Raw genomic sequence first — 53294 nt, forward strand, 5'->3', positions numbered from 1 at the left:
GTGTTATATACCTTACTCTTTTTTATTGACTAGATTGGAAGGTTATAGTAATATCAAAGCATAGTATGTTTCCTTTTTATCATTTTTTCTTTTCCATTATCCTGTAGTCTTTCCTGAACTGAAGTAACCCAAGTGAAATGGATTCTAGTATTGAAGATGCCACCCACATATTATTCTAATATTGGAAATGACAGTGGAGGATGTCATCAAGCCTGGGATATATCTCCCTAAAATGAGATAAGACCTGTTTGGTGGTCTTACTAAACTGGGTATTGAGTAACACTCTAAAAAGTTGAGCTTTTTAGAATCCTAGCTTTTTTAATCTAAAAAGTAGAAATGGTAAGGTTGTCTTCTTTCTACCTAAAAGGGAGATGGTGAGGAAAAACTTTGTTTTTCCAAATTTTTTCATATAGACAGCTTTCACTGTACATTTTAATTAGGGTAAAGTCTTTTTGTCTACTCTAAAGACTGATATATTTTGTCCTAGGAGATAGAGCATGCTTTTTATACTGACTGAAAACTTCCTAGTTTCACATAGATTCTGCCACCCTAACAAACAGGCTATGAGAGATAGCCTAGCATGAAAAGTTATATCATAAATTAATTTGTATTGTTGTTAAGTCTTCATGGAAGATCTAATGTTCCACTATTTCAGGCAAGGGAAGTCAACATATTTAAATACCTGACTAAGGCCCTTTGCACTCTTGACCAGCCTTCAGAACATGTTATTTCCTTTCAGGAGAAAGTTTGTAAATGTCTTAGATTTTTCTTATTTATTTTTGTTTCATTATCCCTTCAAATTCTTTGTTAAAGAAACATTATTAAATGTGTATTCATAATGCTGTCCACAACACTGAGAGAATTCGAAGATAAATGAATAACGGTCTCTCTACACTCCTAACAGTCTCTGTTCCCTTTAGGAGTAGTCTAAAAGCTCAAAACACTCCAGAACTGGTGGTCCAAGTGTTTTAAATGTATATACAGAGTACATGAGAAACACTGGGCTGGAAGAAGCACAAGCTGGAATCAAGATTTCTGGGAGAAATATCAATAACTTCAGATATGCAGATGACACCATTGTTATGGCAGAAAGTGAAGAGAAACTACAAAGCCTCTTGATGAAAGTGAAAGTGGAGAGTGAAAAAGTTGGCTTAAAGCTCAACATTCAGAAAACGAAGATCATGGCATCCAGTCCCTTCACTTCATGGCAAATAGATGGGGAAACAGTGGAAACAGTGTCAGACTTTATTTTTTGGGGCTCCAAAATGACTGCAGATGGTGATTGCAGCCATGAAATTAAAAGATGCTTACTCCTTGGAAGGAAAGTTATGACCAACCTAGATAGCATATTCAAAAGCAGAGACATTACTTTGCCAACAAAGGTCTGTCTAGTCAGGGCTATGGTTTTTCCTGTGGTCATATATGGATGTGAGAGTTGGACTGTGAAGAAAGCTGAGCACTGAAGAATTGATGCTTTTGAACTGTGGTGTTGGAGAAGACTCTCGAGAGTCCCTTGGACTGCAAGGAGATCCAACCAGTCCATTCTGAAGGAGATCAGCCCTGGGATTTCTTTGGAAGGAGTGATGCTAAAGCTGAAACTCCAGTTCTTTGGCCACCTCATGCGAAGAGTTGACTCATTGGAAAAGACTCTGATGCTGGGAGGGATTGGGGGCAGGAGGAGAAGGGGATGACAGGATGAGATGGCTAGATGGCATCACTGACTCAGTGGATGTGAGTCTGAGTGAACTCCGGGAGTTGGTGATGGGCAGGGAGGCCTGGCGTGCTGTGATTCATGGGGTTGCAAAGAGTCGGACACGACTGAGCGACTGAACTGAACTGAAAGTTCTATTTGACACAGAAAGTATTGTTAAATAGATGGAAGATGTTTACCATTGCTTTGCATAGATCCTTCTGTGCCACATAGTTTTTATAAAACTGTTAGCTCTGCCCTGAACAACTTTAGTCACAGCCATGTTTGGATAGGGTGTGTACCTTTTCCCTTGGATTTTTGGGGGAACTCTTTTTTCCTAACCCTTTATGTGTTTCAGGAGAAAGAGGGGGTGAAACTTGCCACCTCCCTTTCTTTAATGAATGAGAACTCTGCCCCCATTTTGATGTGGGGCTTTAGGTGGTGGCAAGGAAGAAGTAGCCTAAACTTTGGCCATAATTTCACAGTTATCCATTGCCCAGCAGCACTTTTGAAGTGGCATACTCCCTTTCCTTTCTTTAGCTGTAAAGTTCTTTCCACCCAGAACTATCCTCCTTTCTTCCTAAATGGACAACTGAAACCTTGTGGGTGGCCACCCAAGTGGGAGTGTACCTTGGCTTCTTTGAATGATCATGATCCAGATGGCTTAAGAGGTCAAAGCACATTGTGAGGTAGGTAAAATGTTCTCCTCCCAAGTTTAACAAGAATGATTGTATAATTTGCTTTTGAACATTTATACCAAGAGATACCAAGGGAACATTTCATGCAAAGATAGGCTCAATAAAGAACAGAAATGGTATGGACCTAACAGAAGCAGAAGATATTAAGAAGAGGTGGCAAGAATACACAGAAGAACTGTACAAAAAAGATCTTGATGACCAAGATAATCGCAATGGTGTAATCACTCACCTAAAGCCAGACATCCTGGAACGTGAAGTCAAGTGGGCCTTAGAAAGCATCACTACAAACAAAGCTAGTGGAGGTGATGGAATTCCAGTTGAGCTCTTTCAAATCCTGAAAGATGATCCTGTGATAGTGCTGTGCTCAATTTGCCAGCAAATTTGGAAAACTCAGCAGTGGCCACGGGACTGGAAAAGGTCAGTTTTCATTCCAATCACAAAGAAAGGCAATGCCAAAGAATGCTGAAACTATCACACAATTGCACTCATCTCACACGCAAGTAAAGTAATGCTCAAAATTCTCCAAGCCAGGCTTCAGCAATACGTGAACCATGAACTTCCAGATGTTAAAGCTGGTTTTAGAAAAGGCAGAGGAACCAGAGATCAAATTGCCAACATCCGCTGGATCATTGAAAAAGCAAGAGAGTTCCAGAAAAACATCTACTTCTGCTTTATTGACTATGCCAAAGCCTTTGTGTGGATCACAATAAACTGGAAAATTCTGAAAGAGATAGGAATACCAGACCACCTGAACTGCCTCTAGAGAAACTGGAATGCAGGTCAGGAAGCAACAGTTAGAACTGGACATGGAAAAACAGACTGGTTCCAAATAGGAAAAGGAGTACGTCAAGGCTGTACACTATCACCCTGCTTATTTAACTTATATGCACAGTACATCATGAGAAACACTGGGCTGGAAGAAGCACAAGCTGGAATCAAGATTGCCAGGAGAAATATCAATAACCTCAGATAATGCAGATGACACCACCCTTATGGCAGAAAGTGAAGAGGAACTAAAAAGCCTCTTGATGAAAGTGAAAGAGGAGAGTGAAAAAATTGGCTTAAAGCTCAACATTCAGAAAACAAAGATCATGGCATCCGGTCCCATCACTTCATGGGAAATAGACAGGGAAACAGTGAAAACAGTGTCAGACTTTATTTTTGGGGGCTCCAAAATCACTGCAAATGGTGACTGCAGCCATAAAATTAAAAGACAGTTACTCCTTGGAAGGAAAGTTATGACCAACCGAGATAGCATATTCAAAAGCAGAGACATTACTTTGCCAACAAAGGTCCGTCTAGTCAAGGCTATGGTTTTTCCTGTGGTCATGTATGGATGTGAGAGTTGGACTGTGAAGAAAGAAAGCTAAGCACTGAAGAATTGATGCTTTTGAACTGTAGTGTTGGAGAGGACTCTCGAGAGTCCCTTGGACTGCAAGGAGATCCAACCAGTCCATTCTAAAGATCAGCCCTGGGATTTCTTTGGAAGGAATGATGCTAAAGCTGAAACTCCAGTACTTTGTCCACCTCACGCAAAGAGTTGATTCATTGGAAAAGACTCTGATGCTGGGAGGGATTGGGGGCAGGAGGAGAAGGGGACGACAGAGGATGAGATGGCTAGATAGCATCACCAACTCAATGGACGTGAGTCTAAGTGAACTCCGGGAGTTGGTGATAGACAGGGAGGCCTGGTGTGCTGCGATTCATGGGGTTGCAAAGAGTCGGACACGACTGAGCAACTGAACTAAACTGAACTGCTGTTTTCTCAGGCTGTTATCAATTGTGAATTCACAAATATGCTGTGGAGTCACTTTTCTTACCTTTATAAGAGGTTGATGTAGGGTAAGCAGACTTACTAGAAGTTATTTTATTGTTCTAAACCATGGAATCACTTCATGGCAAATAGATGGGGAAACAGTGGAGACAGACTTTATTTTTCAGGCTCCGAAATCACCACAGATGGTGACTGCAGCCATGAAATTAAAACACACTTACTCCTTGGAAGAAAAGTTATGAACAACCTAGACAGCATATTCAAAAGCAGAGACATTACTTTGCCAACAAATGTCAGTCTAGTCAAGGCTATGGTTTTTCCAGTAGTCATGTATGGATGTGAGAGTTGGACTATAAAGAAAGCTGAGTACTGAAGAATTGATGCTTTTGAACTGTGGTGTTGGAGAAGATTCTTGTGAGTCCCTTGGACTGCAAGGAGATCAAGCCAGTGAATCCTAAAGGAAATCAGTTCTGAATATTCACTGGAAGGACTGATACTGAAGCTGAAACTACAATACTTTAGTCACCGGATGCAAAGAACTGACTCATTTGAAAAGACCCTGATGCTGGGAAAGAGTGAAGGCGGGAGGAGAAGGGGATGACAGAGGATGAGATGGTTGGACGGCATCACCAACTCAATGGACATGGGTTTGGGTAAACTCTGGGAGTTGGTGATGGACAGGGAGGCCTGGCGTGCTGCAGTTCATGGGGTGGCAAAGAGTCGGACACAACTGAGCAACTGAACTGAACTGAAAGATGCCATCAAAAAACCACAAACTATTAGGACTACTAAATGAATTCAGTAACACTGCAGCATACAAAATTAATATATAGGAATCTGTTGCATAGATTTCTACATCTGATAACAAAGTCTTTTAGAGAGAGAGTTTTTTTTTATTCCATTTACTCTTGCATCAAAAACAATAAAATATCTAGGAATGAATCTAACCAAGGATATAAAAAATCCGTACTTAGAAAAGTGTAAGATAATGATCAAAGAGATTGAAGATGATACAAGCAAATGGAATGGTATACCATGCTCATGGATTGGATGAGTTAATGTCAAAATAACCATATCACCCAGAGCAATCTACAGATTCAGTGCAATCCCCATCAAATACCAATGGCATTTTGTCTAATTTTCACAGAATTAGACAAATAATTTTAAAATCTGTATGGTAACACAAAAGACCTCAGATAGCCAAAATAATTTTGGTAGAACAGGCTGGAGAAGGCATTATGCTCTCTGATTTCAAACCATACTACAAAGCTACAGTGATAAAAAGTTCTATGGTACTAGGACAAAATAAGGGAGCCCAAAATGACCTCATATTTCTATGGTCAATTAATCTACAACAAAGGAAGCAAGAATACACAATGGGAAAAAGACAGCCTCTTCAAAAAAATGGTGTTGGGACACCTACATGCAAAACAATTAAGCTGCACTACCTTCTCATACCATATACGAACATCAACGCAAAAGGGACTCAAGATTTAGTAACACTTGAAACCATAAAACCCCTAGAAGAAAACATAGGTTGTGTATTAACATTAGTCTTTCAAATATCTTTTGGTGGGGATATATGTCCTCAGACAAGAGAAACAAAAGTAGACATAAATAAATGCAACTACACCAAACTAAAAAGCTTTCGCACAGCACAGCAAACTATTAACAAAATGAAAAGTTCTACTGAATTGCGAGAAAATGTATGCTAACTGTAGAGTAAGATGGTGGAGCAGAGGATGTGCGCTCATCTCCTGTGAAAACACCAAATGACAACTAGCTGCCGGACAACCATCGAAAGGAGGATCTTGGAACCCACCAGAAAAAGATGCCCCGTGTCCAAGAACAAATGGCAGGAGGGGTGCAACCACATTTAAAATCAAACCTCCTATTTGGCGTACTCTTGGAGGGCACAAAGGAAGCCAGGGAAAGGAGTGGTGACCACCTCAGGAGCCTGGGCCAGACCTGCAAGAGTCTGAGGGTCTCCTGTGGAGGCCGGGTGAGCAGTGGCCTGCCGCGGGGACAGGGGCACTGATGGCAGCAGTCCTGAGCAGCACGGTGTGCGACAGAAGCCCTCTTGGAGGAAGGCGCTGTTAGCCCTACCATAGAGCCACCAGGTGGACGAGCCACAAACTGGAGATCAACTATACCAAAGAGCTCGCACTGCTGTGCAAGTCCTAGGCCCCACAACAGACTTCCCGACCTGGGGATCTGGCAAAGGGAATGGGAATCCCCTGGGAATTTGAAGTTCAGCCGGATTTGATTGCAGAACTTCCATAGGCCTGGGGAACAGAGACTGTTGGAGAACACAGACAAAACCACATGCACACGAGAATCCAGGAGATAGGAACCATGACCCCGCAAGAGACTGAGGCAGACTTGCCTGTGAACGTTTGGGAAGCTCTGGAGAAGGCGTGGGTCCACAATGGGCCTGCCGCGGGGTCGGGGCACTGGCAGCTGCGGTCCTGGGAGTCGAGGAGTGCTGGCCCAAGTCCTCTTGGAGGAGGTCACCATCACTCCTGGACGGGCCCATAGCCTGCCACAGGGACTGCAAGCTCCAGGACTGGGCCGCCTCAGGCCAACCTACAGGGAGGAACACGGCCCCACTCATCACAGAAAACTGGATCAAAGACTGACTGGTGGGCCCCACCCACCAGAGCAAGACCCAGATTTCCAGGTTGCTCTGACGTACAGGGCCAGGCTCAGGAAATGTGCATTTCCATTCATCCCATTATTATCTTACTTCTACATATCCTGTCTTCCTTTTCAATTTCTGAATTAAGCTTATTTATTTTCATTAAATGCTGTCATTTTCCTCACAATACTCAACTTGATTTTAAATAATTTAAGGAGTTAGAAAAAGAATTTAAATTTTTCATTTCTGAAATTTCTTCCTTCATGTAGGTATGTTTCACCAGATATCACATGCCTACAGTGTGAAGAACTTTAACATTTCTTTTTGTGCATATTTCCTGGTGTCAGCTTTTTTGTTTTCATCATAGAATTTTAGCTTGACATATTTTTTTACTTCAGCATTTTAAAGACATTGTTCTACTGTATTCTTGATTATGTTGTCCTGGTTAAGTTCATTCTTTCCATTGTTCAGTTATGTGTCAAACTCTGACTGCTTTTAAAAATTTTTCATCTTTTTTAGCAATTGATTGTTGTCTTAATATGTATTGTTTGCAGTTCGAGTTTCTTGGATGCGTGGGTTGCTTTTTATTTTTTAAATCAAGTTTGTAAAATTTTTAACCTTTATTTCCCCACATACATTTTCCTGTTCCAGTCACTCTTGCTTTCCTCTGGATCCAACTATACATGTTAGACCACTTGTTATTTAGCTCATGTCAGTTTTTTTTTAATTGCTTTTATCTATTCTTCAGTTTGAACAGTTCCAATTAAACTGTCAAGTTCATTGACCTTTACTCCTATAGTGGTTTGTCTATTTTTATGCCCATGTAGTAAATCTTTCATTTCAGAATGTATTTTTAAGCTGTAGAATATGAGGTTTTTGTTATTCTCAGACTCACTCACTTAAGACTTAAATATTCTTTAATATTTTGAACATTTATGTAGTAGCTTTTAAAGTGTTTCTGCTACTCGTAATATCTGTGTCAACTCTGGATCTACTTTGATGACTTGTTTTTTCCCTCTGCTTATGGTCACGTCTTCTTGTCTTCACACCTAACTTTTATTGCACGTTGTACACTGCAGATGCTGTAATGCCGCTGAGGATCTGGGTTTTGTTGTCTTTAGACAGAGTCAGGTTCTGTGGCAGCAGTTAATTAACTTGCTGGCACATTTAGTGTGATCTTCTTGAGGACTGGTTTTAGGGTAATGCAGATTTATAGTAACTGTATTTCCAAGGCTTGGCCAATTTGGGGTCTCAACTGAATGTCTGGCCTTTATTTAACTTTTACAAAAGTAAAGTTGTGGCAAGTTCACATACTCAGACTGCTTAAAACAGAGAGCTGCAACTAAATCTTATTTTTATTGTATTACTTCCAAAACTCCAAAGAGATTCTGCTTTTTAATCATTCTTTCAAGAGCTAGACTTTTGAGGGATGAAGGAGATGCCCTTATCACAGTATGACTAGTCAAAATATTTAGTGCTTTCCTCCCTCCCTGAATAAGTAGTTGGTACTGATGGATAATGACAGATTTAAAATAATGGGACAGAAATTGATCAAGAGTATATATTACAACAGCGAAAACACTTTGATGCTACTCCCAACACAGGGCAGCTAGGTCTGAGGGAGAACTTAGAAATGGGAGGTTACTAAAAATGGAATTATTAACCAGGTTTATTAGGGCCCTGCTGAAGTTTTATTTTCCCTGAAGTTGTTCTTTTTTTGGTGAATGTTTTAATTGCAAAAATGCTATTGAATGGGTAAAAGGGACTCCTCCTACCAGAGGAGTCTGGCAGGCTACAGTCCATGTGGTCGAAAAAGAGTTGGCACAACTTGGCAACTCAACAACAAGAAACCATCTTCATAACAAACTCATTTTCAATTTAGAAGCAACACCAAGAAAAGCATCCCATCAACTCCTTCAGAGCTCAAAAGAACAAACAAGAAAGTGCTCCATCAAGTGTACCAAAGGATGTCACACCATATCAATAGGTGTGAAATTAATTTGAAAAGGTTATGATGATAAAAACTGGTACATCAGTTCCAAAATCAAGCTCATCAGACATGACATTATCAAGAGAATAAGAATTCATCCAAAACAACTAGTTGTAGATGTCTATTCCAAACAATATTTTAAGGTGAATTAATACTTTTTAATAAATTCTTAAATAAATCTATAAGCACACGGACAGATAAATCCTGACTTCTAGTCCATTATACCAAAAAAATAGAAATAGACTTTGAATAAACACATTCCAGGTGAAATAAATTTAACCAAAAAGAAAAAAGAGAGAGAAAGACCGGGAAATTCAATTTGCCACAGAGAACTTTGTAACACTTCTTTGTCTAACACAAAATGTTTGGAGATTTGTATGAAAATACAGACATTAAGCACACCTAGGTATAAACCAAGACAGAACACATACTTCAATAAATAACCATAGGATTAAATGCTATGTCATCTCCAACAAAGAATTTCAAAGTAACCATTTGAGAATAGGAAAGGCAGATTTTTACCTTCTATATTTTAACCTTTAATAATTCTGATAAAAATTCTGGTAATACTCAAAAAGTACTGCAATATTAAAAGTACTTACACCCAAACATCTTTAAGTTTCAGTGACAGAAATTAACTCAGTGTTCACACAGAAATAAGTAGTTCCATTCAAAATTTATTGAAATGCAAATTCGTTTAAGGGTTATGCTAGTTAACTAGAGAATATAGCTCCAGAAACTACCTTGGTAGGTTCCTGAATATATGCCAGCATTATTAAATGGTTTATTAGAAGCTGAGAATATGAATTGCCTGTCAAGGTTTCAACAATAAAAAAAATCCCATCATATTTGTCAATAAATTAGACATACAATTGATAATTTCAAAATAAATAAAACCTGAGTTGATTATCCCCTCTATTTCCACCCACCCTCAGCATATATACATTTATATCCCATTTTCTGTTAGACCAGTGTGTATCAAACTTTAATAAGCATACATATTTGAGGATCTCATTAAGATGCAATTTCTGATTCAGTGAGTCTGCTATACGGCCTGAGAGGCTACCTTTCTAACAAGCCACAAGTGGAGCTGATGCTGTCTCTGAACCATCCTTGAACAGCACAGTAACTCAATATATAAAGTGAGGGGAAGCTCTGGCCATTTAATGACTGCAGTTTTATAGATTCAATGCTGTTATATTTTGGAATCAAACATAAATAATCAACAGTGATCACAAAAAAGTAAGTCTTAGAAGAAAAGAATGTTTCAGTTAAGTGAGAACTTAAAGTATATCAGATTGGCAGTGCTTCTATTTGTCTGACAATTGACACCTTTGATACATTACAATGTAATCAGGACAAAAATTCTAGTTAACTTTAAAAAATAGTTATTATCGCTTGAGGCTCTCCTAGTTAATTCAAGTTCAGAAAATTCAAGCCAGTACACTGTAATATCTCTATTAAAAATCTTTAATGGTAAAGTGTCCATATAAATTACTTGTAAACCTGCTCTATACTATGCCATCTCCTCCTCCTCTTTCAACGAATAAATGCTTTTTTTTCTTCTGTCTTATAGCTAAACAGCGTGTAACACCCAGTGCCCCTCCCTTTAAAAATCGAACAAAATTGTCTCCAACCAATGGACCCAATGCAAAAAGGTTGGCTTCTTTAACACACTCATAGGTATACGCATCTATTTCCACAGGATTACCCTTACATGTGATTGGCAGGCTTGAGTTATGGCCCAGGTAACACCCTTGCTCCTTCAGAAAAGACAGATTGGGATGAGAACCTATCAACACTACTGCTGCAGAGAGCCTAAATATTTTCTTCAATCCAGAGATACTCTGAAGAATGCATTTCATGTCCGACTTAAAGGCAAGCACATGGTGCTCAGGAAAACTAGTATAAGCAGATAAAAGATCTGAGTCTAAAGAATATGACTGAGTACACATCATATGATAGACTTTATGGTATTCTGGGTAAAGCTTTTTGGGAAGCTGCTTGAAAATTAAGTCTGGATCAGTTACTCGTCTGCGAAACACATGAATCACAGGGACATTATTGTTGTAAGCACACAGTACTGCATCAGCTGCGGTAAGCCCAGAACCTACAATTAACACTGGATCCACTTTGCCACGCAACTTTCCTTTGCTTACAGCAGCTCCAAATTCAGGCATTGAATGAAACACAAAAGGAAAATCTTCCCCTTCGATTTCCAGACGGCCAGGAGAGTCTAATGTTCCAGTTGCCAGAGCTACATTTTCAGCAAAGAGACAGAAGGGAATATGAGAACCATCTCCTACTCGCTGATAACCCCTGATTTCCCAGTTTCTCTTGGCGAATTTTGACTTCTCTATCTGTAAATGCTGTGTTGAGATATTTCGGCCTTGACCATCATTATCAACTTGATCTCTGTAGAGTCTTGATACCGAGGTAATGTAAGTATTCTCTCTGAAATTCTTCTGAAGACCCATGACTTTGACATAGTGTTTATAGTAGCGAGCTATTTCCTCTGGCATAACTCGATCCCCTTTTAGGTTCCTATGAAAAGAAAAGGAAGAACATTCCATGAGGATAATACTTTTAGTTTCCATGATTACTACTTCTCCATCTAGTCCACTATTTTATCTTTTTATTCCTCTGGACTGTCTAAGCTAAAACTAACTCTTACCCTAACACTTCACAAAGAAAGAAAGCCTTTCCTTTTCTCTAAAAACGCTAATAAATTAGGGGCTGTCCCTGGTGGTCCAGTGGATAGGAATCTGCCTGCTGACGCAGGGGACGCAGGTTTGATCCCTGGTCCAGAAGATTCCACATGCCATGGAGCAACTGAGACGTGTGCCCCAAGTGCTGAGACCACGCTCTAGAGCCCATGAACCACAGCTACGGAGCCCACGTGTTACAACTACTGAAGCCTGTGCTCCGCAGCAAGAGAAGGCACCACAACGAGGAGCTGACGCGCTGCAACTCAGAGCAGCCCCCTTGCTCACGGCACTGGAGAAAGCCTGCATGCAGCAAAAACAACCCAGTGCCACCAAAAATAAATTTTTAAAATGCTAATAAATTATTTTTATCAATGGAGTAAGTCCCATGAGGGTAGAAACTGTATTTAAAGCATCTTTGTTTCCCCAATGTCTTGTCTAAGTATCTGTTCAGATTAGCTGTCTTTGTCAATAAACTTCTACTAAATAAATGGATTAAAATGTGGCTTACTGAAAATTACTGTTTTACTCTATCTCACAATTGTAATCTAAATAATTCAGCCTACAGTTATACTATCAGTCTGTATTCTATACAACTGTAGACTGAATTAGATTATAACCATCGAGATATTACAGGTCTGACTGTAATATATATACTTCTTAAAGATAATATCTAGACACAATTTTTAATAAGTTGCTTTTCATTTTCATAATGACCAAAAATAATTCAGATCTGTCTTTGGCCGAACAAAATCATCCTACATTTAAACAGATAACATTTCTCTCTGTATTTTCCTACTCATTTATTCTTCATTCACCCAGCTGTGTCCAGTTCTTTGCGACACCATGGACTGCAGCACGCCAGGCATCCCCGTCCCTCATCATCTCCGAGCTTGCCCAAGTTCATGTCCTTTGCATCGGTGATGCCATCAAGCCATCTCATCCTCTGATGCCCTTCTCCTTCTGCCCTCAATCTTTCCCAGCATCAGGGACTTTTCCAAAGATTCAGCTCTTTGCATCAGATGACCAAAATACTGGAGATTCAGCTTCAGCATCAGTCCTTCCAATGAGTATTCAGGGTTGATTTCCCTTAAGATTGACTGGTTTGATCTCCATGCTGTCCTAGAGACACTCAGGAGTCTTCTCCAGCACCACAGTTTGAAAGCATCAATTCTTTGGCATTCTGCCTTTCTTTGTGGTCTAGCTCTCATAACCACACGTGACCACTGGGAAGACCAGAGCCTTGACTATACGGACCTTTGTTGGCAGAGTAATGTCTCTGGTTTTCAACACATCATCTAGGTTTGCCATAGCTTTCCTGCCAAGAAGCAATCGTCTTCTGATTTCATGGCTGCAGTCACCATGCTCAGTGATTTTAGAGCCCAAGAAGAGGAAATCTGTCACTACTTCCACCTTTTCCCCTTCTGAAGTGATGGGGCTGGATGCCATGATCTTGGTTTTCATAATATTTAGTTTTAAGCTGGCTTCTTCACTCCTCCTTCACCCTCATCAAGAGGCTCTTTAGTTCCTCTTCACTTTGTGCCATTAAAGTGCTATCATCTGCATATCCGAGGTTGCTGATGTTTCTCCTGCCTATCTTGATTCTAGCTTGTGACTCATCCAGCCCGGCATCTCTCATGATGTGCTCAGTGCTCAATCGTGAACCAATTAGATGTTTGATGCAGGATTCTAACTGTTGCTTCTTGACCCCATACAGGTTTCTCAGGAGACAGGTAAGATAGTCAGGTATTCCCATCTCTTTAAGAGCTTTCCTCAGTTTGTTATGATCCACACAGTCAAAGACTTTAATGTAGTGGATAAAACAGAAGTAGATGTTTTTCTGCAATTTCATTGCTTTTTTTAATGATCCAGTGAATGTTGGCAATTCGATCTCTGGTTCTTCTTTTTCTAAACCCAGCTTGGACATCTGGATGTTCTTGATTCACATAATGGTGAAGCCCAGCATGCAAGATTTTAAGTGTGACCTTACTAGCAAGTAAGTCAAGTCAAGGCTATGGTTTTTCCAGTAGTCATGTATGGATGTGAAAGCTGGACTATAAAGAAAGCTGAGTGCCAAAGAATTGATGCTTTTGAACTGTGGTGTTGGAGAAGACTCTTGAGAGTCCCTTGGACTGCAAGGAGATCCAACCAGTCCATCCTAAAGGAAATCAGTCCTGAATATTCATTGGAAGGTCTGATGCTGAAGCTGAAACTCCGATACTTTGGCCACCTGATGCGAAGAGCTGACTCATTTGAAAAGACCCTGATGCTGGCAAAGACTGAGTGCAGGGGGAGAAGGGGATGACAGAGGATGAGATGGTTGAATGGACATGAGTTTGAGGAAACTCTGGGAGTTGGTGATGGACACGGAGACCTGGCGTGCTGCGATCTATGGGGTCACAAAGAGTCGGACATGACTGAGCGACTGAACTGAACTGAACTCACTAGCATGAGAGATGAGTGCAACTGTCCAATGGGTGGCACATTCTTTAGTACTACCCTTCTTGGGAACTGCAATGAGGATTGACCTTTTCCAGCCTGTGGTCACTGCTGGGTCTTTGAGATTTGCTGACATACTGAATGCTACACCTTGATGGCATCATCCTTTAGGGTTCTGAATAGCTCTACTGAAATTCTGGGATTCCATGGTGGCTTAGATGGTAAAGCGTCTGCCCACAATGTGGGAGTCCCGGTTTGATCCCTGGGTTGGGAAAATCCCCTGGAGAAGGAAATGGGAACCCATTCCAGTACTCTTGCCTAGAAAATTCCATGGATGGAGGAGCCTGGTGGGCTACAGTCCATGGGGTCGCAAAGAGTCGGACACGACTGCGCGACTCCACTTTAACTGAAATTCTTTGACATCCTTCCTACTCATAAGGAGATCTATAAATATAATCTGCTCTTATGGGAAAAAAAAAGCACATTAATACATCTTTTATTTTCCACTTGAACTCTAAAGCAATGGGCATTAGTATCCTTAAACAGTGCCTCAATTGGAGGTAAGTAGCAGAAAAAACACCAAATTAGGGAATTCCCTGGTAGTCCAGTGGTTAGGACTCTGCACTTCCCCTGCCAAGAGCTTGAGTTCAATCCCTGGTGGAAACCTAAGATCCCACAAGCCATGTAGTGGGGCCAAAAAACAAAACAAAACCCACCAATTCATTTCACACAATTCAGTGTAACTTGTAACTGGAATAAGTGAGAAGTTTAATAACTATAGTAATTAAGATTTAGAATGTATTAACTCTCAATTTTTATAGAAATCCTATGTAATAATTATAATTATTACTACCTCAATTTTGCAAACTAGGAAATTGATAGCTAATGAAATGACAGCTATTTTAAGTTATTTGACCAGTGTCATAACATTAAAAGTTACAGAATCAGAATTCAAACTCTGCAGTCAATCTCGAGGGGTCTAACACTCTTCTCAACACTATGCAAGAGCAGGAACTAAAGCTAATATTTATCACAAGAGTCATTTTCATATGTTACTTAAACACAACATGCTCAACTTGGAAGGACGAACACTTCTGGTACACAAATCTTAAAGCTTTTCCTTGTCTCCCTGCATCATAAAGGGGAAAATAAGTTGAGCAATTTCACTTTTTTATGAAAATCAAGAATTTATACAATTTGCCTGATTTTGCAATTTTACATTTCAAACTTATACAATAAAACTTCTGTTTAAAAAAAAAATCCCAAAGTAATATCTGAAAGGTTTAATTTCAATTACCCATGCTGGTTTAAATTTACTCTCCTTAAATCTTCTCAAATTAAGGAAAACTACTGTAGATTAACATGGTTTTTATCTAGCAGGAAGTCAAGCATTTGAACATTACAGCCCTATTTCAAAGGTTTTGTGTAACTTCCTGTTTTAATTTATTGTTTCTCTGAGCGGTCAGAGTAGATTCTCTGTATTGGTAATTCCTATCTGTAGGAATGAAAATGACTTGAAAATGATAAGGCTTTTCATAATTTCTTTCTTTCAACTTTGAATTCTTTCTCCAAAATAAATACAAAATAAACTTGTATTCTTTCAAGTTGAGATTTTCATAATTTCTATTCTCATACTTTACTATTCTTATTAAATATTTACCTCTATAGCCAAGTAGATGACCACATCATAGAATCTATTTTATTCCATCATTCTAAATTATTCATTATGTATACTCTGGTTTTCCTTCAGATTGTATAAGTCTTTTGCCTTTTTAAATTATTCATTATATATACTCTTCTACTCGGAAAAGTCAAATACTTTAGGTATCTGAGATATGCACTAGATGAAGTGATCCATTTATAAAAATAAGTATATGCATACTTTAGGAATGTACACAAGAGATATGTATACATGAAGATATACATATCCACTTATAAAAATAAGTTATACAAACCCATTCTTAAAAATAAGTAAACAAGTAAAGGATATGTAGGTGGACAAGAAAATAACTAAACAGAGAGTGGTTTAACAGTAGAGTGAGATAAATTGTGGTAACAATCTGCAGACAAGTCCATACCTCTGTGTACTTCGTGTTATAAAATCTCTAAATAGAACTAGCTCATAACCACTACGATGAGGAGGTTTTATTTGAAAGATACAAACATCAATATTATTCATCTAAGACAGGGTCACAACTATTTTGAAATTTGCTGACAGACTCTTTCCCACTGTATATCAAAATTTTAATAGTTTGATCTTTACCTTCGTTTGCTAGATACCCAGTCTTTAAATTTAAGTCCAGGTAGCTCCATCCAATTTCCAAAGCTGATTGTCAACATTGAGCCTTCCATATTCTATTTGAATAAAAATGTGTAAGAAAAAACACATTTTATCAGTAACATGGTCTTTTTTTTTTTTTTTTTAAACCAAACCCATCTCATTTATTCTAAGTCTGGATAAGGAGAGCTCAAAGAAGTCCTAAATGGTCTGTAAATCACCTCTTGAAATTTATTCCAATTAACTTTCAAATACTTTCAACATTTGGTAGTGTGTATACTCCTTTCATACAGTTATACATTTATAAATCAGATTTACAACATTACCCTAACCCTACACAATGGTGATAGCTTTGGCCTATAAAACATAATTAGATGCAGAATACAGTGTCAGAGGAGCAAATCAGTTATTTTCACACTTTAAACAAAAGGGAAAAAGTTAATTCCTAACACTTTAAGAAACCAGGGAAATAAGCAAGTGGTTCTGATTAAGAACAGACTCACTGCTGAAGCCAAAGCTGCCTTTAAGGAAGTGGGCCCCTTCACGCTTGCCCTACTTATTTCTATTTTGCTCAGCACAAAGCAAGAAAAGCCCAAAGGCCAAAACCATCTCTCCCAATGACCTCAATGATCTCTTTCAACCAACTCTTTTAAGTTGTGGTTTTTTTTTTTTTTCTCCTAATCTGAATCCTTCTTTCCCTGTTTCTATAAAGCCCAGTATTGGGAATGGGAGTCATTATTATTACTACTGGCTAACATTTATAGAGCAATTACTATGCACTGTGGCTTACAGTCTTACTATTTGTGATAGTACAAAATCACCACAGGAAGACAATGCATAAGGCTGTCACTGCTTTGAAGCAGGCTGGCCTGATACTAGGATCAGAACCAAGTTTCAGGTATATTTCACGTTACCACTGATTCAAATACGTTTCTAGTAATCAAGGCTTATCCATACTTTAACTTTCTGATATGTAAGTGGGAGAAAAGAAAACATGAATTATTGCCTGCAGCACATTTTTCTAAGGAGAAAACAAACAAGTAAAATAAAAACTCGGGAATTTATAGAAGGTAGCCTAAAACTTAAAAACTGTTTCATGGCTGTTTCAATAAATGCAGTTTTGTTAAGAATGCTACTTATTAACAAAGCAAACATAAACATGTGAGCTAAAAGGCATAGATATTTTGATAGCTGTGATCCATTACCATAAAGGTAATTAAGATTTTAAAAAGTTCGTGATATATTTCATCTACAAATGTTCCAAAACAGTTGTTTGATAAATGTAAACCTTCAGTCATATAACATTGCACTAACACAGGAACATCCAACTGAAATTTATACTCAAGAGTTGATATTAAATGTTAAAATTCCCATGAAGTCTGTATTTCATAACAGCAAATATTATTTAACATTTATTTGTACAACAAATGAGTACTTACCATATGCTAGACACTATACTAACTTCTGAGAACACAGGAGTAAAAAACAATTATTAGTTGCTGCCTGCCAATGAAACAGGCTGGCTCTTTGTGTTGGTCAGTTTTGTGGTTTAACTTCTGCTATAGACTGAATTGTATCATCCCCCCAAATCCATTTGCTGAAACCCTAACCCCACATGTGACAGTATTTAGAGATGGGGCTTTTGTAAGTTAATTAGGGCTAGATGAGGTCATGGGACTGATGCCCTGAAAACAGGATCAGTGACTTTACAAGAAGAATTTACCCTCTCTTTCGTGAGGGAACGAAGAGGAGCCCTCACCACAGACTGAGTCATCTGGCACCACGGTCCTGGATCTTCCAACCTTCAAAATGTGAGTGTGTTTTTAAGCCACTCACTCTACAGTATTTTTGTTTTAGCAACCCAAGCAGACAAATACAATTTTTTTCTTTTACAATACATTTTTTCATTGAAGCTCTTGAAAATGTAGGGAAATAATAGGGAGTAGTATGAAATATTGTGTGAGATTCTGTAAACTCTACAATAAGTAAACATTTTTTTACTATGCCCAACATTCTTAAATATTCTCTATATAATTCTTAGAGAAACATTTATTCTAAGACACTACCAGTAATCAAATTTGGCTTAATTTCTACTAGCAATTAACTTGGATTTAACTGAACACATTAAAATTCTCAGATAAAGATGTGGTAATCATCATATATAACATTATATCATGTTTAAGAATCAAAACGGTCTTATCAAGACGTCATACAAAATAACTCACACTCACTAAAATGCTAAGAAAGATATACTCACGTGCCAAGCTCCACCAGGTGGACCTTTACCAAGAACTAAGTGAGGGATATAATGATGCTGTTCTAATTTCCAATGCAAAACGGATGGATAATCATACCCAAAGTCAGCATCTGGATGAAGAAGTGTGTCGAAAAGCACTGCAACTGGATTGGATGATCGGCCCTCAAGGCCCTCTGACAAATATTCTAAGTCCTAAATAAGTTAAAAAAAAAAAAAAAAAAAAAGACATAAAGAAAAAAGGCAGAGTTTGGAAAAAACAAACAAACTCCAGCTAACGTAATAGTGAAAACCATTACTCCAATCCAGCATTTTACAGACAGCATGCAACAAAACACTGATGTTCCTTAGAGATCTTAATAGATTCTCAGGTCAAATAAACATGGGAAATGGTTTGTTTCAAAAAGCTAATCAGATCGTTTTACTACAAAATTTGAAGATGGCTTTAATATGGCAGTATGCCTTAATATATCTACCCTAACACTTTAATAATAAAAAGCAGCATTTCCAAAACTTATCTGAGCATAAAGCACCTATTAAAAACTCCATCAGGGTGTAATTTGGGAAATTCTGCTCTAATTAATTCAGGAAAATAAATGGAAGTTAACTCAGCAAGATATACTTACAAATCTAAAATTAAAATGTTAGAAAGTGTTATTTAAAAGGAAAGGTTTTCAGCTAAGAAATACAATGCTCATGTAGCAGAAAATTAATCTTGTCTCAGTATAAAAAATTGAAAAGCACTGACATGTAAAAAATAATACCTGATCAACAATGGAAAGATGTCTTGCTTCCTCTAATTTACTATGTAAGATTGTATTTGGATGGATTGCTTCTGATGATAAATACGGTCTGTAGCCTGACAGCATGTAAGAAAGGCAGATTCCTGAGGGTCCATTTCCTATTTTTAAAAAAGGGGAGAGGGGTGTATCATTAATCTTAACACTCATGTTCTTTGGCTTTTCCATTTCACAGATGGCGTTTCTCCTCCATCAATTCTTCCTTCCCTAAATTCTTAAAACCAAGTATTTGCAAGAGAAGACTTTTACTTTCTCTCCTGTTTTCTTCAGGGGATCTCACCTACTCAAAACTTCAACTCGCTACGCTGCTAACCTCAAAATCAGACTTCTAGGCTGACCTCTTACTATCAAAATATATCCCATATTTCCATATGCCACTTTTTCACTCCACCTGACTGAACGACTAATAACCGTGTTCAAAATCAAATTCATGACTTCCTCCATTTTTGGTGCCCTCTCCTTTAAACCTCATTCCTCCTCAAAGTATTATACTTACTAGCAAAATCCTGAGTTAATTAGATTATAGTTCTAAACCTCTTCTGTCACCTTTATCCATTCAGCTGTTATAGCTATTCTCATTCATATACTCTCACTCAGAAGACAAAAAATCTCTTCTTGTTCAAGAGTCATCTACTCCAAATCATTTCACATTTTACATTCAAATGACTTTCTATAACACAGTCTTCACTGTATTAACCAACCTGTCCTAAAGCCTGTCACTGTCTGTTTCTGATTATCAAGAGCTCTCCACATTTTGCTCTCAACCATCTTCTAAGCCCCACCTAACAACCTCCCTCCTGTATTTGTATCTCCTTTACCTAAAACAAAACTGGAAACCGGCTTTTTTTGTCGAACCCTGTTAAACTACTTTGATTTCTATAGTTCCTTTAGTCTGGATTGCCACTTTTCTATTATCTCCATCTACCAAAAATTTAATCCACCTGGGACAACTTTTAGCCATCAGAGAAAATTCTGATCCTTGACTAATATTTTGCCCCAAATAAAATAAACTCAAAGATGTAAATATGAAAAGTAAAATCATGGTAACAGAAAAGAGAGCAATACTTCTACATATAATGCTCTAGTAGGAAGCCTTTAGGTATGACACAAACCTCAAAAGAAAGGAAAATATAAACAATTTTACTTCACAAAACTTTTAAAATTACAAATACTGAGGAAAAGAGCTAATTTCCTTGAAAGAAATGAAAGACAAAACTAAAAAAGTAAAATCATAATACCAAAAGAACAGAAAATGCATTTGACAAAATCCAATACCTATGCTCAAATTACTGCACAACTGCACTCATCTCACACGCTAGTAAAGTAATGCTTAAAATTCTGCAAACCAGGCTGCAGCAATACATGAATCGTGAACTTCCAGATGTTCAAGCTGGTTTTAGAAGAGGCAGAGGGACCAAACCAAATTGCCAACATCTGCTGGATCATCGAAAAAGCAGGAGAGTTCCAGAAAAACATCTATTTCTGCTTTATTGACTATGCCAAAGCCTTTGACTGTGTGGACCACAATAAACTGTGGAAAATTCTGAGAGACGGGAATACCAGACCACCTGACCTGCCTCTTGAGAAACCTGTACGCAGGTCAGGAAGCAACAGCTAGAACTGGACATGGGAACAATAGACTGGTTCCAAATAGGAAAAGGAGTATGTCAAGGCTGTATATTGTCACCCTGCTTATTTAACTTATATGCAGAGTACATACATCATGAGAAACGCTGGGCTGGAAGAAGCACAAGCTGGAATCAAGATTGCCAGGAGAAATATCAATAACCTCAGATATGCAGAGGACACCACCCTTATGGCAGAATGTGAAGAACTAAAGAGCCTCTTGATGAAAGTGAAAGAGGAGAGTGAAAAAGTTGGCTTAAAGCTCAACATTCAGAAAACTAAGATCATGGCATCCGGTCCCATCACTTCATGGGAAATAGATGAGGAAACAGTGGAAACAGTGTCAGACTTTATTTTTCTGGGCTCCAAAATCACTGCAAATGGTGAATGCAGCCGTGAAATTAAAAGACGCTTACTCCTTGGAAGGAAAGTTATGACCAACCTAGACAGCATATTGAAAAGCAGAGACATTACTTTGCCAACAAAGGGCTGTCTAGTCAAGGCTATGGTTTTTTCAGTAGTCATGTATGGATATGAGAGTTGGACTATAAAGAAAGCTGAGAACCGAAGAATTGATGTTTTTGAACCGTGGTGTTAGAGAAGACTCTTGAGAGTCCCTTGGACTGCAAGGAGATCCAACCAGTCCATCCTAAAGGAGATCAGTCCTGGGTGTTCATTGGAAGGTCTGATGTTGAAGTTGAAACTCCAATACTTTGGCCACCTGATGCGAAGAGCTGACTCATTTGAAAAGACCCTGATGCTGGGAAAGATTGAGGGCAGGAGGAGAAGGGGACGACAGAGGATGAGATGGTTGGATGGCATCATTGACTCGATGGACATGAATTTGGGTGGACTCCAGGAGTTGGTGATGGACAGGGAGGCCTGGTGTGCTGCCGTTTAATGGGGTTGCAAAGAGTCAGACATGACTGAGCGACTGAACTGAACTGAATACCTATTCATGTAAAAACTTTCAACAAGCAACAAAGGGGAACTTGTTAATGAGTATCAACAAAAATCCAATAGCTAACATCATACTTAATGGTGAGAATTTAGGGGTTTTTTTCCCCTAAAAGATCAAGGCAAGCATGTCTTTTCTCATCATTCCTATTCAATACATACCAGAAAGGAAATCCTAGCTAATGCATTAAGACCAGAAAAGGAAATTAAAGATACACAGATTGGGAAGGAAGAAACAAAACTGTCTTTGTTTGTAAATGCTGTAATTATGCAGAAAGTCCAAAAGAATTCACCAAAAAACTCCTGGAAGTAACAAGCTTACAGTAAGGTTGAATGATACCATCAGTCAGTCACCTCAGTCGCTCAGTCGTGTCTGACTCTTTATGACCCCACGAACCGCAGCACACGAGGCCTCTCTGTCCATCAATTCTCAGAGCTTGCTCAAATTCATGTCCATTAAGTGGGTAATACCATCCAACCATCTCATTCTCTGTCATCCCCTTCTCCTCTTGCCATCAATCCTTCCCAGCATCGAAGTCTTTTCTAATAAGTCAGCTCTTCGCATCAGGTGGCCAAAGTATTAAAGCTTCAGCTTCAGCATCAGTCCTTCCAATGAATATTCAGCATTGATTTCCTTTAGGATTGACTGGTTTGATTTAGGTCATACCTGAATGGCCTAAATGGTTTTCCCTACGTTCTTCAAATTAAGTCTGAATTTTGCAATAAGGAGTATATGATCTGAACCACAGTCAACTCCCAGTCTTGTTTTTGCTGACGGTATAGAGCTTCTTGGAGAAGGCAATGGCACCCCACTCCAGTACTCTTGCCTGGAAAATCCCATGGGCAGAGGAGCCTGGTGGGCTGCAGTCCATGGGGTTGCGAAGAGTCCGACACGACTGAGCGACTTCACTTTCACGTTTCACTTTCATGCACTGGAGAAGGAAATGGCAACCCACTCCAGTGTTCTTGCCTGGAGAATCCCAGGGATGGGGGAGCCTGGTGGGCTGCCATCTATGGGGTCGCACAGAGTCGGACACGACTGAAGTGACATAACAGCATAGAGCTTCTCCATCTTCAGCTACAAAGAATATAATCAATCTGATTTTGGTATTGACCTTCTGGTGATGTACTCATCTCCTGTGTTGTTGGACGTGAGACCTAATATAGAACACTAAATTATAAAACTTTCGGAAGATGACATAGGAGAAAATTTAGGTGACCTTGGTTTTGGTAATGAGTTTTTAGATGTTTAAGACCAAAAGCAAGATCTATGAAAGAAAAAACTGATATGCAGTACTTCATTAAAGTTTAAAATTTCTGCTCTGCCAAGTCACTGAGACAATGAAAAGACAGGCCACAGACTGGGAGAAAATATTTATAAAGCATATATGTGATAAAGCATTTGTCTTCCAACAACATAAGAGACAACTATACACGTGGACATCACCAGAGTCAGTATCGAAATCAGACTGATTATACTCTTTGCAGCCAAAGATGGAGAAGCTCTATACAGTCAGCAAAAACTGTGGAGCTGACTATGGCTCAGATCCTGAACTCCTTATTGCCAAATTCAGACTTAAATTGAAGAAAGTAGGGAAAACCACTAGGCCATTCAGTTCAGTTCAGTTCAGTCGCTCGGTCGTGTCCGACTCTTTGCGACCCCATGAATCACAGCACGCCAGGCCTCCCTATCCATCACCAACTCCTGGAGTTCACTCAAACTCACATCCATCGAGTCAGTGATGACATCCAGGCATCTCATCCTCTGTCGTCCCCTTCTCCTGCCCCCAGTCCCTCCCAGCATCAGAGTCTTTTCCAGTGAGTCAGCTCTTCGCATGAGGTGGCCAAAGTACTGGAGTTTCAGCTTTAGGATCAGTCCTTCCAAAGAACAGGTATGACCTAAATCAAATCCCTTATGATTATACAGTGGAAATGACAAATAGATTTAATGGATTAAATTTGATAGACAGAGTGCCTGAAGAACTATGGAGAGAGGTTTATAATGTTGTATAGGAGGTGTTGAGCAAACCATCCCCAAGAAAGAGAGATGCAAAAAGGCAAAACAGTTGTCTGAGGAGGCCTTACACACAGCTGAGAAACAAAGAGAACCAAAAGGCAAGGGAGAAAAGGGAAGATATACCCATCTGAAAGCAGAGTTCCAAAGAACAGCAAGGAGAGATAAGAAAGCCTTCCTCAGTGATCAGTGCCAAGAAATAGAGGGAAACAATAGAATGTGAAAGACTAGAGATCTCTTCAAAAAAATGAGATACCAAGGGAACATTTCATGTAAAGATGGGGACAAAAAAAGACAGAAATGGTACAGACCTAACAGAAGTAGAAGATAGTAAGAGGTAGGAAGAATACACAGAAGAACTGTACAAAAAAGATCTTCACGACCCAGATAACCACAATGGTGTGATCACTCACCTAGAGCCAGACATCCTGGAATGGGAAGACAAGTGGGCTTTAGGAAGCATTACTACAAACAAAGCTAGTGGAGGTGATAGAATTCCAGCTGAGCTACTTCAAATCCTAAAAGATGATGCTGTTGAAGTGCTGCACTCAATATGCCAGCAAATTTGGAAAACTCAGCAGTGGCCACAGGATTGGAAAAGGTCAGTTTCATTCCAATCCCAAAGAAGAGGAATGCCAGATAATGTTCAAATTACCACAAAATTGTACTCATTTCACATGCTAGCAAGGTAATGCTCAAAATTCTTTAAGCTAGGCTTAAACAGTACGTGAATGGAGAACTTCTGATATACAAGCTGGATTTAGAAAAGGCAGAGGAAAGAGATCAAACTGCCAACACCCACTGGATCATAAAAAAGCAAGGAAATTCCAGAAAAAAACACCTACTTCTTTTCTTGATTATACTAAAGCCTCTGACTGTGTGGATCACAACAAACTGTTGAAAATCCTTAAAGAAATGGGAATACCAGATCACCTAATCTGCCTCCTGTGAAACCTGTTTGTAGGTGAAGAAGCAATAGTCAGAACCAGACATGGAGAAAAGGACTGCTTCCAAATTGGGAAAGGAGTACATCAAGGCTGTCTATTGTCATGCTGCTTATTTAACTTACATAGAGAATACATCATGCGAAAACACCAGGCAGGATGAAGTTCAAGTGGCAATCGATACTGCTGGGAGAAATTATTAATAACCTCAGATATACAGATGACACCACTAATGGCAGAAAGCGAAGAGGAACTAAAGAGCCTCCTGATGAAGGTGAAAGAGGAGAGTAAAAACCTGGCTTAAAACTCAACATTCAAAAAACTAAGATCATGGCATCTGGTCCCATCACTTCATGGCAAAGAGACTGGGGGATAAAATGGAAACAGTTATGGATTTATTTTCTTGGGCTCCAAAATCACTGTGGAAGTTGACTGCGGTCATGAAATGAAAAGATGGCTGCTCCTTGAAAGAAAAGCTATGACCAACATAGAGAGCATATTAAAAAGCAAAGACATCATTTTGCCAACAAAGGTCTATATAGTCATAGTCATGGTTTTTCCAGTAGTCATGTATGGATGTGAGGGTTGGACCATATAGAAGGCTGAATGCCAAAGAATTGATGCTTTCAAACTGTGGTGTTGGAAAAGACTCTAGAGAGTCCCTTGGACTGCAAGGAGATCAAACCAGTCAATCCTAAAGGAAATCTACCCTGAATATTCATTGAAAGGACTGATCCTGAAGCTGAAGCTCCAATAATTTTGGCCACCTAATGCAAAGAATTGACTCATCTGAAAAGACCCTGATGCTGGGAAAGATTGAAGGCGAGAAGGAGAAGGGAACGACAGAGGATGAGATAGTTGGATGGCATCACTGACTCGATGGACCTGAGTTTGAGTAAACTCCAGGAGTTGGTGATGGACAGGGAGGCCTGGCGTGCTGTGGTCCATGGGGTCGCAGAGAGTCAGACACAACTGAACAAGTGAACTGAACTGAGTATCTGAGACAAAAAACCAAAAAGAAGTAACACGCGAAAGACTACACAAAAAGAATACAAACAAGCACTTCACAGAGAAATACACACACAAGCAGAATGCACCTCAAGTCCCAAAGACTTTCCATTCTTAACACCAAGAACCTGAGTATGTTATGTTACAAAGAAAAAGGACTTTGTAAATGTGATTAAAGTAAGGACCATGAGCTGGGGTAGAGTACCCTGGATTATCCAAGTGTGCCCAAACTAATCACACAAGTCCTTAGAAACAGTGACCCTTTCCCACCTGTGTTGAGGAGGAATCTAACTATGAAAGGTTAAAAGAAAAACAGCACTGCTAGCTTTGAAGATGTAGAAGTGGTTCAGGAGCCAAAGGAATACCTGTAGCCTCTAGAAACTAGAGGCTAGAAAAGCAAGGAAACATTCTATCTACCCTAGAGCCTCCAAAAGGAATGCAGCCCAGCTGATACCTTGATTTTAGTCCAGTGAGACCAGTGCTGGACTTCCATTCTATAGAACAGTCAGATAACACATTTATGTTATAAAAGCCACCAGGTTTGTGGTAATGTGTTCACAATAGAAAACCAATTACATACAGTAACTAGGACATTAGCCCATTATGGTGCTAGTGCCAGCAACAATGGCCCTATATACATAAGGTTAAGCCACTCTTTGGCTTGCTAAGGCCAAACAGGAACAAATTGTTTTGGGGGAACGTGAGGTGGGTGAGTAGGTACAGAGGACAGTTTTTCCTTTTGTAACCCTGCTATGGCCTAACCAGAAGAAGAAGACAGGCTTCCTTTACCTACTGCAAGATATCCAGAATAGAAAACCAGGTGGACATGCATGGGAAGTGGAGCACGGGGTTTGGTTTCTGGCACGGGACTGCTGCAGATGCTCTATCGGCTCCCTTACAGGAGAATCTAGTACAGAACTCCCTTCCTCCCCTCTTTCTTTCATTTATTTTGTCTCCTAGGGAGAGATGTCCAAATGCCAGTCAGAGGGCAGAAGTTTCCTCTGCATTAACTTTGAAACAGGCCATCAAAGAAACTAAGGAAGTTGTATGCCATCAAGGTTCATTACGTCCCATAACTCCTTCCTTTAGCTTGGCTTCACACCGGAGTACTTGTCCACATTAATGAGTGCCTGCAATGCAGGAGACGTGGGTTTGATTTGTGGGTCAGAAAGAGCCCCTGGAGAAGGAAATGGCAACCCACTCCAGTCTTCTTGCCTGGAGAATCCCATGGACAGAGAGGAGCCTGGTGTGCTATAGTCCATGGGGTTGCAAAGAGTTACAGATGACTGAGTGACTAAACATACAACATACATACTGGGTTTGCCAAAAATTTTGTTCAGGTTTTTTTGCCTCATCTTCTGGAAAAACCTGATTGAACTTTTTGGTGAACCTAATACATAACAGGTAATTAAATACAGGCAATAAAACAAAACCATAAAATTATATAATTCTGAAGTAATCAGGTTTTATTAATAGCTTAACTTTTAATATCTTATATACCTATCTATTGAGGTGGATGGATATATAATAGTAATAGGTGGTTAAAATATTATAAACATAACTGTAGAGTACTATAATGTTCTACTGAGTACTGACTACCAACATACACACGTTACTCAACTACTGAGTTTCCCTGTCTGTCCATACTTTACAACATCAGTGTGCTATAGGATTCTAAGGCACAATTCAATAATGTACATAGGAATCCTCTGTACAGGGTTCTAATAACACTGATTATCATCATGACCATGACACTGTCATATAAGTAACATAATTGATAGACTACTGATGTTTTAAAATAATAGAGCAATCTCAGCCCTTCAATGAAAAAATGTTTCACTCTAATACAGAATCTAATGTCAGATAAACCAATTCCTCTTTCCAAAGACTTGGTTATTGGTCATCAGGCAACCTAAGAATACTTTTCAATACAATCCTATGGATTTGTGCTACATATAACCATACATTTATAAAGGTAGTAAGGATCATAACTGTAATTTTAAGAGATAAAAGGCAATAAAACTTACCTATTACTACCACAGGCAAAGTCACTGATGAATCTTCAAGTAAAGAAGTTTCTTCAACTAATGGCATAGCTTTAACGTTTTGCCCCAAATTATCACCAAAATATTGCACTAATGAATTTAAAATCTCTCCTTCAGTTTCAGTGTCACTGTAGTTTCTTTTAAAAGAAAAACATGGAACAAAAAACAACAGATATATAGTCAATATAGCCTTTATAAAAATCTGTCTCTATTCACTTTTTATTTAGGCCACAAAATATTCAACAGTTCCATAAAAGGAGAAAAGGAAATCCTTTTTATTAATGCTTTCAAATTAGCTTAGCTACATTTCAATGTACACCACTTTCTCAGAAATCCTAAATACAGTGGTCCCTTGCTATCCAGTGGGGGTTGGTTCCAGAACCCAGCCCCCAAACACCAAAATCCATGGATCCTTAAGTCCCTTTTATAAAATGGCATATTTTTGCATATAATCTACCTCCACCCGCCCACAGAATCCAAGCTGTCTCTAGATTAACTATCACCTAATACAATATAAATGCTATGTATGCAGTTGTCTTCATGCAGGAAATTCAAATTTTGCTTTTTGAACTTTTTCTTTCTCAAATATTTCCCATCTGTAGTTGGTTGAACCCATGGATGTAGAACCTGTGGATATGGAGGGCTGACTTTAGCTGCTGTCTCTTTAATGACTTGAAGGCAAGTTTTAAATAAGAAGCTATTTTTAATGACCAAAGACACAGGACTGTATTAGGCATTTTTACAATTCTCTGACATCTCCTAGGACTGGAAAGTGTCTCCTTCACTTTTTTTTTCCTTCCTCATTAATAAAAAGTTGTGTGCATTAGAGGCAGTATATATACATATGCGTAGGCTTTCCTGGTAGCTCAGACAGTAAAGAATCTACCTTCAATGCGGGAGACCCAGGTTTGATCCCTGGGTTGGGAAAATACCCTGGAAAAGGGAATGGCAATCCACTCTAGTATCCTTGTCTGGATAATTCCATGGATAGAGGAGCCTGGCGGGCTATAGTCCAAGGGGTCACAAAGAGTTGGACATGACTGAACAACTAACACTTCCACTTTTCATGTGGAACAAGATAGCTACATACAGTATTATAAGGAAAAGTTACTGAACTTATATATTACAAATTGTGTGTTTTGGCTAAACAATAAGGTTTATACATCTTATTCTCAGAGATACTGAAAAGTGCAAAGATCTTAATGTTGATTTCCAATCTACCTTCTTTCCCAACTGCCTCCCAAGAAACTAGTTTTGGCATTCTGACACGTTCATGCAATGAATGGAGCATCCTTTGAGCACAGTTAATTTTCTGCATTATCCGAGATTACTTCAAAATAGAATTCCTGAGTTAGAAACAGGCCAATTATCTGAAAGTTAACCTGAGTACTGACTAGTGGGTGAGTGTGGTTATTGCTATTCCCCAAATGACAAACATGGGAATCGATCAGTTATTTCACAAGACTCACTGATCCTAGGGGAGGAAGACAAATGGAAAGAATTAGGCAGAGAGCAATAATTTCTCCTTCCTGCTGCTGCTGCTAAGTCACTTCAGTCATGTCCGACTCTGTGTGACCCCATAGACAGCAGCCCACCAGGCTCCCCCGTCCCTGGGATTCTCCAGGCAAGAACACTGAAGTGGGTTGCCATTTCCTTCTCCAATGCAGGAAAGTGAAAAGTAAAAGTGAAGTCGCTCAGTCGTGTCCGACTCTTAGCGACCCCATGGACTGCAGCCCACCAGGCTCCTTCGTCCATTGGATTTTCCAGACAAGAGTACTGGAGTGGGGTGCCACTGCCTTTTCCTTCCTATAACCCTCCAATTTCCCAAACTACCCTTGGAAAGGGCAGAGTTCCCCCAGGATACACTAACAGCTTTCCTTCCCCCAATAATTGGACTTCCCTATCAATACATTGGCGCATTATTGCCAGAACAGATTTCATTTAATATGGCTACTCCTCACACTGCAAGGCTGCCCCTGGAAGAAACAACTTAAGATCAATCATCCCTTTCAGATCATTTCATCTCTTATCATTGATCAGATCCAGATGTACTAGCTGTCTTGCCTTCTGCTTGACAACTTCTTGCTTGACGACTGAACTCAACATGAATGCACTATACTTGGGCTTGTCCCTCATACTTCTCCTAAATGTGTGTCAAGGACAGGTTTCTCAGCTTCCTTTGGATGCCTCTTTTTTCTTAATATATATACTTATATACTTTATTGAAGTATTCTTGACTTACAATGTTTCTGGTGCAGAGTCATTCAGTTTACATATACACATAGATTATTTTTGAGATTATTTTCTATTATAGGTTGTTACAAGATATTCACAATAGCTCCCTGTGCTATACAGTTAACCTTTGGGGCTTTTTGCATATCTATTTCTTTAAAATTAGAACTCTAGCATTCTATTCACACTACGTCAAACAAGTGGAATCAAAACATCATAAATTTTTCAGTTAGGCAAAAATTCATGTTTTTTAAAAATATATATATTACATACTATTTAAAAGATTTTCTACTATGCTTGATAAACGTTTGAGAAAGAACATTAAAAAAAAAAAAGATGGAATGGCAAAACTGGAAAACAAACTAAATGAAATCGTGGGAGAACTGAATGAAATACAAGAAGTGAAGCAAACTAGATAAAAGTAAAAAATCATCATGTAGTCCAGTAATTTTTAAACAAAGCTACTTATCAGAAACATATCTGGGGCTTTGGAGAAAAAAAGCAATATCTGGGCATTTGTATTTTTCAAAATATTCCAAGATAATTCTGATATGCATTTGGATTTTAAAAAGTGATTACAGGCTTTTCCATTAAATAGTAGGTTTGATGATATAGAATTCTATCAACTTTGTTGACGAATCATGATACAATGTTATTAAGTGAGTAACAGTTACATAATCAAAACAGTAAAAGATACTAATCAGTTTTCACAACCAATAGGGAGACAAAACATAAAAGAGTTGCAAGACAAAATGGGAACATGATTAACAATATAAAATAATTACATACAATATGAGGGATCAAAGAAAAGATATACCAATCTGAATGCAGAGTTTCAAAGAATAAAAGAGATAAGAAAGCCTTCTTAAGGGAACAATGCAAAGAAATAGAGGAAAACAATAGAATGGGCAAGACTAGAGATCTCTTCAAGAAAATTAGGGATAACAAGGGAACATTTCATGCAAAGATAGGAACAATAAAGGACAGAAATGATATGGACCTGACAGAAGCAGAAGATATTAAGAAGAGGCGGCAGGAATACACAGAAGAACTAAACTAAAAAGGTCTTAGTGACCACGACAAGCACGGTAGTGTAGTCACTCGCCTAGAGCCAGACATCCTGGAGTGGGAAGTCAACTGGGCTTTAGGAAGCATTACTACAAACAAAGCTAGTGGAGGTGATGGAAATCCTGCTGAGCTATTTAAAATCCTAAAAGATGATGCTGTTAAAGTGCTGCACTCAAAATGTCAGCAAACTTGGAAAATTCAGCAGTGGCCACAGGATTGGAAATGGTCAGTTTTCATTCCAATCGCAAAGAAGGACAATGCCAAAGAATGTTCAAACTATTGCACAATTGCACTCATTTCACGTTAGAAAGGTAATGCTGAAAATCCTTCAAGTTAGGCTTCAACAGTATGTGAACCGAGAACTTTCAGATGTACAAGCTGGATTTAGAAAAGGCAGAGGAACCAGAGATCAAATTGCCAACAACCAATGGATCATAGAAAAAGCAAGTGTATTTCAGAACATCTACTTCTGTTTCATTGTGCTAAAACCTTTGACTGTGGTCATAACAAACTGGAAAATTTTTAAAGAAATGGGAATACCAAACCACCTTACCTGCCTCCTGAGAAATCTGTATGCAGGTCAAGAAGCAACAGTTAGAACTGGACATAGGACAACAAACTAGTTTAAAATAGGGAAAGGAGTACTTCAAGGCTGTCTATTGTCATCCTGCTTATTTAACTTACATGCAGAGCACATCTTGTGAAATGCTGGGCTGGATGAATCACAAGCTGGAATGAGGAGTGCCGGGAGAAATATCAATAACTTCAAATATGCAGATGATATCACCAAAATGGCAGAATTGAAGAGGAACTTAACAGCATCTTGATGAAGGTGAAAGAGGAGAGTGAAAAAGCTGGCTTAAAACTCAACATTCAAAAAATGAAGATCAGGGCACCTGGTCTCACCATTTCATGGCAAATAGATGAGGAAAAAATGGAAACACTGACAGGATTTATTTTCGTAGGTTCCAAGATCACTGCGGACGGTGACTGCAGCCATGAAATTCAAAGACGTTTGTTACTTGGAAGAAAGGCTGTAACAAACCGAGACAGCATGTTAAAAAGCAGAAACATCATTTTGCCCACAAAGGTCTGTATAATCAAAACTGTGGTTTTTCCAGTAGTCATGTACAGATGTAAAAGTTGGACCATAAAAAAGGCTGAGCGCCAAAGAACTGATGCTTTTGAATTGTGGTGCTGGAGAAGACTTTTGAGAGTCCCCTGATCAAGGGGATCAAGCAGGAAGATCAAACCAATCAATCTAAAGGAAATGAACCCTGAATATTCATTGGATGGACTGATGCTAAAGCTGAAACTCCAATACTTTGGCCACCTGCTGTCAAGAGCTGACTCACTGGAAGACCCTGATGCTGGGCAAGATTGAGGGCAGGGGGAAAAGGAGGTGAAAAAGGATGAGATGGTTGGATGACATCATCAACTCAATGGACATGAATTTGAACAAACTCCAGGAGATAGTGAAGGACAGGTTAGTTTGGTTTGCTGAAGTCCACGGGGTTGCAAAGAGTCAGATACAACTGAGCGACTGAAATGAACTGAAATAGGGGGAACTGGGAAATACTTTTAAGACCTTTAATGAGATATAATTCACAAACATCACAAATTTCACCCTTTTATTTTTTTTGCAAAGTCATACAGCATGTGGATCGTAGTTCCCTAACAGGGTTCGAACTTATGCCCTCTGTAGTAAATGCACGTTCTTAACCAATGGACCACCAGGAAAGTCCAAAATTCACTCTCTTAAAGTGTACAATTCAGGGTTCTAAGTATAGTCACAAGGTTTTGCGATCATTACCAGTAACTCCAGAGAAATTTTACCATCCCAGAAGCAGACACTGCACTCATTAGCGCTCTGTCTTCACTCTTCCCTCCCCGCAGCCACTGGCAGCCACTAATCTACTGTCTTACCGCACGTGCCTACGCCGGAAATTTCAAATAAATGGGACCCGTCATCCATTATGTGGCCTTTGACATCTGAGTTCTTCCACTTAGCATGACCACAAGGTTCACCCATGTTTTGGATGTACTGGTACTTCATTCCTTTCTAGGCCTAAATAATATTCCGCTGTTTAGATACAACACGTTTTGTTTATTCATTCATGAGCTGATGAGTATCTGGATGATTTTCTCTTTTTAGCTATTACAAATATTCTATGAACATTTGTGTATAAACCTTTACATGAACGTATGTTATTTCTCTCAGGTATGTTCTTAGAAGTGCACGCAATGTCTGGCCCCTAGGTTTAACATCTTGAAGAATTGGCAAAGTGATTCCCAAGTGTGTACCATCTTATACTCCCACCAGTGATATGCAGGTTCCAACGTCTCCACATCCTCACCAGCAAGTGATTTTTTGTGTTTTGTATTTTAGCTACCTTAGCAGCTGTAAAGTAGCATCTCACTGCAGTTCTGATTACCATTTCTCAATGACTACTAATGTTAACCATCTTTTCATGTGCATATTGGCCATTTGTATTTCTTCTTCAGAGAGTAATTCAAATTAGTTGCCCACTGTCCAACTGGGCTGTTGTTTTTACTGCTGAGTTTTCAATACTATTTATATATCCTGGACATATGATTTGTTAATATTTTCTCCCATTTCGTGGGTTGTCTTTTCACTTTCTTTATATTGTCTTCTGAATCACAAGTTTTAATTTTTGATCAAGTCTATTTTTTTGTTGTTGCTGTACTTTTGGTGTCATATCTAAGAAAGCTCTGCCTAATCTAAAATCACAAATCTGTTCTCCTCTATGAGCTTTATAGTTTTGGTTTTTAAATTTATATCTTTCATCTATTTAATTTTTTTACATGGTATGAGGCCGCAGTCCATTTCCTTGTTCTGTTTGTGGATATTCATTCGTGGCACTATCTGTTGAAACACTGTTATTTCCATTTGTCTTGGGATCCCACAGAAGTCAATTTACCACAAGTGAAGGGAACTATTTCTGGACTCTCAGTTCTATTCTACTGATCTATGTTTACCTTTACGCGTGCATCATACTCTCTTGATTACTGTTTCTTTGTAGTAACTTGTGAAATTAGGAAGTGTGAATCCTTCAACTTTGTTCTTTTCTCAAGAATGTCTTGGCTATTCTGGGTTCCCTGCAACTCCATGTGAGCTTTAGAGTCTTTCCATCAATTTCCAGGAAGGAAAAAAAAAAAAAGGTAGCTAGGATTTTTATAGGATTACATTGAATTTGTATAGAAATTCAAGGAATATTGCCATCTGAAGAACACTAAGCTTTTCAACCCCTGAACATGGGATTCCTTATCATTTATTTAAGCCTTTCATTCTTCTCAGGGATGTTTTCTAACTTTCAGTGTACAAGTTTCACATTTCTTCTGCTAATTTCCAAATACTTCAATCTCTTTGATGCTAGTATAAACTGGATTGTTTTGTTAATTTCACTGTCAGATTGTTCACTGTTAGTATATAGAAATATAACAGATTATTGTATGTTGATCTTGGATTCTGTAATATCACTGAATTCATTTATTAGGTCTAGCAGGTTTTATGTGTATGTCTGTGTGTGGGCCTCAAGCAATTTGATACTAGCCTCTCTCAAGACTCAAGTAGAGTATGTGGATCCAAAGTCTTAACTTCTCTTAATTCTCCACTGAGTACAGGTGATTTGTTCTGATTTTCTACCATTGGTCATAAGTTTAACCTTTGTGTACCTAATCCATAATATTGGTATAAACTATTTGTAATAAACTTTCATGGTACTTGATAAATACTGGTTTAACACAGGCATGAAAAACTGAATCAAGAGATGAAATGAAAATAGGGTTCACTGAATTTACATAAAGCAGCAGTGAAACAAAGGCCTATTAGTAAGTATTCTTTGTAAAAAACTCAAAATCTAAATTATAAATTTAGTATTTCTGAACATATTTTACAGTATATGCATACCACATCACGGTCTAAGAACAGTGAAAATTTCCACTTTAGATATCCAATTTGCTGAATGTTTGTTCTGTTTAAAACAAATACTTATTTTGAGTAATAAAAATATCTACTTTTCCTTTATCCAGGGCAATAAATTAGAAAATATAATTAAATTTTAGGAAACAGTAAAGAACAGCACTTTATCCATTTGCAAAAAGTTACCCTATTGTTAGGCATCAAGTTAGACGACTATTTGAAATTTAAGATGATTTTACATGCCTTCCATGTTTTGTTTTTGAAACATTATGATCCAAAGTCTCAAAACAAATTAAAAGGATGGCACAGGTAACTTATATGCGGAGTACATCATGAGAAACGTTGGACTGGAAGAAACACAAGCTGGAATCAAGATTGCCAGGAGAAATATCAATAACTTCAGATATGTAGATGATACCACCCTTATGGCAGAAAGTGAAGAGGAACTCAAAAGCCTCTTGATGAAAATGGAAGTGGAGAGTAAAAAAGTTGGCTTAAAGCTCAACATTCAGAAAACGAAGATCATGGCATCCGGTCCCATCACTTCATGGCAAATAGATGGGGAAACAGTGGAAACAGTGTCAGACTTTATTTTTGGGGCTCCAAAATCACTGCAGATGGTGACTGCAGCCATGAAATTAAAAGACTCTTACTCCTTGGAAGGAAAGTTATGACCAACCTAGATAGCATATTCAAAAGCAAAGACATTACTTTGCCAACAAAGGTCCATCTAGTCAAGGCTATGGTTTTTCCAGTAGTCATGTATGGATGTGAAAGTTGGACTGTGAAGAAGGCTGAGTGCCAAAGAATTGATGCTTTTGAACTGTGGTGTTGGAGAAGACTCTCGAGAGTCCCTTGGACTGCAAGGAGATCCAACCAGTCCATTCTAAAGGAGATCAGCTCTGGGATTTCTTTGGAAGGAATGATGCTAAAGCTGAAACTCCAGTACTTTGTCCACCTCACGCAAAGAGTTGACTCATTGGAAAAGACTCTGATGCTGGGAGGGATTGGGGGCAGGAGGAGATGGGGACGACAGAGGATTAGATGGCTGGATGGCGTCACTGACTCGATGGACATGAGTCTGAGTGAACTCCGGGAGTTGGTAATGGACAGGGAGGCCTGGCGTGCTGGGATTCATGGGGTCGCAAAGAGTCGGACACGACTGAGCGACTGAACTGCACTGAACTGAACAAAAGACTTTTCTCACATCTAGCAATACTTTTCTAAATGATCATTCAAACTACAATGAAACGTTTTACTACCTGAGTTTAAACTTTGGAAGCATAAGCTTAGACTGTTACCAAATTGATACTACTGTAAGAAAAACTGCTAAGTGTTAGTCCCTCAGTTGTGTCCAACTCTTTGCAGCCCCACAGACTGTAGCTCACCAAGCTCCTCTGTTCAGGGAATTCTCCAGGCAAAAACACTAGAGTGGGCAGCCATTCCTTTTTCAAGGGGATCTTTCCCAACCAGGGATCGAGCCCAGCGTCTCCTGCATTGCAGGCAGAATCTTTACCATCTGAACCACTAGGGAAGCCCAAAACAATGTCCTAAAGTCACAAATGAAGCTACTCTTTATCTTCCAGAACAGTAAGTTTTCTTCCTCTGAAAGTTAGGAGACAACTTTCTCACAGTCCTTATCCTTTCAGATAAAAGACAAGATCCAAAATGTAGACATTATCACAATTGGTTTTAAAATGCATTCCTAATGAAATTGCTCCCCGCAAAAAATAATATTAGTAAATTATAAACCTTTTCCTAAGGAAATGTTTTAAATATTAAATATTTTCTGTTAAAAATTTTATATAAGAGCTGTTTATGCAATGAAAATATGGTTTATCAACCACAATTTTTATCCTTTGGCTAGCAGGCTTGTTTTCTTTTCTCTCTCAAGATCAAACTACAGCAAATACCTTGTTTTCATCTCCTCCTCCAAATTTCTGTACAAAGAGGTAAGCATATGATATCCACTACCTAGAGTTAGTTGAATGGCCATGAATCCCACACCATGTCCTTAGAATTCAACTGTATTAAAAGGTGTCAAAAAGTTTTCGGACAGTACCTTCTAAAGGGCATATTATTTTCTCAAGGGCTTCAGTCTAACAAGTTTTCACTAGGAGAACTTGTTTTCTAGAATTCTCCAAAGGGTACCTGATACTCTCAAATCACTGTCAGGTAGGTAACAAATCTGCCTAGCATTTAAAATTCAGCAGTTTATTACATAAAATAATTTCTAATATCCAGAATTTAGAGACTCCTACAAAATTCACTGAGATGGAGGGCAAATCTGGATTACTGAGCTATTACAACAGGAATTCTGAGTTTTCTCTGTGCCTAACACCCAACTTTTGCAATTTGGTGAAGCCTCTGGACCTCTTCTTTGAATATTATTATTAAACATATAATAGGATTTACAAGGAAGCTAAAAAGTAAACTTGGAATACGTCTTTATGTAGTCCTCCACTATATTAAATAACCAGTATAGTGACGCAAAATAACTAGTGTAATCTTGAAGAAATAAACAGTATTTCTAGGTATCTGCAACAACCAGTGTGGCATGAAAACATCTGTGATTTCTACTGATGACCAAGTCACAAATACTACTGTGGCTTACTGCTTATGTTCACAATTGAAGAACATAGATTTTGGTTAAAGTTGAGTGAAAATGCCTGGTACCATTCTATACATTCAAGTTCATGATCCATCTAAAGTCTATATATGCACCCCAATTAACTCGATCAGAATCTCATATTTTACAAAAGAAGTTTTGCTTATCATCATCCTAGCACATTTGCGTATATATAAAGCAAAGCATTTTATGAAAGTCTTCGTTAAGTTTAACTTGGCTTCAGGACAAGGTTAAAACTAGTTTCCAGTTGTTTTAGGTCTTTCTATAACTGAATGAGACGTTAGCCAATTGGGCTAGACCTCGTGCATTCACTTTCATTTTAAAACGTATCATCTGTATCAACCCTAAAAATGGTCCCCATAATGTAGGTCAAGAATCGTTTCACATGTTTCAAATTTCTACGATATGCCTGACTTACATGGACTAACATCTTAAAAGTCAGAAACCTATTTGTACCTAGAGCATCACATTTTAAACATTAACTCCCTGCCTCCCTTCAACCCAGTAACTTAGGTTATCAGGTTTTTTTTAACAGAAAAAAAAAAGTTTAAGATGCGGGTGTTAAATTTCTATGATATACGTGACTTAACAAGGACTAACATCTTAAAAGTCAGAAACCTATTTGTACACCTAGAGCATCACATTTTAAACGTAAGTCCCTACCTCCCTTCAACCCAGTAACCTAGGTTATCAGAATGTTTTTACAGTTAAAAAAAAAAAAATGTTTAAGATGTCGGGGCGGGGGTACCTCAGAGCCTTCACTGAAACTTCGCTCTCTCGTAAAGTCTCGGTTCGCAGAGGCTGGGGGCCGCGCCGTCACGCGCACGGCCCAGGGCGAGGAGGAGCGGACGCCGGACGGGCCCGAGGAGCCGAGGCGGGAACGCGGCCGAGCGGGGCGGCCTCGGCATCCCCCTCAGCGTCGTCCCCGAGTCCCCGCCCGCGCGGCCAGGCCGGGCGCAGCCCACCCGCCCCCGCCCCCGCCCGGGAAGTCACCTGAAATGAGCGGCCAGGGAGCAGCGGCAGCACCACACGGGCATCGGTGGCGGCGCCCCAGGCGCCCGAGCGCCACCGCCTCCCGCGGCGGGATGGCCCGGTCGGGGCGCCCGCCGGGTCGCGGGGGTCCTCGGGGCGCCCCGCGCTTCGCCGTGGTCGCGGCCGCCGGAAGCTGCGGCGCGGCGGCGGCGGCCGGGCTCTGAGGCGGCGGCGGCGGCGGCGGCCCGGGGCCCGCCTCAGGGGAGCCGCTTCCGCTCCGGGCCGCGGGTGGCCGAGGTCTCCGTGCGCCGCTGTGGGGGCGGGACGCGGGGGCGGGCGCGCGGCGACGGCGGCGGAGGCCGGCGTGCTCCTCCTCGCAGGTGCGGCGGAGGCCGAGGCCCGCGATTGGCGCAGCCGCGCCCGGGGCCGGCCGGGGGCCGGGCCTGACGACGCGCTGGGGCGGCTGGGGCTGCGCCGAGGTCCGGGCACCGCGGCCGGCCTTCTGGCGTCTGGCCGGCTGGGCCCGGGGCCAGTTACCGGGGAAGAGTGGGCGCTGCTCGCCCCGGCGGCCGGCCGGTCCGCGGGAAGCGCCGGCGGGCCTCGCGGCCTCTGCGGCCGGCGCGCCCCGGCGTCTGCAGTCAGGCCGCGCCGTCCTCTCGCCGAGGGCGCCCGGGGACACCGCGACTCCCGCTCCACGAAAACCGTTTATTTTTTTAAGCGCTTTCCTCGCGCCGGGCCCGGGGCCAGCTACCCGGAGCTGCTGCGCGCCCGCTTTCCGCTCTGGACCCGGCCTCACGGTCGCCTGGGAGAGCTTGGCGAACGGAGAGGGCCCGGGTCCCCAGCCCCCGGTTCTGGTGGGGGGCGTCGGGCGTCCCCGCCGAGGTCCCCCTTCCTTAATAAGTAAGTGGTGATGCTGCTAAAAAATATGGTTGCTCGGCCCTGCCCCAGATTCAGGGACTCGGTGTGTTTTATTTCAGTCCCTCCGAGTGATTATAATGCAGGAAATGGTTAAGAGAGGTACCGAGTAATGAGTGCCCCGTATTCGGTATTTTGAAGAAACGAACACGGGACGAAACCCGGGCAAAGTGCTTGATTGCATATACTGTTATCTGGGAGACGTCATTGGATCACTCCTTCCAAAAAGTGCTGAATATTTTTGCAGTTAAAATCTTGGATGCAGAAGCTTCTGTTTTTAAATACTTTAAGTTCTCAATTTTTGCTGAATGTCGTCATGAACAAACCCGGACTTAGCAGGTATTTTAGAGTCTGTGGCGCTTAAAAGGGAATTTTAGGACTCAGCCTCCCTCCAGGATTATATAATCTAAGATAATATTCATATATATATATATATTCATTTTACTCTGTTTATTTTTACTTTAGTGTTTCAGAAAGTTAAGCATAACTTTTCTGTTGACAGTCACATTACCCTTTTAAAGAACTAAATTTGTAAAAGCTATGCCAATCCTGAGAGTTGAAATATGAAGGTTTATGAGTACTTTTGTATACTTTTTTCTTTTCTTTATGCCTTTTGAGTTTTCTTGCAGTAGCTTCAGGTGAAATAATAAAGTGGGCATATCAAATTTTAGCCTTAATCAGGCTTGTATTTAAACCTTGGTAACTTGCTATCATGGTTTACACTTGATAAGAGCTAATGATTAAACCAGGTCACAATAATTACATAGAGGATTTTTCTTATAGCAAATAAGGCACATCAGAGTTTTTGTGTTTTTGAAATTGTAGGTGAGGTACTATTTAAATATAAAATTCTGGTTTGATGAGGTTGTGGGGCAACAGACTCAGATACTGCTGGTGAGAGTATAAATTAGTATGTGATCCCAAACTCCCGTATCTGCGGAGTAGTCTCTCAGCCTCCTTCAGCAGGTGTAGTCACACATTTAGGGTGGGACTCATCTCACACCGGCATCCATTCCAGTCAGTGGTACCTTCTGGGCTTGCTAAACCCTCCTTATTGGTATATAATATACCAGTATTTTATACATTAAGTTATGGAATCTGCCTGCCAAGCAGGAGAAGCATGTTTGATCCCTGGGTCAGGAAGAGCCCCTGGAGAAGAAAATGGCAGCCCGCTTCGGTATCCTTGCCTGGAAAAATCCCAAGGACAGAGGAGCCTAGCAAGCTATTGTCCATGGGTTTGCAAAGAGTTGGGTACAATTTAGTCACTAAACAACAACATGGGTTAGATTACAGTATAATAGTTAAAAGGACTGTGTGTATTGGAATCTTCGCTGTGCTGGCAGTGTGATCTTGGGCAAGTTCCTTAGCATATCTGGGCTTTGGTTCCGCATCTCTAAAATGAGATAATACTTAGTTCATTGGTTGTAAGAACTAAATTCACAAATACTTATAAGGCACTTCCCATAGGGCCTGGCATGTGTTAATCACTGAAGAAATGTTCTTTTTCATTATTATAAAAAATACTTTCACATTTTCTAAAATCAAAATTCCAGGACGTATTTGCCCTAATGTGATGTATCTGGAAATAAGGCCTGTAAAGAGGTAATTGAGGTTAAATGAGGTCATGAGTGTGGAACCCTAATCCGGATGGGTTTGTACCTTAGAAGAAGAGGAACTCTTGTTCTGCCAGAGGAGGACACAGGAGAGGGGGGCAAGCCAGCAAGAGAGCTCTCAGCAGGAACCGAATCAGTAGGCTTCTTGATCTCAGACCTTTGGCCTCCAGAACTGCCAGAAAATAAATGTTGTTTCAGCCACCCACAGTATGGCATTTTGTTACAGAGATAGTATGTTTGACATGTTTGTTTTGACTGACAAAGATAGTATGTTTTTACATTTTCTAGAAGCAAACAAAAAAATTGAATAGAAATTATTCAAAATAAACTGTTGCATTTCATATACTAGGTAAACCTGCCCGTTGTTGTTCAGTCACTAAGTTGTGTCCGACTCTTTGCAACCCCATGGACTGCAGGACACAAATCTTCCCTGTCCTTCACTATCTCTCAGAGTTTGCCAAGACTCATGTCCATTGAGTCGGTGATGCCATCCAACCATCTCATCCTGTCACCCTCTTCTCCTCCTGCCTTCAGTATGTCCAAGCATCAGGGTCTTTTCCAGTGAGTCAGCTCTTCGCATCAGGTGGCCAAAATATTGGAGCTTCAGCTTCAACATCAGTCCTTCCAATGAATATTCAGGCTTTATTTCTTTTAGGATTGACTGGTTTGATCTTCCTGCAATCCAGGGGACTCTCAAGAGTCTTCTCCAGCAACACAATTCAAAAGTATCAATTCCTTAGCACTTAGCCTTCCTTATGGTCCAGCTTTCACATCCATACACGACGAGTAGAAAGACCATAGCTTTGACTATACAGCCCTTTGTTGTCACAGTGATGTCTCTGCTTTTTAATACGCTGTCTAGGCTTGTCATAGCTTTCCTGTCAATGGATCATATCATATGCTTGGTAGTGTAACACTCAGAGGGGTCTAGAACATATTCTACACAGTTCCCCCCTTTACAGAAACTCTGGGAAGTTCAGATGCCTTTCAGATGTCTTTATCCTTAAGCCCAGTGATACTTTTTAGTCCAGAGAATACCTCTGTTTAACTGTCAGTTTGGATTCTCATCAACTCCATTCTCTACCTGGGCTTCCCTTGTGGCTCAGCTGGTAAAGAATCTGCCTGCAATATGGGAGACCTGGCTTCAACCCCTGGGTTGGGAAGATCCCCTGGAGAAGGGAAAGGCTACCCCCTCCAGTATTCTGGCCTGGAGAATTCCATGGACTATACAGAGTCAGACACAACTGATCGACTTTCACCATTTTCTATCTAGATGGCAGTTTAAAAAAAAAAAAAAAACACTTCCCTGAATACACAGAAAATTGGGGACTTACTGATACTGAGGACTTAGGATGGTGTTTGTTCCTGCAGTTTGAACTCAGGGGATTAGAAAATTCTATACCAAGAAGGCTGCTTGCTAAAAATACAATTTATATTTGTGATTATTGTAGCAGTCACATTCAGTTATAGAGAATAGAACTCATGAAATTCATTCTACCTCTTAATCTCTGTTAAGAATGAGAAGACTTTTTACAGGATATTGCAGAATCATAGGAAAGCTGAAGACACATAGGTAGAATTATGAGAAAAGTACCCAAAATCACATTGTAAGAGCAGTTCACTGTTAAGGAGACAGGATTTCCCCCTCTACCCTTCTTGTATCCTTGGGGCTGTTGTTGGTAAGTTGTGTCTGACTCTTTAACAACACCATAGAGTAACCCGCCAGGCTGCTCTGTCCATAGGATTTCCCAGGCAAAAATACTGGAGTGGGTTGCCATTTCCTTCTCCAGAGGATCTTCCTGACACAAGGATGGAACCTGTATTGGCAGGCAGGTTCTTCACCACTGTGCCACCTGGGAAGTCCTCCTTCCACTTAGTTAAAGGCTTATCCAACAGTACTGAACAGTAGTCAGAGACAAAATATGTCAGAAAAGATAATTCATACAGAATTAACTGAGGTTTACAACATCAGAAGTTTTTAGAATAAACAGAAAAAAATGATTGAATGAAACATAAAAAGTTCAGAGCTAAAGGGAGATGTGAATCTGCAAATGCTTAAGATTACTGAGCCACTAGGGAAGCCCCATACCGAGGTTTCAGTTCAGTTCAGTTCGGTCGCTCAGTCGTGTCCAACACTTTCAGATCAGATCAGTCCTTCAGCCGTGTCTGACTCTTTGCGACCCCATGAATTGCAGCACGCCAGGCCTCCCTGTCCATCACCAACTCCCAGAGTTCACTCAGACTCGTGTCCATCGAGTCAGTGACGCCATCCAGCCATCTCATCCTCTGTTGTCCCCTTCTCCTCCTGCCCCCAATCCCTCCCAGCATCAGAGTCTTTTCCAATGAGTCTACTCTTCACATGAGGTGGCCAAAGTACTGGAGTTTCAGCTTTAGCATCATTCCTTCCAAAGAAATCCCAGAGCTGATCTCCTTTAGAATGGACTGATTGGATCTCCTTGCAGTCCAAGGGACTCTCAAGAGTCTTCTCCAACACCATGGTTCAGAAAAAATACCGAGGTTTACTAGATGTCAAATAAGATTGTCAATCACAAATTGGGAACCACAAATTGACACTTACCATGGGTGCTTGCCAACTACCTCTATAAGGATTAAATTATGCACCACTGAAGCTGCTGACCTCCAACACCCCCTGAAGGAACTCAGGGTGGAGAGTAGAAATGAGGCAATCTGTGCTTCTGGAAACTGGCAAGACAGGTCTTCGGATAGTTAGGTATTCTCAAGAACTGGTTTTATGAGCTCAGTTCTTGTATCTCTTCATATCTAGAAAAGCACTAAAATCCTTCATAGTGACAACTGTTTCTCATGACCAACAAAACTTCACGAGATCAGCAGAAACTTTTAAAACAAAAAAAGTGTGCTTATTTACATGTACTTCCTCTTTATCCTATATCCTATGTCCTAAAGATATACTATCTTTCCTCCCTCCCTCTTTGGAACAGTTTCTTAGAGCTATCTGTGGTGCTGTTTCCTGGGCTACCATCTTAATTTGCCCCAAATAAAACTTAGCTCACAACTCTTACACTGTGCAATTTTTTAAGTTGAGTTATGGCTACCATGAAGGGACCCAGAGCAGGCTTCCCTCCTTCCTTTGCCTGAACTCTACGAGGAACCAGAGCCTTAATACCAGCAGTGGCCCCTTGAGCCCATCCACCTCCTCAGGGAGTCCAGGTGAATTTGGGTAAGTCTCCTAGTTCTTCGATCTCCTCTTCTGGTTAAAGATCCTGAGTTTTATTTGGTGGTAGAGCAAGTTATCTGCCCCCCTTCCAGTTGGAAGATACTGAGGGGGGCAGTTGAAGTGTCCTGGGGTATACCTACCCAGGGTCTGTATAGTGGGTGGAGCTTGCCTGAAAGATACTGAGGAATACCCAACCAGTTGAAAGATACTGGGTATGGCTCAGCCAAGGAATACTCGCTCAATTGGAAGATACTGTGGGGTGGGGCTGGTTGAAAAACATCAGAGTTTTCTCAGTTGTAGGAGACTTGAGTAGTCTTGCCTAAAGTGCTTAGGTCAGAGGCTGATCTGACACTTTTCCTCAGTTTGGCTGCCTTCATAGAATTTGTTGGGATAAAAGTGAAGATATTACATGAGAGCTTTGCTCCCAGCTGGTTAGGGCTTTTCCTGGTGACTGAGAAATTCATGGGAGTGGTGGAGGCCAGGTCCTCATACCATGCAGTGGTCCCACATGGAAACCCACTCATTAATTAAACTACTTTCTCATCTGAGGGCTGCAGATAAGAACTGGCCATTCAGCGATCTGAGTACCCATGGTGGTCTTAGACAGCCAGAGGGAGAGTCCATGACGTGTAAGACAAAGTGAAATGTCTCTGGGGTGACGCCTAGAGGAGGTAAACTCACCAGCAGTACACAGGCCCACCACACAATTTCAATAGCGAATTATATCCCTAATGAATTCAACTTAAAATGGGAAATAAAATCTCTCAAAGACAGAAATGAAAGTTGTCAGAAAGTCAATCTTCGACTGACACCCCAGCCAGACTCATATACAATACGTAGGGAGTTCATCCTTACAAGTACTGAGTTCATTGGGAAAATTATACTAAAGGAAATTTCAATCTAAAGTGAGCCAAATTGGGGTTCTTTGATATTCTACAATTGCTATTTTTGCATGCACAGTTAGAAAAGGCCAACCATAAGATCAGACAGAGTGAACGGAATGCTTACTTTGATTGGTATCTAGAATCTTCTAAAAGAGGAAACGATAGAGTAATTTCTCTGCAGGAAACCAAAAAGAAATTGCTTGAAACTATATCAGAGCTAAAAAGGCCACAAACGCTGACCCCGTCTTCTGCTCTGCTCCTCCTGTGCCCTCATCTATCCGAGCTCCCTGGTCCAGGTGCTTCCTCCTCTCAGCCTCCTGCTGCTCCCCTTCCCTCAGAAAAGGAGAGTGAAAAATCAGGAGTAATTATAGCTCCCTTTAAGGAGACACCTATTACAGGGAGAGGTAAGCCATCTTTGGGGATCACCTATACAGCCTGGACCAGAAGAGAATTTAGAGCCTTAGCTAAAGACTTTCCTGATCCAGTCAGGATCCATTGGGATAAGAAATTTGAATTAACCATCCGGACCTATGAGCCCAGATTTTCAGATCTATACCAACTAATATAGCTATTCGTTTTTGAAAGCAAACCAAGGGAATGGGTGGAGAAAGCAGGTTGGAAATACCCCTTAATGGACTTTGAATCACATAATCCAGAGGCTTGAAATGAATGTAAGGAATTAGCTCAGAAATTACTTGATCTTATCCCAGAACTTTTCTCTAAAACTGTAGACTGGACAAAGATTTCAACAATGTAAGCAAAAGCCAGCTGAATCAATTCCAGACTGTTAGGAGAGATTTGAAAAAAACTTTTAAGCAATGTTCTGGCTTGACACCTGAGTCATTCTCTAACCATAAAATTGATCTTTTGCTCAACTCCACCTTTTTAGATGGTTTGGATAAGAATTTAGCCACTCTGATCAAAAGACACTATCTAGGTTGGTCTACATTACATACCAATACCCTTGTTACACTGGCTGACCAACTTTCCAAAACCATTAAAAAGAAAGAAAAGGGGTTATTTGCAAAATCATGAACCTTCAACTGTGCCAGTTAAGTACCTACGATCAATCCAAGGTCAACCAACCCCCATTTATTTCTCAACTGAGAGCAAAACAAGAAGTTTGTTTTTACTGCAGAAACCCAGCATATCAGAAAATGAACTGTGAGTTAAAAAGAAGCCTAGAAGCAAACTCGGTTTTAGATCGGAGTTTCGAGTTAAACAAGAATAGGGCTACTCCCAGGGAACCTAAAGAGTCTTTCCCCTTCTCTCTTAACACCTTGGGAGAAGTAGAAATGATTATACAAGGAGAAGCAATGAAAGCCATAATACATAGGGGCCGCCTTTTCAGTTTTGAAGTGAAGTGAAGTCACTCAGTCATGTCCAACTCTTTGCAACCCCGTGGACTGTAGCCTATCAGGCTCCTCTGTCCATGGGATTTTCCAGGCAAGAGTACTAGAGTGGGTTGCCATTTCCTTCTCCAGGGATCTTCCCCACCCAGATATCTTGGTCTCCCGCATTGTAGGCAGATGCTTTTACCGTCTGAGCCACTACCAAAATTAAAGGCTCTCTTCCTCAGAGTAATACCTTGGAGATGGTAGGGGTTTCTAATGTGCCTATTAAGGTTATTTAATCATTACCTTTAGAATTGTACTTAGGTGAACTTAGAAGAAGATACTCCTTTCTCCTAGTAGAAAATGCTCCTGTTTCCCCAATAGGTAAAGACCTATTGGAAGCTTATGAAGCCCATATTTCTTTGATTCCTAAGGGAGAGATGTTTCTAGATCTAAAGGATCAAGCAGACTTCCTTCATCATATAATGTTTGTGACTCATGATGAGGATGGCACTGAACAAGACAACTTGCCAGGCTTAATACCTAAAGAATTATGAGCACTTGCTTCTACTGACATTGGATGAATACATTCCACATCCCCTATTCAAATTACTGTAAGCCCATGCCCAGTATTCGTCGGTATCCATTAAGGCAGGAGGCTGTAGAAGGAATAAAACCTTTAACGTCAGCTTACATTGAGAAGGGGCTTCTTGTGCTTTGCACCAGCCCTTGTAACACTTCCATTTTGCTAGTTAAAACACCAAATGGCAAGCATTGAAGATTTGTACAGGACTTGAGATCTAGCTCAGTTAATAAAGAATCGCCTGCAATTCAGGAGATCCTAGTTCAATTCTTAGGTTGGGAAAATCCACTGGAGAAGGGATAGGCTACCCACTCCAGTAGTCTTGGTCTTCCCTGGTGGCTCAGGTGGTAAAGAATCCGCCTGCAATGTGGGAGACCTGGGTTTGATCCCTGGGTTGGGAAGATCCCCTGAAAAAAGGAATGGCTACCCATTCCAGCATTCTAGCCAGGAGAATTCCATTGACTGTATAGTCCATGGGGTTGCAAAGAGTCAGAATGACTGAGCAACTTGACTTCACTGAGATCTATCAATGCTATTATTATCCCTCAGGATTCTATAGTGCCAAGCCTTCACACTTTACTGTCCTATATTCCAAAAAAGAGTGACTTCTTTTCAGATAGATCTCTGCAGTGCTTTTGTTAGTATTCCTGTACATCCTGATGACCCCTGTCTTTTTTACTTCTCTTGGAAGGAATAACAATATACATGGACTGCAATGCCACAGGGCTATGCTGAGAGCCCCACTTACTTCTCTCAGATATTAAAAGCTGATCTAGATGACTAGACTTTCCTCATAAGTCAGTGTTGATACAATATGTAGATAATTTACCTCTGTGTTCAAACTCTTTGTTAAACAGCCAGCAAGACATTCTGTATTTACTCCAAAAGCAAGCGGTAACGGGACATAAAGTGTTCAAAGAAAACCTGCAATACCATAAGACTAGAGTAAAATATTTAGGACGTAGCATCTCTAAAAAAGAACTGTTAATTGATGTGGATAGAGTTGAAAGGCCTTCTAGTCTTCCCTGCCCTGAAGACAAAAAGACAATTAAGGGTGTTTTTAGGACTTGCAGGTTACTGCAGGAAATGGATCCCCAATTTTTTTTTTAATTGCTCAGCCATTGTATAATCTACTTGAACGAGACCAATCTGAACCTCTTTGCTGGAAAGTAGAGCATTCTGAAGGCAAGGAGACTTTAAAAGAATTTTTGACCAAGGCCCCAAATTATGATCGACCCTTTTCCCTCGCTGTTCTTGAGCAAAAAGGGATTGCATTAGGAGCACTTACCCAGCAACATGGTGGTTACTGCTGACCTAGAACATTAGAGCCAACAGCTAGATTCGGTTGTGAGCACCACCCTCTTGTTTCCAAGCTGTCACAGCAACAGCTAGGCTGTGTTAAACCAGAGAAGAAATACTCATGAGTCACCCTCTTACTGTCTTTGCTCTTCACATTACTAAACTCTTATCACACACAACATTATGCAGCAAGTTGATTAACTTCCCATGAGATTATCTTGCTCTTGCCAAATGTAACTTGACACAGATGCAGCAAGCTTAATCCAGCTACCTTGCTATCGGAAGAATCAGATGTCAATGATGAAAAAATATATATATGATTATGTTGTTTTAACTGACAATTTTTTTTACCTCCCAGGATTGATCTCTGAGAAAGCCCTATTGATAATCCTGATTTCATATTATTCACTTATGGTTCATATTTGCAAGGACTTCATGAAAAGTACCAGGCTGGTTATGCTGTTGTTTTTCCAGTATAAATCCTGGGGAGTAATCCCTTACCTAACATCTCTTTTGCCCAACAGACCAAATTAATAGCACTAACAAGAGCCTGCCAGTTGGCAAAGGGAAATCTGCTAACATTTACACTGACAGCCACTACAGTTTTGGGGTAGCACATGATTTTCTCATTCTTTGGAAACAAAGAGGATTTCTAACATCCTCGTTATTATTCAGTCGTTCAGTCCTGTGTGACGCTTTGCAACCCCATGGACTGCAGCATGCCAGGCTTCCCTGTCCTTCACCATCTTCCTGAGTGCGCTCAAACTCATGTCCATTGAGTTGGTGATGTCATCCAACCATTTCATCTTCTGTCATCCACTTCTTCTCCCGCCTTCAATCTTTCCCAGCATCAGGGTCTTTTCCAATGAGTCAGTTCTTCGCATCAGGTGGCCAAAGTATTGGAGCTTCAGCTTCAGCATCAGTCCTATCAATAAATATTCCAGGTTAATTTCCTTTAGGATTGAATGGTTGGATCTCCTTTATGTCCAAGGGACTCTCAAGAGTCTTCTCCAACACCACAGTTCAAACGCATCAATTCTTCGGTGCTCAGCTTTCTTTATGGTCCAATCTCACATCCATACACAACTACTGGAAAAACCATAGCCTTGGCTAGACGGACTTTTGTTGGTAAAGAGATGTCTCTGCTTTTTAATATGCTGTCTAGGTTGATCATAGCTTTTCTTCCAAGGAGCAAGCGTTTTTAATTTCATAGCCACAGACAACATCTGCAGTGATTTTGGAGCCCAAGCAAGTAAAGTCTGTCACCATTTCTACTGTTTCCCCATGTATTTGCCATGTTCTTTCCTGCATAAAAATTAAAAGCCATCTTGGTAAAACCTTAAACAAGGCCTTCTAGGGGGAAGCTCAGATTTCCCTGTGTCTTTCAGACATAAATGTTCTATCTGATCTTCCTCAGTTCTTCTATTGTGTGTTTGTTCCTATTAGGCCTAGAAGAGATCTTTTTTTTTTTTTTTCATTCTTAATGGATTGCATCTCTGTTGAAATATAATTTATTGTTAGCCAAATGATGGATCCTTTTAGAATTAGAGGAACTAACAAATTATTAAGTCTAGAGTGCTCTTGTTGCAAACAATTGTATTGTTGGTACTTGCAAAACAAAAGTCAAACTACCCTAGGAACTTATTTTTAGAAGGAAAAAAACCAGTTTAGGAAGCTTCATTGTGGCCTTCGGCTCAGGCGACCTTACAGATGCTAATAAGAACAATTAAGAATATCAACAAAAAACCTTTAGAGAAAGAGAGTCTAGCTATTATTTCAATGAGGTAAAAAAAAAAAATTTAAGGAGTTACCACAAATGAATAAAAATCTTTGGATGGTTACTTAAAATGGCATAAATAAAATAGACATCTGTGTGATTAAAACAAGACTTGGTTTTAATCAAGACAGTGATTTTTTTGGAGCCCAAGAAAATAAAGTCTGTCACTGTTTCCATTGTTTTTCCACCCATTTTCCATGAAGTGATGGGACTGGGTGCCATGATCTTCATTTTTTGACTGTTGAGTTTTAAGCCAGCTTTTTCACTCTCCTCTTTCAGCTTCATCAAGAGGGTCTTTAGTTTCTCTTTGCTTTCTGCCATTAGGGTGGTATCATACCTGAGATTATTGATATTTCTCCTGGCAATCTTGATTCCAGTTTGTCCTTCTTCCAACCCAGCATTCTGCATGATGTACTCTTTATGTAAGTTAAATACTCAGGGTGACAATATACAGCCTTGACAGACTCCTTTCCCCATTTGGAACCAGTCATTTTTCCATATCCGGTTCTAACTGTTGTTTCTTGACCTGCAAACAGGTTTCGCAGGAGTCAGGTAAGGCGGTCTGGTATTCCTGTCTCTCAAAGAATTTGCCACAGTTTGTTGTGATTCACACGGTCAAAGGCTTTAGCACAGTCAATGAAGCGGGAACAGATGTCTCTCTGGAATTCTCTCGCTTTTTCGATGAACCAGCGGATATTGACAATTTAATCTCTGGTTCCTCTGCCTTTTCTAAATCCAACTTGAACATCTGGGAGTTCTTGGTTCTTGTACTGTTGAAGCCTAGCTTGGAGAATTTTGAGCATTACTTTGCTAGCGTGTAAAATGAGTGTAATTGTGCAGTAGTTTGGACATTCTTTGGCATTCCCTTCTTTGGGACTGGAATGAAAACTGACCTTTTTCAGTCCTGTAGCCACTGCTGAGTTTTCCAAATTTGCTGGCATATTGACTGCAGCACTTTCACAGCATCATCTTTTAGGATTTGAAATAGCTCAACTGGAATTCCATCACCTCCACTATGTTTGTTTCTAGTGATGCTTCCTAAGGCCCACCTGACTTCACATTCCAGGATGTCTGGCTCTATGTGAGTGATCACACCATTGTGGTTATCTGGGTCATTCTTTTTTGTATAGTTCTTCTGTGTATTCTTGCCACCTCTTCTTGATATCCTCTGCTTCTCTTAGGTCCTTACCATTTCTGTCCTTTATTGTGCCCATCTTTGCATGAAATGTTCCCTTGGTATCTAATTTTCTTGAAGAGATCTCTAGTCTTTCCCATTCTGTTGTTTTCCTCTATTTCTTTGCATTGGTCACTTAGGAAGACTTACTTATCTCTCCTTGCTATTCTTTGGAACTCTGCATTCATATGGGTCTATCTTTCCTTTTCTCCTTTGCGTTTTGCTTCTCTTCTTTTCTCAGTTATTTGTAAGGCTTCCTCAGACAACCATTTTGCCTTTTTGCATTTCTTTTTCTTTGGGGTGGTTTTGATCACTGCCTTCTGTACAGTGTTACAAACCTGCATCCATAGTTTTTCAGGCACTCTATCAGATCTAATCCCTTGACTCTATTTGTCACTTCCACTGTATAATCGTAAGGGATTATGAATCGTAATATTTACAATAAGTTGATATTCCTTTGTTAGTTCACCTCTGTTCCAGAAGTACCACTCAAAGTATCGTCCTTCCTGGGCTTTGAATGTTCACAGGGTGCTGTATTACAAAAGAGAAACATGCCTTATGTGTAAAATAAAAGTTTCCAAAGTGCTTTTGACAAGAAAGTGCCTGAGGTCACTCTGTGTGTGCTACTGCAGTTGCAGATATTGTGAAGTCAAAGACACTTGTAAATATGATGGTCAGGACATTGCCTTGACTCTAGAATCAGGTGGACAGAGGCTTGGCTTATTCTATGATTCAGTATGTAGTGCTCCCTTTAAATATATGAAAGTATAACCCTTGATAATTAACATTTTATATTGAGTCTCAGGTGTGAGATTTGTGATAGCTTGTATCATGGAAATAAAATCACATTATGCAGTTTTCTTCATAATAAATACTGTCATTATACAAACTCCCACACTAAATTTCTTTCCATTTTAACTCATGTTTAGCTTTGATAGGAATACAAGATTTTCCTAAATGTTCCACTGCTAACAATAGAATGAAAAGAATAGCCATGGATAATCTGCTGCTGAATAATCTATGTTTTGAGTCATAAGGATTTTCAAAAATCACTCTGTTGTCTGTCAGTTTATCAAATAAAGCACTTAAAGCTATACCTTACCCAAGTCAAATCATTCTCAGTAGACAATATTTTATAAAAGGGAACATAAAATAGCTTGGTTTTGCAAAATGGTTTTAAAATCTTATTTTAGGTGTCCACTGCCATTGGCTTCAGCGTTCACATTAATCCCCTTCTGTAACAAAAGGGTAACATGACTACCACCCAACCCCTTCAAAAAAAAAAAAAAGGTTGAGAAACCAATGCCATCTGAATAGGGGCCTGGCTGCCGCTGGGAGCTGACTTTCTGAGTCAGCAGAACCGAGGTCCGTTTCTGGGAGCGATGCGGCCACTATTGGCAGCCTGAACCGAGAGGCCTGAACGCGCTTCAGAGTCTGATTATACCGAAGACAAAGGATTGCTGGCATCATCAGTTCCCTGAACAAGCAGCAAGTGGGCATTCCGCCGCAGGGTGGAACTGGCTGACCTCGTGATCCTTCCCCAATTGTGAGAAAGTTACTTTTAGCTCAGTCATTAGGAAACAAAGAAAGATTTATATTTTGTGAAAACTGTCGCTTGAGGGTTTTTTTTTTTTTTTCCAGGACTTTTGGGAAAAACTAAACATGATTCAAAGTATGCCTTGTTTGAAATATTAGGTATTTCTATACAACAAATTCAAAAATTAGTTTTTTTTTTAAATTAAACATTTATTGAGCTGCTTTGTCAAGTACCAGAGATATAAAAATGATTAAGACATACTGTGCTCAAGGAATATA

The 53294-nt window shown here is 40.0% G+C and overlaps 1 protein-coding gene across 3 annotated transcripts; it reads right to left on the reverse strand.

Moving 5' to 3' along the window:
- Positions 1 to 9447: 9447 nt before the first annotated feature.
- OSGIN2 (oxidative stress induced growth inhibitor family member 2) lies at positions 9448 to 38865 on the reverse strand. Of its 3 annotated transcripts, none has more exons than XM_061439424.1 (6): positions 38726 to 38865; positions 27843 to 27997; positions 19231 to 19367; positions 18470 to 18661; positions 16198 to 16289; positions 9448 to 11334 (listed from the first exon to the last, which is right to left on the reverse strand). In XM_061439424.1, exons 1-6 carry the CDS (start codon positions 38767 to 38769, stop codon positions 10302 to 10304), a joined length of 1653 nt encoding a protein of 550 aa, XP_061295408.1. In that variant the 5' UTR covers positions 38770 to 38865; the 3' UTR covers positions 9448 to 10301. The 3 variants fall into 3 exon arrangements, with proteins under 3 accessions (XP_061295408.1, XP_061295410.1, XP_061295409.1); XM_061439426.1 differs by lacking the exon at positions 38726 to 38865 and adding an exon at positions 38481 to 38647; XM_061439425.1 differs by lacking the exon at positions 38726 to 38865 and adding an exon at positions 31845 to 32132.
- Positions 38866 to 53294: the final 14429 nt, after the last annotated feature.

The sequence above is a fragment of the Bos javanicus genome, chromosome 14 (assembly GCF_032452875.1).
Source record: "Bos javanicus breed banteng chromosome 14, ARS-OSU_banteng_1.0, whole genome shotgun sequence".
Lineage (NCBI taxonomy): Eukaryota > Metazoa > Chordata > Mammalia > Artiodactyla > Bovidae > Bos > Bos javanicus.

Excerpts from the sequence above, each read along its gene's own strand:
- OSGIN2 (XM_061439424.1), bottom strand. The coding sequence starts at position 38,769 with ATGCCCGTGTGGTGCTGCCGCTGCTCCCTGGCCGCTCATTTCAG. Across the intron at positions 18,662-19,230 it reads ATCTTTCCATTGTTGATCAG|GACTTAGAATATTTGTCAGA; the intron begins GTATTATTTTTT and ends TAACTTATTTAG. Across the intron at positions 16,290-18,469 it reads CACCTGGTGGAGCTTGGCAC|AATATGGAAGGCTCAATGTT; the intron begins GTGAGTATATCT and ends TTATTCAAATAG.